Here is a 66,634-nt window from a genome sequence, read left to right as displayed (position 1 = left end):
ATTTTATTGAGGATTTTTGCATCAGTGTTCATTAGGGAGATTGGCCTGTAGTTTTCCTTTTTTGTGTTGTCCTTATTCTGTTTTGGTATTAGTGTAATGTTGGCTTCATAGAACGTGTTTGGTATTGTCCCTTCCTTCTCAATTTTTTGGAAGAGTTTGTGAAGGATAGGCAGTAATTCGTTTCTGAATGTTTGGTAGAATTCATTTGTAAATCCATCAGGTCCTGGGCTTTTGTTTTTGGGGAGGTTTTTGATTACCATTTCAATTTCGCTAATTGTAATTGGTCTGTTTAGGTGTTCTATTTCTTCTTTATCTAGCTTTGGGTGATTGTAGAGTTGTAGGAATTTGTCCATCTCCTCTAGATTGTTGAACTTGTTTCCATATAACTGTTCATAGTAGTTACTGATTATTCTTTTGATTTCTGCTGTGTCCGTTGTGATTTCTCCTCTTTCATTTATGATCCTGTGTATTTGTGCTTTCTCCCTTTTTCCTTTGTGAGCCTGGCTAGGGGTTTGTCTATTTTATTTATTTTTTCAAAGAACCAGCTCTTGGTTTCATTGATCTTTTGGATTGTTTTTTTAGTTTCAATTTCATTTATTTCTGCTTTGGTTTTTATTATTTCTTTTCTTCTACTGGTTTTGGGGTTTTTTTGTTGTTCTTTTTCTAGATCTTTGAGCTTCGAGATTAGGTTGTTTCTTTGCGTTCTTTCTTGTTTCTTGATGTGAGCATCTATTGCTATATATTTTCCTCTTATTACTGCTTTTGCTGTATCCCATACATTTAGGATATTGGTGTCCTCCTTGTCATTCAATTCAAAGAATTTTTTAATTTCTTCTTTGATCTCCTCGTTAGTCCAGTGGTCTTCCAGTAGTGTGGTTTTTAATCTCCATGAGGTAGGATAGTTCCTTGCCTTCTTTTTTATGGTTTATTCTAGTTTGATGCCTTTGTGGTCAGAAAAGATGGTTGGTATGATTTCAATCTTGGTGTATCTGTTGATGTTTGTCTTGTGCCCCAGTATGTGATCGATCCTGGAGAATGATCTGTGTGCGCTTGAGAAAAATGTGTACTCCGTTTTTGGGGGTTTTAGTGTTCTATAGATGTCTGTTAAGCCCAAATGCTCTAGGTCCTTATTTAGAGCTTTAGTTTCTTTACTTATTTTTTGTCTTGTTGATCTATCCATTGTTGATAGTGGTGTGTTGAAGTCTCCCACTACGTATGTGTTTTCTCTGATGTCTGTTTTCAGAGAGGACAACAGTTGTCTGATATATTTTGGTGCTCTTTCGTTTGGTGAGTATATGTTAATGAGTGTTATTTCTTCTTGAAGTATTGTCCCCTTGATCATAATGTAGTGACCATTGGGTCTCTTTTTATTTTTTTGAGTTTGAAGTCTGTTTTATCTGATATAAGTATAGCTGTTCCTGCTTTCTTTTTTGGCCCATTTGCTTGTAGGATTGTTTTCCATCCTTTGACTTTGAGCCTATTTTTATCTTTTGTAGCTAAATGTGTTTCCTGGAGACAGCAAAAGGTTGGGTTTTGTTTCTTAATCCAGGCTGCATCTCTGTGTCTTTTTATTGAAGAGTTTAGTCCATTTACATTTAGAGTTAATATTGATATGTTAGCATCTGTATTTGCCATTGTGTTTGTCTTTCCTTTGATTTTATTTATTTATTCTTTTAATAACTTTTTTTTTTTTGGCCTTCTTTTGTTGTTATTCGTCCCTCTGAGGTTCTGGCTTTAGGACTCCTTGTAGTATTTTTTGGAGTGTGGGTTTAGTCGTAACGAAATTCCAGAGTTTCTCTTTGTCTGGGAAGGCCCATATTCTTTCTTCATGGAGGAAAGTGAGCTTTGCAGGATAGAGTATTCTTGGTTGGCATCTGTTTTCTTGGAGTCTGTTGACTATGTCCCTCCACTCTCTCCTTGCCCGTAGTGTTTCTTCAGAGAAGTCTGATGTCAACCTGATTGGTTTTCCTTTGAATGTTATCTGTTTCTTCCCTCTTGTCAGCTTCATTATTTTTTCCTTGTCCTGGATTCTTGGGAGCTTTACTATTATGTGTCTTGCTGTGTTTTTCCTTTCGTCGTGGAAGTTTGGTGTTCTTCTTGCTTCTTGTATATCAATTTTCAGCTCCTTCTTCGCATTTGGGAAGTTTTCTTCAATTATCTCCTGGAATATTTTCTCTGTTCCTACATATCTCTCCTCTCCTTCTGGAATTCCTATAACTCTTATATTTCCTTTCCTCATGGAGTCAGATAGTTCCCGAAGTCTTTCTTCATTCTTTTTCCTTCGTACTTCTCTTGCCTTTTCTGTTTTGGTTCTTTTTATTTCTGTGTCTTCAAGAGTACTTATTCGTTCTTCCATTTCATCTATTCTGCTTTCATTGCTTTTCCCAGAGTTCTTTAGTTCCTCCATTAATTCTTTGATCTCCTGCATTTCTTTTACTTCCCTCTTTAGGGACTCAATTTCATTCTTCTGACCATTGTTTTCCCTCTTTAGGGACTCAATTTCCTTCTTCTGGTCTATCACTTTTTTAATCATGACAATTTTATATTCTCTTTCTGGAAGGCTCATAAGTTCTTCCAAGTTGCTGTCGTTGCAATCTGGGGAGTGGTTTTCTTTTTGTGGTGTGCTTCTTTCCTGAGGAGTTGTTAGGTTGCGTGTGGTTCTTCTACTCCCTACTGTCTGTTTTCTAATTTGTTGTATGCATTGGGACACTGTGTTGCTCGGACTGGCAGGCATCTTGGGTGAACTTCTCCGCTCCCCTCTGGCTCCTCCAGGAGCCATCTCTGGCTTCTGGGGGAGCTTTCTGTTGGTTTTAGGCAGTTTTACTGAAGAAATGTCCCTGTTCTAAAATGGCGAAGCGGGATACAGTCCCTGCGCCTCCGGTTTCAGGCACACTCTTCTGCGCACCCGGTCTGCCCCGGACGTGGGTGCCTGCTCCCTCTGTGGGCTCAGACTGCTGGTCGGAAGGGGCCTGGCGTGGGCTAACTTCCCAGCTGGCCACTGGGTCCTCCAGAAGCTTCTGCCCTTTTCAAGCAGTCTTAAGAAATTTCCTGTTCTATGGGGTGTTAGTGACTTTTTTTTTCTGGTCGCTAGGTGGCGCCAGAGATCTCTCCTATTGTCCTTGGGGGGCTGTTTTTCGCTTCCCCCCACCCCGTGGGACAGGGAACAGAGCGGGAATGGTAGGGTAAACCTCAACAGCTTTGGGGTGCTGTGTCTGCCTTGTGCCCCACCGTCGTGGAGAACCCACGCCCCGAATTTCGTGCCTCGGTCTCAGTTCAAAGCCCTCAGTTCCAGGACGCGGGCTGTAGCCCAGTTCAGTGGCGCGGGAATGGCGCCTTTTGCACCCGCTCCCGTGCCTGGGCGCCTGGCTCCTGCTCACTCAGTGAGGGAATTTCACCCCTGTGAGGGCCTCCGCGCGTCTCCCCGCAAGCCTAGGTCTTAGGCGCGGGGACCTGGGCAGCCACGATCCCGGTCCACATTTGCTTTTCAAGCGCACCGAGCACGCCGCTTTTCCGCGCAAGCTTACCGGCAGCCCCGGGCTGTGTGCGCGTCTCCCGGGGTCTTTGTTCTTCTCTAATGGCACCCGGAGCCGTTCGCTCACCGCCGCGGCGGATCTTGCAGGGTTCTCCACAGCTCCTGTTCACAGGGTGTGGTGGCTGCAATAGTTCCTTTCCACTCACAGTCCCGCTTGTTGCGTCGTTTGTTCTTGTTGGCCGTTTTGGTTTGTTGTTTTCCTCCTCTCTGCCGGAGAGTGCCGCCTCTGTGGGCGGGGGAGGGGAGCAGGGTTCTGTGCTTTCCTCCCTTCTGGTCCTCTTTTATGGCCACTTTCTTCTTCGGGTAGTTTGCTGGAGTCGTCCGTTTATCTTCCATGTCCCAGTTCTCACTGGGACCTGCCGCTTTTCCTCCCTATTAACTTTTTTTAATGGGAGATCTTACTCGCAGCATCTCCTCGCCGCCATGTTGCTCCGCCCCCCTCCTCAATTTATTCTCTTTACATTTGTATGTCATTTTCATGACATTTCATTTCCCAAAGAAATAAATTTTAACTGCAAGCTATATCCAAATTGCATACCTAATAAACATCTATTTCTAGAGTATGTAACAAACTCATGACTCTTCTATGGAAATAGCCCATTTTACAATCCTCTATCAAAAATGTAATTTGAGGGGCCTCCCTGGTGGTGCAAGGGGTTAAGACACAACCTATAGAGCTATCCACAGCCACTGCAGCACAAGTTCTATCCCCTGCCTGAGAGCTACCCACATGGCACAGCAGACCTCTCCTGACTAACCCACTGCTTCTCTCAGCAATGTACTTCGCTAGATCTGCCTAGTCTGCTTCCCACTCTGTCTCTGCTGAATCCTCTCACCCCTACTCCCTGCCACATACACACACCTCTGGCCTGTACCCTAGTTCTTGTATTCATAAATAAATAAATCTTTTAAAAAATGTAATTTGACTATTGAGAAAGCAAGGAAGTAAGGGTGAAATCAATTGATTTTTGTCTTTTTTGTTATGTTAGACATATTTTGTGTACTTTGTATACTTAGTTATGACATTGACCTTGAGGAAATTTAGGGCAGGTTTCAAAACTGAGCATTTCAAAATTACATTTAAGCATCCTGTTACAAGAAAAACAACAGAAGCAGTCTCCAGGCAGTAAAATGGATGACAGGTACGATGGTCCATGGCCACTGTTGATTGTTGAAGTTCTGGCAACTTGAACTAACTGGTCAACTATGGTCTCATCCAGGAATTTCAAAATTATGTACAAGAATAAAGTTTGCCTCTTCATGTGGCCTTCAACTAGTGAAGACCAGAGAGAGGCAAGCTTCAGGGAGAAAGAAGACAGGAGGAAATGCAAAAAAGGAGAAGCAGATTTGGACCAAGAGCACTTCCTAGAATCTGTCAGCTTAGTTGCAGGTTTCACTTCCTTCCAGAACTCCAATGCCTGTTGAGCATTATTTCTGGCATAAGTTACACGTCGTTCACTAACTGACTTACAGAGCGTTGGCAAGAAGCTTTTGAAAAAAAATGTTTTGGATGAGCTTTTCTAGAGCCGTTTTCCCCAGATGCGCCATCTGGTGATATTCTAGTACAAGCTGATTTCCCAGTGCTGCGGGCACGAAGAGCCGCCCGTCAGGCAGTCTCCACCACCCCTTTCGCCTGGTGGGCGCCTTCGGACCTAGCCCGCCCAGTCTGTTCTTCCGAATAGAGGGGGTTGGGGAGCTCGTGAATGGGAGCGGGTCGCTTTGTGGTCTTAGCTCCGTGGACACTTAGAGGGCAGGCAGCGACCCGATATGCCTCGCAAAGTCTCTCATAAAAGTCACCTGGTGACTCATTCGGGTGTTGGGTCACTGAGGAAACCTTAGCCATATTCATAGGCTTTTTAGCTCCAGCTATGAACTTTGAACTCCAGCTTTGAGCCCCCCTAATAGCGCCTCCTGGTATCTCCGGACAGGCTCCAGGCCCTCCTCTGTGGTGAAGTCCCAATCAGGACGGCTCCGGCGAGGCCTCACTCACCCAGGCCGCCGGATCTACCAGCCCACTGGGACGTGCCCCTCTAAAAACTGCTTCTCCCCTTTCAGTATTCGCCTCCACTCCTTGGTGTTAAAGAGGGTGCGGGGGAGATGCTGGCAGTCTTCCTAGGTGGGGCGGTGAGTTTGGAAGATGGATTCCATGAGCTCCACCTTTGCCTGCGATTTCTCTGAATAGGAGGGGTACTGTGCTTCCAATTAAGGAGGTCGGTGGTGCTGAGAGGCTGATAATAGAGCAGAACACGCCCTGGCTGGGGAGTCCCATCCTGCCCCTCTCTCCCTGGCTCTCGGGTCGCAAGGACAGGCATGGGGGGCTGTTGACCAAGAGCAGAGTTGGGCTGCGGCCCGAAGTCAGAAGGTTCTGACAGGGATGGACAGAGGGAGATGGCGTTTCCTATCTCAAGGTGGGACTCTTGGAGTGGATTCACCGGCTGGTGACCTGCAAGCGGGAGGGAGAGGGATCCGTAGTTCCTCCTCTGGGTCTCCCACATGTATCCGCCATTTCTCTGGTCGGTTCAAAAGGCTTCTCTTCCCTGAACTGTGCAGAGCTGCAATAAGGACCCTAGCCTGCCCCTGGCTGCTCTGACTTGTCCCGGCCCGCGGGATTCGGAGGCACGAAAAGAGAAGGGCTGAGGATTGAAATGAGGGGCTTGACAAATTGATGCTAGCGTTTGCTTCTTTATTTTTCCTTTTTCCTTTTCCTACTTTTACATGTTTTTTCCTTTCCCTGTCCTACTACCTTCCCTGGCTTTCTCTATGCTCCTCTCTCAGTACGTTTCTCAGTCTCCTCTCTCAAAGTCTCTACGCAGTATCCTTTCCACAGTCTCCCTCTTGAGGTCTCCTCGCCTCATCCTCTACGCAGTCTCTCTCCTTCTCCTCCACGCAGTCTCTCTACTTCTCCTCTACGCAGTCTCTCTCCTTCTCCTCCACGCAGTCTCTCTCCTTCTCCTCCACGCAGTCTCTCTCCCCGCCGTCTCTCCAGTCTCTCCCGTGGTTTCCTTCTTATCCCCCCTCGCTCCTCTCTCGTACCTCTCTGTCCCACGTGCTCTTTCGGACGCGCAGTGGTTTCTCCGAAGGCGAAAACAGAAACCGAAACCTAACTTCGGAGCATGCGCAACACGGCGCATGCTCCATGCGGCTCCGGACATCTCCCCCTTTTTTCTTTTAAATGAGATACCTGGCCTGTCTTAGGTTGGCATATCCCGTAACCAGCCTTACCCGTCTTTGCTAATCCAGCGCACTTGGTCTGGACCGCTGTCTTAGGTTGGTCTGGACGGGCTACGCTCTTACCCGTCTTTGGCTCACAGGTTCTCTAGGGCTAAGTTGACCCATCCGGATGCCACTGGGGAGTCCTGGTCAAGTACCATGGCGCCAAGTACTTGCCTGACCACAATAGCCGTTTTTTGTTTCGCTTCCGTAGCCGACGGAGAAACCATATGCCGAATGCACAAACAGCAACTCTGGGAGGAGTCCTCTAAACCAGGCAATGAGACCCTTACTCGAAACAGGGTAACCCGAGTGTTGTTAACAGTTATGAGCTGTCTCGCCAATTGAGAGGTCAGGTTCAGGAGCTGGTGGTTCTAAGGTCCTCTGATTACACTATTTAACCTATTTTCTTCCATAAACATATTTTTCACCATAACAGGAATTACACAAATAAAACTGTACAAAGAGTTACAATGCATGTGAGTGTTTAACAAAAGTGTGTCTATCTCTTCTTACATGAGCTAACTGCTGACTAAGCATAAAAGTCCATTCTGCAAATGTCCATTCATATATTACTGTGTTGACAACGCAGAAGCAACACCGGCAGCTAAATTGTCCATAGTGTTCGTATTTACAGCAGCTTAAGTGACAGCAATGGCGGCAGCAGCCGCAGCCGCGGCCTCTGCTATTGAAATGGCAACAATAGCTGCAGTGATGCTAAAATCACGTCTCCTCCTAGGTAGAACAGGAGAAAGGTGTGCAGAAACATCCACGGGCATGACTAAAATAGAAGGTAGACAACGATCATCGCTCTCTCCGCACTCCGGGCCCAGGAGGCAGAGGGGGCAAGTCTCCGCTGAACAGCTCAACCCAGTGGCATCTCCTGCATTATTGGGGAGGACAAAAAAGAAAGGAGGGGACAGACAGACAGCAGCAGACAAACTCTATAATCTATTATTCTGAATACTAACAATTATTCAATGGTAGAACTAATGTTTACAGAATAAATGCCATTAAATAATTTTACCTCACCCTGGCCCAACGGGGCACTATCCAATGGCTTGGAAGCCAGACCAATAGTAAGATTAGTGGCAAATAGTTGCGGAAAAGTGGAATCATGATGATCAATGAGGAGCAAAAACAGCAGCTGATGCACAATCGCCCATCGTACTAACATCTGGGACGCTTGTGTCATCAATGTTAGCAGGGTCAGGTATATTGACAAACCGAACCAATCAAGCAGGAACCCATCGGGGTGCTTCTGCATCCTGTAGGAAAAGACAAATGCTGCCTGGCAGCTGTATTAATACTGGCACGGGTGGTTGCCACTCATTATTAACTGGGTCCTTCCATCTCGCTTGCAGCATTGTGACCTGCCCAGGGTCTGGCGACCAGTGCCGATCAGCAGCTGACCGCCCCTGGGTATCTAGGGTCAAAAAATTAAGGGTAAAGAGAGCTGTAGTCAAACGGTCCCTGGGGGAGTGTTCTCGGAGGTGGCGCAGGAGGTGGCTCCCCAGGTGTTTTCCATCTCCTTTTATGCTTCCTTGGCTTATAACAACTGAGGCCTTTCTCATCCTGTTCCTTGTCTCCTCCCGACTCATCAGTAGAATCATCTGGAGAAGGGGCTGTTGTTATTTTTTGAGTAGAGGAAGGGGGACTTACCGATGTAGAACTCTTAATGGAACTTCTATCTTCTTCCTCCGTTTGTCTCGCTGTCCTGACGGCCTCAGTGGCTAACTGAGTGGCAACAGTGCCACCTGCATTAAGAGCATCTCCCACCACTCTCCAGACCGTCAAAGTAGTGCCAGGAAGAGACTCAAGGCCATATAATTGCTGATGCAAGACAATATCTCCTTTCACCTTATTCCAATTGTCACTATCGACCCGATCCTGCTTCAGAAACCATTTACTAGTAATACTAAAGGTCTCTACAAATCCTTTAAGAATTTTTCTACTGAGAGGAACCCCAAACTCTTTTAGAAGAGCTTCCAGGGAAATAACTAACTGCCCCTTGGACATTGAATTGCCCATGAATCCCAGCTACCTTACTTTACTTTACTTTACTTTACTTGCCGGCTCACCACAGCTGGTCCTTCAGCGGTTCCTTCGTTCTTTTTCGTGCCCCGCGCTGGGCGCCACCTGTCCCGGCCCACGGGATTCGGAGGCACGGGAAGAGAAGGGCTGAGGATTGAAATGAGGGGCTTGACAAATTGACGCTAGCGTTTGCTTCTTTATTTTTCCTTTTTCCTTTTCCTACTTTTACATGTTTTTTCCTTTCCCTGTCCTACTACCTTCCCTGGCTTTCTCTATGCTCCTCTCTCAGTACGTTTCTCAGTCTCCTCTCTCAAAGTCTCTACGCAGTATCCTTTCCACAGTCTCCCTCTCCAGGTCTCCTCGCCTCATCCTCCACGCAGTCTCTCTCCTTCTCCTCCACGCAGTCTCTCTCCCCGCCGTCTCTCCAGTCTCTCCCGTGGTTTCCTTCTTATCCCCCCACGCTCCTCTCTCGTACCTCTCTGTCCCACGTGCTCTTTCGGACGCGCGGTGGTTTCTCTGAAGGCGAAACAGAAACCGAAACCTAACTTCGGAGCATGCGCAACACGGCGCATGCTCCATGCGGCTCTGGACACTGACTGAACTGTATCCATGGGGGAAAGGCCTGAACAACCTCTACCAAGAATCTATGTACGGGAACTGATCCAGATGCCCTGTCTTATGAGTAACAGCCTGCCAGACACAGAGAATGGTAGGGATGTCTAGGGCCGCCCACGCCAAGAGCCGGCCATTCCAGCTCACAGAATGTACTAGCTTCCCAGGACTGAGCTTAACACCATAGTCCTCCTGAGAATCCCTTTTTGAAGTTTTTAAGCATGGTTTCAAAGACCATGTTTTTACTTTGTTTCCCTCCCATTATGAACGGTGATGCAGAAGAGGAGGGGGAACATACTGGTGCTTTCCCTGGCCACACTTCTCTCCAAGCTGGTGACAAGCCTTGACATACAAGTGAGTCCAAATAACCCCCAGACAGTCTCTGGCCAGGCCAGTCACCATTAAGTCATCCGGCTTTGTCTACGGAACCGCAGGTAAAAGCCCAATCTGTCTCTGTAGCTGCAGCCGTGGAGATTTCATACACACACCACTTTCTCTCGCACACACCAGAGGTTGTAACCATCCCTCCCATTCTGGGAGCTCCGAGGTTCCCGACCAAAACCAGATGAGACCCTCGAGGTCTCCCTGAGAGGTGATCAGCCTCTCCTTCCTCCACTCTGGGCAGGCCACATGGGAACCAGGGTCCTGGGACCTTACCTGATCCGAGGCCTGCACCAAGTCCTGCCTCACTCAGCCCTTTGGAAGTCTGGCCCAGGAGGCCTTTTGGGGGCCAGGCAGGAGCAACCAAGTCAGAGACTGGAAGTCCTCAGGGGAGTGCACTTCCCCTTGGTTGGCTCTCCCTCTCCTCCCCCACTTGCTTCCTCCTAATCTGATGGCTCAAGGGCCAATGAACTTGTTGTTCCCCGCCAATGCACCAAAATGTTGTAGAAATAAATTCTACTTTTTACCCAGAAAGAGGACAAACAAGCAGTACTTCAGGAATGGTGAGGTCAGGAGAAGCTTTATGACTCATGCATGAGGTCCCAGACCTGGGTAGCCCCATAAGGTCTGAGCACCTGTTTACAAAGAATTTCTTTTATACATAACTATCCTTACATTGATAACATCATTTGCTCCAAAGTTCCTAAACAAGGGGATGGGAAAAAACAATACACGGCCATCTTGGGAAGGCCTTGAAAAGATAGACTAACTTTGCCGGCTGCCTGACCTTATAATTTGGTTAGTCTGCTAAGGAAAGTTTTGTTAAGTGAGCAAAACTTGTTGATTACAATTGCATTGGATTATGAACTGCATCAGGCCTAAGACCCTCTTAGCAGGGAGCTGCAAAGATTTATTTTCCCCTTCACTGCCTCTGAACTCTGTGAAACTTTTCAATCATTGCAATACCCAGCTCCCAACTTACTATATGTCAAATCAAGTTTCTGTTAAAGAGGCCCATATAATATAAAAGAATATGACTTGTGGGAGATTATCTCTCATCAGCAACCAACCCTCCTCATGTTTAGTATGTTTGACTTAGCCCTTGGAGAGATTTAATCCTTCAATCTAAGTCTTCCTGAGAGCTATAAACTTAGTGTTGCCAGCTCACTTACTGAGGTGCTGATAGAATTACCCAGGTCCTCTCTGCTCTCTTGAAGTCTCAGTGTCAAAATTATATGCATATTTTCCTGGCTTGAGAGGATTTCTTGTCAGAATGCCTAGGATTCAATAATCAGTGACTCCTTCAGGTAGTTTAATTCTAGTCCCTTTCTAATCCTGGAAATGAAATCAAATTTAATTTGCTCTATTATTGTTCCCAATGTAGTCAGTAATTTTAATACTCTGAGAAGGAAGCATTTGAGCATTTTGAATGTCAATCTGTTCTCAAAAATTTTTTGTTGGGTGAAACATAAATTCACATATCATATTTTCAGTGACTACAACAAAAGAATGACATTCACTAACAATGTTAAAATATTTTAGTATTACCAATATAATTTTTATTGGTCCATATAGCTGAAGGGTATGTCTAGAAAGCCAATACGATCATAAAGATATGTTTAAAATTAAGACAGCTCGAAAATATCCTGATACAAATTTTTCTCTCACATGACCAAGAAAATTATCTTTACAATTCATTTGGCAATTCTGTCTACTTTGTATGAGATATTTTTAACTTGGAAAACCAGTTTATAGATATATCAGGTTTCAGACACTTGATTTCTCAGTACTTCTGTAAAACACCCACTCTTAAACTATTGTGAACATTTATTACAACAAGTAACTCAAGCAAATATTGTTCATTAAACATTCAACACTCTTCTAGGTGCTGTGGGTGATGTAGGAAACAAAAAGATGAGATGTGTTCTTTGCCCTCCTTTACCTGAAAAAGTAGCTGGGGGAATATATAAAGCAATAGTGATGAAACAGGACAATGTAGAGTGATGTGTGTGCTGATTTTCTTTTTGAAGTTATGAGATCAGGAGACAGAACCAAACACAAAAAGGAAGCAGAAGTGAAGAACAATACATGAACAAAAGTAAACTTCAGATAACTTTTCTTTTCTTCCCTTTTTGGGGACACTGGAATGAATCAAAACTGAAGTGGTTAGAGAGAACTAGAGAAGTGGGATTTGACTTGGGAACTGAAGATAAACATAGAACTTGAAAGGAGAAATGACTGAAAGGACAACCTAAGTCAAAGTATGTTGTCAGTTGCCATAATTATTTTGGCCAATTCCTTATATTACTTGTAAGAAATCATTTACACACACACATACACACACACAAAGTCTATAGGACTATTTGTCTGGACAACTCTAATACACCTACCCTTTAATTTTTAACTAAACTGCTATGTACAGTTGGGCATCAGTGCCTCCCTCTTTTCCACCAATATTTCTGTATCTATCCCATGTTGGGGACAGGGCAGGGCTCTGTGTTTAATGGTCATTTTCATTAAACTCATGGTTCTCCCGTTTTCCATTTCCTCTCAGTTCTCTTTTCTGAAACTACATTTCTTCATCTTGTGTTAAAATCTTCCTCTGGGCCCAAGCATTCTCCCCACACTGTCATCAAAAGAAACATAAGGTGCTTATAGTACAAGAAAAACAGCAACTCACTGGCAACACGGATTTTAGGACATTGTCATCTATCGTCCCATCACAGGGAATTTCTCACTGGCCATTTCTCTTCTCGGACCCTGTCTGTCACCATCGTGCTTAACTTCCCTCTTTTTAAATCTTGCTCCCAATTTCTTCACTCTTACAGATGTGAAGAAATTTTGCTGACCTTTCTCCACAGAAGGGATGGGTGGGCTTCTCTCCACATGCCCAGGGAGGGTCTCCTCCAGGGATGTCACCAGCGTGGAGACCCTGTGCCTAAGGAAGCTGCTTCTGTCACTTCAATCGTGCAGAATATTTTAAATGAAGAGTTTTCCTGATAAAAGAAGTAATCATGGTTCCCCATTTAGAGACCACAGGAATGTGTCAGCAGTTTGGAGGGGACCATCCCAGTCACGTGTTCAGCGACCATGTCTATTCTGTTGAGGATCTCATCTTTACTCTCAGAGAGAAGCTGAGTCACCCCCTTCTCATCCACCAAGCATGGAACATCTCCCCCTCCCTCTCCTGATGCCTCAGGGCCCTAAACACAGAGTAAACATCACAGGCTTATGCCATTATTCTTCATATTATTCATTAGAATTCATAAGCATGTACTTCTCCACACACATGCTATTCAATTTTGGTCTGTTCACCCATGAATCTGTCTGTTGTGAATTTGTTCATCCATTTAGTCTTAGAAAAACTCAGAGGGGATGGGGGGAATTCTCCCTTGCCCCATCACAACTCCCTCATCTGGAAAAAGCTTCATTTCTGTTACCTTAGTGCGTAAAAAACATATATCTTTTGACTAAACCTCATCAAAAAGTTATCAAAAGTTATCACTTTAATAATACAAAGATGTAAATTTAAATGTCCTCATATAAATAGGGGTTTTGTCCATTTTTTTCAGGGGACCAGTGAGATAACAGTAATTTATTCAAGAGTTATTAAGATAGGCTATATGCCAGGCATGGCTGTAGGTGCTAGGGAGAAACCAATGAACAAATCAGGCAGCCCCTGATCCCATGGAGGAAAGTGGCAGACCCTAATATTTGCCTATTGCAAAAACCATTCATACCTCTTTTTTTTTTTTACTAAAAGATGCTATTTGGAGCCAATGTGTCATGTTTTTTCAAAGTCACATTACCCAGTTCCCTATTACCTATAACAGACCACATGACATTATTTTGATTGATGAAATATAGGTGAAAAACTTATATTCTGAGTTAGCATTGGTCAAATTTCTTGACAGGGAATTAGTGAGGGGACAATCAGTGTGGACCTCTGGGAGCGGAGTGTTCCAGACAGATCAGTGATTGCAAGCATCCTGGGATGGACCATGTCTGAAGGGTCCCGGGAACAGCAGTGCTGCTGGAATGCAGGTACTGGGGAAGAAACAAATCTTTGTCATCCTTGTAAGTTCTCATGCCAGGAAACTGATTAAGTAGCCATAAGATAGAATATCAAGAGCAAAGATACATCTTAATTGCATGGGCACAGAGGTCCAAACATGGCTAGTGGAACGTCTTGGTCATTCCAGTGAGGTTATGTAGTAATAAAACTTGGAAGGAAAGAGATCTTGGATCTTCTGTATTTCAATTTTCTTCACCTCAAAATAATCAGCCTGCCATGTTAGCACACCCTGGGGCAGGCTGGATGGTCTTGAGAAGCTAGCACAGAGGGCAAGTTGGAGAGTTCAGAGTCAGAGAGGTAAACAAATAATGGAGGGTTTTCCAGGCCCTGGTAATATAGACTCCAAAAATTCTAGAAATCTAAAAAACTGATGTAAGAGATACAGAGATATAAGAGTTTAGAGACTAGTTGTCAGACAACAGAAGGAGAGGACATATCAGCTGGCAAAACATGGCAAAGTAGAAGAGAGGGCCAAATGAAGAGCCAGTGGGGTGGCGTAAAGGACAAAGGGCTCTTCTGCAAACATAGGAAAGGATGTGGAGGGCATGATATCTGTCCTTAATTAATAAGTAAGTAAACTGAAAATAACATATACAGCCAAAAAGGGTCAAGTAGAAATGATAGCCAAAGAAGACAGACAAAATCCAATATAGTGGCTCCCTGGTGGCGCAGGGGTTAAAGACAGTGCCTTCAAGCTTGTGCCAGCCGATGCAGCATGAGTTTGATCCCAGGCTGGCCAGGGAGCAGCCTACATTGTGCAGCAGAACTGTCTCGTCCGCTGCTCCCCTCAGCAGTGCATTTCAGTAGATCTTCCTGATCTGCTCCCCACATTCTGGTGAATCCTCTCACCTCCCACGCCTCTCACCTGCACCCCAGTTCTTGTATGCATAAATAAATAGATCTTTAATATATATATATATATATATATATATATATATATATATATACACCTACTATTTCTGAAGAAGAGACAAAACCAAATGCAAGGGAAAATTATTCAAAAGAATGATTTAATAAACCAACTTCAGAGGAAATGAAGGAGACTTAACACTGTAACATGTTTTGGGGAAATGTTGATTCAAAATGATCACCTCTCAGATGCATCTTTGGGCACCCAGGCAGACATTTCAAATACCTGTACATAAAAACAAACAAACAAAAAAACAAAAAAACCAGGCTACTCTCAGTCACACTTAATTTCCGACCAGTGCAGGAATACCTGGAACTCCTTATTAAAAGAAAATGTGACTCATTAATTTTTAAAAATTCTATATTGAGGTTAACTAAAATAGAGCTTTTTGATGTATAGTTTATGAATGCTAATGCTGATATGGATTTTCGGGAGCACCACACAATAAAATTACAGAGCAATCAAAACAATTCCCTTCTGTTAAATCTTTTGTCACACACTCCTTCCCCGCAAAGTTTAAGAACTGAGCAATTTTCAGTTGCTACCATTTTGTCTGGAAGAAGGTCATACAAATGGAATCATGCAGTAGGCAACCTTTTGAGACAGACTTTTTTTTCCCTCTGCGTATCACCTTTAAGCTCCATCTGGGTTGTTGAGTGCATCAATAGGTTTTTATTTATTTACTATTGAGTAGTATTTGGATGGTTTGTATGCATTTTTCATCCATCTACACATTGAAGGATATTGTGTTGTTTCCAGCTTTTGTGCTTGTGAATAAATCTACGTTAAGCTTTCTATTATCAAACCCATTCAGTGAGCTTTCAATTATAGTTCTCATTTTGATAGATATTTAAATACCCTTTATTTTATAGCAGTTTTAGGTTCATATCAAAAGTGAACAGAAAGCAGAGTCTCCAAATACCTGCCCCCCAACATGACAGCCCTCCCTACTCTCAACGTCCTGCACTCGTGTGGAACACTGTCATACAGACAACCAATGTTACTATATTTTCATTTATATGTTCTATTCTCTCACTGAGATTGTTTGCATTTACTGGGTGGAGCATTTTCATAAGGGCTGCTTTAAAGTTTTCAGATGATTCCAAGTCCCACGTGTAGGGTAAATGAAGTAATCAGGCCCTTTTATGCCCTCCCGCCTGCATAAAGGCCCAGGGCGACGGGTGTGGTTGGGGCATGGACGCCTTTGGTTGTGGACACCTGGGCCCAGGAAGCACAGGGTGCGCATGTGTGAGCGCAGGCACCTGTGCTCATGGGCCTGTAAGGGCAGCGATACTACAACCACCACTCAGTTTGGGGGACCACTTTGAGGCGAGGCCACAAGATAACAGGAGACTGAGAATGCCAGAGGCACACCAGAGAGAGGTCAGAGAAAGAGAGCAAAGATTTGCCAAGAGCTGGGAGGCTTGTCAGCCCCAAGCCCCCCAGACCCCCTTCCTATCCGTGCCTGCCTTCTTGCATGCCAGCCTCCCTGCCTGGTGTGACTGTGACCTGGTTCCCTGAGAGAGCATTCAAGCCTGTAAAATCCGGGCCTCTCAGGTGGCGCAGGCAGTTGAGTGCTGCACTGTGCAGCAGTCCACAGCCTCTGCAGTGCCGGTTTGATCCACGCTGCCCTCGAAGCAACCCACATGGCAAGCAGACCTCTACTGTCTCTCCCGCTTCTCCCCTCAGCAGTGTATTTCGTCAGTCTGCCTTTCTGTTCCCTGCTCTGTCTCTGAAGAATCCTCTCACCCTCCTGTGTATCTGGCCTGCAGCCTGGATCTTGTATAAATAAAATAAAATTAAAAAAAAAAAAAGCCTGTAAAATCCACCGAGGGCTCCAGGACTCTCATGACCCGCTGCCTGAATCGACAGTGAACCAGCCCTGTGTGTGTCTGCACTAGACCATGCCATCCTGGAGTTGACATCTGTGGATTGTCTCTCCCCTGAGAACTGCAATTTTCCTGCCAATTCACATGTCTGGTAATTTTTTTTTTTAATATTTATTTATTTTTTAATAATAAATTTTATTTTTATATTCCCCATACAATTGCAACCCCCCCATTTTGACCACAATCCCTCCCCTCCCACCCCCCCCCCAAAAGTGTCTCTGGTTCATAGTTTTTTGTTGATTTTGATTTTCACTTTCTTATAGTTATTCATTTTCCTGGTCCCTTATTTAAGTTTTCTAGATTCCTGCTATGAGTGAGACCATCCGGTATTTTTCTTTTTCTTTCTGGCTTATTTCGCTGAGCATGATCCCTTCCAGCACCATCCATGTTGCTGCAAATTGCATGTGTTTATCTTTTTTGAATGCTGAGTAATATTCCATGTCCGGTAATTTTGGATTGCTATTTAGATCACTTGGCTATTTTGATTAGACCCTGCACCTTGATTAATTTTTTGGAGAATATTGACTTTTTTTAAAGTCAGCAACCAGTGTGGTTAAGTTTATAACCACAAGTTCAGACCATTTTCTGTGGATTATGTTGTCAAAGTCTTTGCAACATTAGTTGGAGTTATTCCCCCATGTTTACCACCACTAGTGGCCTGTCTGGTACTTAGGTGGTGATTTGTTTTAGTTGGCCATGCTGCTATAACAAATTCCATATACTGGGTGCTTGAACAACAAATATTTATTTCTGACTGTTTTGGAGGCCAGGATGTTCAATACCAATTCACATTGGAGAGGGGCCTTTGAGCTAGTTACTCTTTTGCTATATCCTTATCTGTCAGAGGGCGATCATGTGTGACAAGTCACTTCTCATAAGGACTAATCTGCCACAGACCAGCCTTCGGCAAAATGTCGCGTCAGGAGTCCCTGAAAGGAGGAGACGGCTTAGGTGAAGCAAAAGGGGCTGAGGGGAAGGGGATGAATGAGGTAGTGAGGAGACGCTGACACTGGATGACGTGCAAGTATCTTCTGCTGAGAGACTCAGCAGGTCTTTATTATTCATTTTAGCAAGCAGAGAAATTACATGATCATGTGCAAAGCAGAAGCAATCAGTGCATTCTTTTCCCATAGACTTTTGGCTACTACATGCTCTCAGCAAGAAGGCAAACTTCAAGGTTAATAGATAAAAAACTAAGCCTTCCACTAAAACTCATTGTTTCAGCTAGACAATTACCTAAGACAGTTGATAGCCGCCAGTACACCCCTATCAGCTAAGGCCTAGAGCATCCAAAGACTCTTCTATTCGTATGGCCTTCAGCCGGAGACCAGCTGCTTCTCAGCTATCAGAAATTTTTCTACCTAGACACTTCTTAACACAGTTAACTTCATTAAAAGCTTTCCTAAGAAACTTCTGAAAAAGGGAAACTTCTAAAAACAGCAAAAGAGTGTTACAGGACAGGGAGAGGGGCAGCCCAAACCCCGCAAACCTGCCTATTCTAAATGGGTTCTGCCATCCGCCGCATCAACACAAAACATATGAGACTTTAATGGAAAGGAAATTTAATAAAACTAGGAAATAATACAGGTAAGGCAAAGAGTCTAGTTTCTAAATGAAGTACCCAAAGTTACCCATCCCCTCATGGGTAAAAGTCCATCCATATGGGAATGGCCCAGAGCAAGGCCCCAAAGCCTGCCACAAGTCTAAAGCATCTTCCAGTGGGGAACCAGAGAAAAGGGTCAGAAACAACCAGACAAGCCCGGAAGGAAAAGAGCAAAATCAACATCAAGATAAAAGCTTCCATTGTCACCTCCCCATGGGTCTCACCCACATCTGTGTCACCCAGTCCACGACCAAAAGACAAGCCCAGTTTCTTCACATTGCTCTAGGCTCCACGCGCCTCCTCCAGGTCTCCTGGCTCCATCCTGCTTCCTTCCTCAGTCTCTTCTGCATCTTCTCCTCTCCCTGCTCAGCTCCACCCTCTCTTGGGTGGGGCAGGGAACCTGGACTTTCCCCTTTTCTTGGGGACCACCCTGTTACAGAAGGACTTGCTATAATAGTTGTGCTGGATTGCTTGTCAGATATGTACAATTAATTGTCTCCCATTGTCAAGTGGGCCAATTGTTGAATAACTAATTTCTAAACAGATAATTTTCCATGCCATTTACTTACAGTATGCTGATATGTATAATTTATTGCCTAATGTACTTTCTGATAAATTTTTCTCTTTTTATGACCAAGAACAAAAAGCGAAGGGATGTTAAATCTTCAACCCCAAGGTGTGAGGCACAAGGAATCTTCAGCACACGGTGTGAGGCCCTTTTTCTTAGCTGCTTGCCAGTGTCTTACCTGGCTGGGGCAGCAAGGCCCCCTGCAGCATTCCCCCCTTTTTTGTTTTTGGCCATCATTTGCATAATTCGCAACTCACTAGCGCCTGATTGATAGCATGGAAAAGCAATTTGGTAAACAAAGGCAAGAGAAACAAAATTATCATGGTGACAAGCAAAACAATACCTATAGCAATAAATGATGGAAACTAGGAGGCTTAGTGGTGTAGTGCTGTAAGGAGGCCAAGAAGGAATCAGCAGCCTCCGTTGGAGTTAAAGAGGATACATAAACTAAACTAATTGCTTTAATATCACCCTGAAGATTAGCAAGATCTAAGGAAGTATTTTTATTATTCCAAACTCCTAGCAAGTGATTTTTAACATTATACCATGAAATAGAAGAGGAATTATCAACAAGTGGAGTAACACAAATTCATTTGTAATCAGAGTGACATGTAGTGGTCAAGTGAGTTTTGATATGCTGAATTTGATTACCAATATACAAGTGTCTCCTTTAGACATTTAAGTGAGTCTCAAAATTTTTTATCTAAGAGCATAAGTATTAAAATCATCATACCAATATTCTTTAGATCTACAGGCAGTATAACATCAGGAGGTTGATAAACAATTACAAAAACAATTTGTCTACATTATTTCAAGCACTATTTAAATCAACAAGCAAGGTTTCACATGGGGGAACAGAGAGGCAGGTTGCTGCACAGCGTGCAGAAGTTGGTGACGAAGTAGGACTGGCTGTGACTCCTCAAGTCGCAATTGGTGAATGCCGCGGACCAGCACAGCGGAGACTGCAGGACTGTCTCAGGATTGAGAAACTGTGAGGATGCTCAAGGAATCGGCGCATAAATGACAGACAGACACATAAATGACAGACAGACACACTTCAAGATGAAGATCTGAATGTAATTGCTCAAAATCATCATACACCTTTTATACCTTTTTTAACAATGGATGATTTCATACAATTTAATTCTTTCTCAGCATAAAATACTTTGTAAGGCATAAGACTTTTACTTTGTTAGTCATGTGCATGTGATTGCTGTTCCATGACATGGCACAGTAAACAATCTCAAGGTACTGAATCTACACAATCATTTTGCTTACACCAAACAGCATTCTTTAGCTAGCTTTTCTTGATTCGTATCCCAAAACCACAATGATCAAAAACATTGATATTTACCTACTGGCACCTTCTACTTTTAGTGATCACGAGCAATATTTCTCTACGTAAGCATTTTGATTTTTATGGTGTTGTCTCATGTGAGAAGTATTATGATTATTATAAAACTACTATTGCCACACACTATTTTCTTTATCATGCATTTCCTGAAACTGTTGTACACATATAAAGAAAAAGCAAAGTAAGTGAAAAAGTAGTATGATTATAGACAGGTTGCTAGTTGTTACATTTCTGAAACAATGTCTATCTGGTTAATGGTTAAACTGCTTTGTAGGTAATTCAACAGGCTTGTTTGCAGGTGACGTTCTTAGCAGCCTTGTTTCCATCAAAGAGGGGTTAATTACTGCGGCTTGTTGCCTAAATTAGGCTTATAGGCATGTAGACCTTGTTTGATTCTGAACGCCAAAGTTTATCATGATGAAGCCCTCGGGGACTGCGCAGGTCTTAGGTCGTCAGGAGTCACAGACGTGAGGCTGGGCCAGTGCCTTCTTTAGTCTGCCCCCGATCTTACCCGTCATTGACTGTCCAGTCCAGTGCACAGGGAAGGGGGTCTTACTCACTCGGATGTGTCTGAGTGAAAGCCTCCCTCTTTCCAGTAAGTTCACTGGCGTTCAGCGGCAGAGGCTGCGCAGGTGAAGAGGAGAAACCAAGGCGTCGGATTAGTCTATGGGGGATCCAGATGGGTGAATCTGCGTCCTGTAGAAAAATACAAGCATAGCCTCTCCCACAAGTTAAATGAATTAAAAAAAATTTTTGAAGGCAGAGGAGGTGTAAGCAGGTGCATTATCTGTATAATAGCCTTAGTTTTTCTTTATAAGCAAAGCAAAACATTAAATGTTGAGACACATCTTTATTTTTATTTTTTTTTTATAAATTTTATTGTTATATTTCCCATACAATTGCAGCCCCCCATTCTGACCCCAATCCCTCCCCTCCCGCCCCCCCCCCCTAAAAGTGTCTCTGGTTCATAGTTTTTTGTTGATTTTTGATTTTCACTTCTTATAGTTATTTCATTTTCCTGGTCCCTTATTTAAGTTTTCTAGATTCTGCTATGAGTGAGACCATCCGGTATTTTTTCTTTTTCTTTTTGGCTTATTTCGCTGAGCATGATCCCTTCCAGCGCCATCCATGTTGCAGCAAATTGCATGTGTTTATCTTTTTTGAATGCTGAGTAATATTCCATGGTATATATGTACCACATCTTCTTGATCCAGTCATCTATTTTTGGGCATTTGGGTTGTTTCCAAAGCTTAGCTATTGTAAACAGTGCTGCTATAAACATAGGGGTGCAGGTGTTCTTGGAATTGATGTTTCTGTGTCCTTTTGGGTAAATACCTAGGAGTGGAATTGCTGGGTCATATGGAAGCTCTATGTTTAGTAGGTCCAGAAATCTCCACACAGCTTTCCACAGTGGTTGGACCAGTTTGCACTCCCACCAACAGTGCAGAAGAGTTCCTTTTTCTCCACACCCTCGCCAACATTTGTTGTTGCTAGTTTTTTTAATATGTGCCATTCTCACTGGTGTAAGATGGTATCTCATGGTAGTTTTGATTTGCATTTCCCTGATGACAAGTGATGTTGAACATTTTTTCATATGCCTGTTGGCCATTTGCATTTCCTCTTCAGAGAAGTTTCTTTAAGCTCTTCTGCCCATTTTTTGACTGGATTATTTTTTTGTTGTTGTTGAGTCTCATCAGCTCTTTGCAGATTTTTGTGATCTGTCCTTTATCATTAGTGTTGGGTGCAAAAATGTTCTCCCAGTTGGTGGGGTTTCTCTTTGTTTTTGTTATTGTCTCTTTTGCTGTGCAAAAGCTCTTTAATTTGATATAGTCCCAGCTGTTTATCTTTGCCTTCATTATCACTGCTTTGGGTGATGTGTCTGTAAAGATGTCTTTGATGTTCAAATCACGTAGTGTTTCGCCTATATTTCCTTCTATATATTTTATGGTTTCAGGTCTTATGTCTAGTTCTTTAATCCATTTTGAGTTGATTTTTGTGTATGGTGTGAGGTGGTGGTCAAGCTTCATTCTTTTGCATGTAGCGACCCAGTTTCCCAGCACCATTTATTGAACAAACTTTCTTTGCTCCAATGCATAGTCTTTGCTCCTTTTGAAAAGATTAGTTGACCATAAATCTGTGGGTTTATTTCTGGATTTTCTATTCGATTCCATTGGTCTGTATGTCTGTTCTTGTTCCAATACCATGCATTTTGATGATTATGGCTTTTGTATAGTTTGAAGTCTGGGAGTCTGATGCCTCCATCCCTTCTTTTTTTTCAGGAGAGCTTTGGCTATTCGGGGTTTTTGTGATTCCATAGGAATTTCATCAATAACTGTTCTATTTCTTTGAAGAATGACATTGAAATTTTGATTGGAATAGCATTGAATCTGTATATTGCTTTTGGAAGGATGGCCATTTTAATAATGTTTATTCTTCCAATCCATGAGCAGGGGATGTCTCTCCATTTCTTTGTGTCTTCTTCTATTTCTTTTACAGTGTTTTATAGTTTTCTTTGTATAGGTCCTTTACCTCTTTTTTAGATTTATTCCCAAATATTTGATTTTTTTTGTTTCAATAACAAAGGGATGGTCTTTTTGATTTCTTCTTCTTCAGATTTATTGTTTGTGTATAGGAAGGCTACTGACTTTTGCGTGTTGATTTGTATCCTGCCACTTTACTGAACTGATTGATGAGTTGAATTAGCTTTTCTGTGGAGTTTTTGGGGTTCTCTATGTATAATATCATATCGTCTGTAAATAGTGATAGTTTGACTTCTTCTTTTCCTATTTGGATCCTTGGATGTCTTTCTCTTGTCTTATTGCCCTGGCTAGGACTTCCAGTATTATATTGAAAAGCAATGTGAGAGTGGACATCCTTGTCTTGTTCCAGATCTTAATGGAATTGCTTTCAGCTTTTCACCATTGAGAATGATACTGGCTGTTGGCTTGTCATAGATGGCCTTTATGATGTTGAGGTATGTTCCTTGTATCCCAAGAATTTCAAGGGCTTTTATCATGAATGGTGTTGCACTTTGTCGAAAGCTTTCTCAGCATCTATTGATATTATCATATGGTTTTTATATTTCTTTTTGTTGATGTGTTGGATAACGTTGATTGATTTTCGGATGTTAAACCATCCTTGTGCCCCTGGAATGAATCCAACTTGGTCGTGGTGAATTATCTTATGGATACATTGTTGGATTCTGATAGCTAAAATTTTATTGAGGATTTTTGCATCAGTGTTCATTAGGGAGATTGGCCTGTAGTTTTCTTTTTTGTGTTGTCCTTGTACGGTTTTGGTATTAGTGTAATGTTGGCTTCATAGAACGTGTTTGGTATTGTCCCTTCCTTCTCAATTTTTTGGAAGAGTTTGTGAGGATAGGCACTAATTCGTCTCTGAATGTTTGGTAGAATTCATTTGTAAATCCATCAGGTCCTGGGCTTTTGTTTTTGGGGAGGTTTTTGATTACCATTTCAATTTCGCTAATTGTAATTGGTCTGTTTATGTGTTCTATTTCTTCTTTATCTAGCTTTGGGTGATTGTAGAGTTGTAGGAATTTGTCCATCTCCTCTAGATTGTTAAACTTGTTTCCATATAACTGTTCATAGTAGTTACTGATTATTCTTTTGATTTCTGCTGTGTCCGTTGTGATTTCTCCTCTTTCATTGATGATCCTGTTTATTTGTGCTTTCTCCCTTTTTTCCTTTGTGAGCCTGGCTAGGGGTTTGTCTATTTTATTGATTTTTTCAAAGAACCAGCTCTTGGTTTCATTGATCTTTTGGATTGTTTTTTTTAGCTTCAATTTCATTTATTTCTGCTTTGGTTTTTATTATTTCTTTTCTTCTACTGGTTTTGGGGTTTTTTTTGTTGTTCTTTTTCTAGATCTTTGAGCTTCGAGATTAGGTTGTTTCTTTGCGTTCTTTCTTGTTTCTTGATGTGAGCATCTATTGCTATATATTTTCCTCTTATTACTGCTTTTGCTGCATCCCATACATTAGGATATTGGTGTCCTCCTTGTCGTTCAATTCAAAAAATTTTTTAATTTCTTCTTTGATCTCCTCATTAGTCCAATGGTCTTCCAGTAGTGTGGTTTTTAATCTCCATGAGGTAGGAAAGTTCCTTGCCTTCTTTTTATGGTTTATTTCTAGTTTGATGCCTTCATGGTCAGAAAAGATGGTTGATATGATTTCAATCTTGGTGTATCTGTTGATGTTTATCTTGTGTCCCAGTATGTGATCGATCCTGGAGAATGATCCGTGTGCGCTTGAGAAAATGTGTACTCCGTTTTTTTGGGGTTTAGTGTTCTATAGATGTCTGTTAAGCCCAATTGCTCTAGGTCTTATTTAGAGCTTTGGTTTCTTTACTTATTTTTTGTCTTGTTGATCTATCCATTGTTGATAGTGGTGTGTTGAAGTCTCCCACTACGTATGTGTTTTCTCTGATGTCTGTTTTCAGAGAGGACAACAGTTGTCTGATATATTTTGGTGCTCCTTCGTTTGGTGAGTATATGTTAATGAGTGTTATTTCTTCTTGAAGTATTGTCCCCTTGATCATAATGTAGTGACCATTGGGGTCTCTTTTTATCTTTTTGAGTTTGAAATCTGTTTTATGTGATATAAGTATAGCTGTTCCTGCTTTCTTTTTTGGTCCATTTGCTTGTAGGATTGTTTTCCATCCTTTAACTTTGAGCCTATTTTTATCTTTTGTAGCTAAATGTGTTTCCTGGAGACAGCAAAAGGTTGGGTTTTGTTTCTTAATCCAGGCTGCAACTCTGTGTCTTTTTATTGAAGAGTTTAGTCCATTTACATTTAGAGTTAATATTGATATGTTAACATCTGTATTTGCCATTGTGTTTGTCTTTCCTTTGATTTTATTTATTTATTCTTTTAATAACTTTTTTTTTTTTGGCCTTCTTTCATTGTTATTCGTCGCTCTGAGGTTCTGGCTTTAGGACTCCTTGTAGTATTTTTTGGAGTGGGGGTTTAGTTGCAATGAAATTCCGGAGTTTCTGTTTGTCTGGGAAGGTCCATATTCTTTCTTCAAAGAGGAAGGAGAGCTTTGCGGGATAGAGTATTCTTGGTTGGCATCTGTTTTCTTGGAGTCTGTTGACTATGTCCCTCCACTCTCTCCTTGCCCGTAGTGTTTCTTTGGAGAAGTCTGATGTCAGCCTGATTGGTTTTCCTTTGAATGTTATCTGTTTCTTCCCTCTTGCCAGCTTCATTATTTTTTCCTTGTCCTGGATTCTTGGGAGCTTTACTATTATGTGTCTTGCTGTGTTTTTCCTTTCGTCGTGGAAGTTTGGTGTTCTTCTTGCTTCTTGTATATCAATTTTCAGCTCCTTCTTCACATTTGGGAAGTTCTCTTCAATTATCTCTTTGAATATTTTCTCTGTTCCTACATCTCTCTCCTCTCCTTCTGGTATTCCTATAACTCTTATATTTCCTTTCCTCATGGAGTCAGATAGTTCCCGAAGTCTTTCTTCGTTCTTTTTCCTTCGTACTTCTCTTTCCTTTTCTGTTTTGGTTCTTTTTATTTCTGTGTCTTCAAGATTACTTATTCGTTCTTCCATTTCATCTATTCTGCTTTCATTGCTTTTCCCAGAATTCTTTAGTTCTTCCATTAATTCTTTGATCTCCTGCATTTCTTTTACTTCCCTCTTTAGGGACTCAATTTCTTTCTTCTGACCATTGTTTTCCCTCTCTAGGGACTCAATTGCATTCTTCTGATCGTTGATTATTTTTCCCTTATCATTGTTTTCCTTTATGACTTCTGTCAGTTTTTTAATCACGGCAATTTTAAATTCTCTTTCTGGAAGGCTCAGAAATTCTTCCAAGTTATTGTCGTTGCAATCTGGGGGCTGGCTTTCTTTTTGTGGTGTGCTTTTTCTCTGGAGAGTTGCTAGGTTGCGTGTGGTTCTTCTCCTCCCTACTGTCTGTTTTCTAATTTGCCGTATGTGTTGGGACACTGTGTTGTTGGGACTTGCCGGCATCTTGGGTGGGCTTCTCTGTTCCCCTCTGGTTCTTCTAGGAGTCATCTGTCAGTTTCAAGCAGCCTTTACTGGAGAAAGGTCCCTGTTCTAAAATGCCGATGTGGGGACACACTCCCCTGTGTGCCTGGTCTGCCCCGGCGGTGGGTTCCTGCTCCCCTCTGGGCTTGGACTGCAGGCCAGAGGGGGTCTGGCGTGGGCGAACTTCCCCCGCTCACCTCTGGCTCCTGAGGAAGCCTTCTGCAGGTAGTCTTTACTGAAGAAATGTCCCTGTTCTAAAATGGTGATGTGGGACACACTCCCTGCGCTTCTGGTCTCAGGCACACTCTTCTGCGCGCCTGGTCTGCCCCGGCTGTGGGTGCTCGCTCTCCCTGTGGGCTCAGACTACTTGTTCAGAAGGGGCCCTGCCTAGGCTAACTCCCCAGCTGGCCACTAGCTCCTTCAGTAGCCTGTGCTGGGGTCAAGTCGCTAGGTGGCACCAGAGATCTCTCCTAGAGCCCTTGGGGAGCTGATTTTCCACCCCATGGGACAGGGAGCAGAGCGGGGATGGTAGGGTACACCTCAACGGCTTTGGGGTGCTGGAGACACATCTTTAAAGGATATATATACGTTTTCAGTCAAGGAAAGAAAAATACTTTAAAGATACATTTAAAGAGAGTAGATTACTAATATTTAATATTATAACTTTAAGGCATATATGCTTTCAATTATATCATAAAATTTGAACTAGTTCTTGTATATCAAAAATTTTGGATCATGATCTCAAATTTGTTTTTATGAGAACTTATATAGGCGCCATTTATAATTAATCCGCCAGAGGTAAAAAAAAAAAAAAAAAAAACAACACAAAGACACAAACAGACACAGAGATCTCTTGATATACATTTAAAATTTTGACCATGTGTATATTTTAAGAGATGGTTGCTTTATCAATATGTGTGAAGATACTGAGGTTTGTAATGAGTTAAAAACTAAAATCTGTACACAGAATAAGTGTCTAATCTTAATTATTACCAAAGTCCTTGGGCTGGAGACCACAGCAGTCACTGCAGTTTTTTACTAACCTTTTTTGATATGAAAATATTTTTTGAGTTCATATTTTTAAGAAATGATTCTTTGGCTTTAGGTTGTCAACACTTTATCTCACTGAGAACGAGCTATGTTAAAACATAAAAGAACACTGTTATCTTGAGAACAGGAGAAGAGGTAAATTTCAGTCAGTCTGCCTGTTTTTAGGCTTTTATCAAAATCTGAGGCTTAGTATTTAGCTCAAAAATGTCTGTATTACCACTTTATATTTTATCAGGTTAGTTAGTTTTAATAAGAAACTTAACCTTTTCAGGTCCAATAAGTAAATTTGAAAGCTTTTATTCAACCAATAAGCATTTTGTATAGCTTGTTAGTAACTCCAAAGTAATTCAGACAGATAATGCACCTGCTTACACCTCCTCTGCCTTCAAAAATTTTTTTTAATTCATTTAACTTGTGGGAGAGGCTATGCTTGTATTTTTCTACAGGACGCAGATTCACCCATCTGGATCCCCCATAGACTAATCCGACGCCTTGGTTTCTCCTCTTCACCAATTGCGACTTGAGGAGTCACAGCCAGTCCTACTTTGTCACCAACTTCTGCCACGCTGTGCAGCAACCTGCCTCCCTCTGTTACCCCATGTGAAACCTTGCTTGTTGATTTAAATAGTGCTTGAAATAATGTAGACAAATTGTTTTTGTAATATGTTTATCAACCTCCTGATGTTATACTGCCTGTAGATCTAAAGAAATATTGGTATGATGATTTTAATACTTATGCTCTTAGATAAAAAATTTTGAGACTCACTTAAATGTTCTAAAGGAGACACTTGTATATTGGTAATCAAATTCAGCATATCAAAACTCACTTGACCACTACATGTCACTCTGATTACAAATGAATTTGTGTTACTCCACTTGTTGATAATTCCTCTTCTATTTCATGGTATAATGTTAAAAATCACTTGCTAGGAGTTTGGAATAATAAAAATACTTCCTTAGATCTTGCTAATCTTCAGGGTGATATTAAAGCAATTAGTTTAGTTTATGTATCCTCTTTAACTCCAACGGAGGCTGCTGATTCCTTCTTGGCCTCCTTACAGCACTACACCACTAAGGCCTCCTAGTTTCCATCATTTATTGCTATAGGTATTGTTTTGCTTGTCACCATGATAATTTTGTTTCTCTTGCCTTTGCTTACCAAATTGCTTTTCCATGCTATCAATCAGGCGCTAGTGAGTTGCGAATTATGCAAATGATGGCCAAAAACAAAAAAGGGGGGAATGCTGCAGGGGCCTTGCTGCCCCAGCCAGGTAAGACACTGGCAAGCAGCTAAGAAAAAGGGCCTCACACCGTGTGCTGAAGATTCCTTGTGCCTCACACCATGGGGCTGAAGATTTAGCATCCCTTTGCTTTTTGTTCTTGGTCATAAAAAGAGAAAAATTTATCAGAAAGTACATTAGGTAGTTGTCTGCGGAGTCTGTGACCCTCCTCCGGCTCTCGCCGCGCAGCCTCTCAGGCAGGTGCCCACAGGCAGCGGCCAGCCGCGCACGGGGCCCAACCACCTCTGCGTGGGAATGCGATGGCGGCTGTGGAGCCCGTGAACATGGGCCAGGTGGCGCCGCCGGGGCAGGGGCAGGGCCAGCGGCCGCAGCAGCTCGGGGGAGGGGGGGCGCTGCAGCAGCAGGCAGGAGAAGGGCCTGGGGCTGCTCACTACCAAGTTCGTGTAGCTGCTGCAGGAGGCCAAGGACGGCATCCTGGATCTCAAAGCGGCAGCTGGCACCTTGACTGTAAGGCAAAAAAGAAGAATTTATGATATCACTAATGTCTTGGAAGGAATTGAACTTATTGAAAAAAAGTAAAAAAATAGTATCCGGTAGAAAGGTGTAGGTGCTGGCTGTAATACAAAAGAAGTCATAGATAGATTAAAATATCTTAAAGCTGAAATTGAAGATCTAGAACTGAAGGAAAGAGAACTTGATCAGCAGAAGTTGTGGCTACAGCAAAGCATCAAAAATGTGATGGACGACTCCATTAATAATAGATTTTCCTATGTAACCCATGAAGACGTCTGTAATTGCTTTAATGGTGATACACTTTTAGCCATTCAAGCACCTTCTGGTACACAGCTGAAGGTACCTATTCTAGAAATGGGTCAGAATGGACAGAAGAAATACCAGATCAATCTAAAGAGTTATTCAGGTCCTATCCATGTGCTGCTAATAAATAGTCTGGTTCTTCCAAGCCCATTGTTTTTCCTGTTCCTCCACCTGATGACCTCACACAGCCTTCTCCTGAACCCTCAAATCCAGTAACTCCACAGAAATCCAACATGGCAACTCAGAATCTGCCTGAGCAACATGTCTCTGAGAAAAACCAGAATCTTCAGCAGACACCAGGCACAGACTTATCTTCAGTATAATCTATTAGTGCAGATATCATTGAGGAGTTAATGTCTTCTGATGTGTTTCCTCTCTTACCGCTTTCTCCTACCCCAGCAGATGACTACAACTTTAATTTAGATGATAATGAAGGAGTCTGTGATCTGTTTGATGTCCAGATACTAAATTATTAGATTCCATGGAAACTTGGGACTGTTATCTACCTCTAACTGTGTAACATTTTAGCATTCTTAATAACCTAAGTATTTAAAATGAATGTAACACCTTTTTAGTTCACTGATTCTGAAGTATTCCTCCCTAATACTTACTTTTCTACTTCACAAACTTCAATATAAAATCAAAGGGCTCTAATTGCTTCCGGGGTAAAAGTGATTTAATATCCTCAATCAAACCCCTCCTCCAAGTAATTACTTTCTAAGATTTCAATATTTCCTCTATTTCTGAATCCTCCTCTTTTTAGCTTTTAAGAAGGAAATTGTAGAGTTAAGGCCATCAAACACATAGTTGGCCAAGGGCTCATCACTTTGTCTTTTATTTCTACTGCCACAAAATTATTCCTATTTCTATGTGTCCTCCTGTCTACACAGACACTCACTGTCACTTCTAAAGTGAAGGATGTAAACTAGGATGTTAACTGTTTCAGTGAACAGATTTTGTGAAGTGCCTTCTGTTTTAGCACTTTAAGTTTATCACACTATGTTGACTTCTGACATTCCACTTTCCTAGCTTATAGGAAAGACCTGTTGATGTAGTTTGTCTTTCAAATGTGCCAATGTCTGTACAGTAACAAGATTTTTAAAAATAAAACTGTATAAAACATTTTAAAAAAAAGAAAGTACATTAGGCAATAAATTATACGTATCAGCATACTGTAAGTAAATGGCATGGAAAATTATCTGTTTAGAAATTAGTTATTCAACAATTTGGCCCACTTGAAAATGGGAGACAATTTATTGTACATATCTGACAAGCAATCCAGCACAACTATTATAGTAAGTCCTTCTTTTGCTGTTTTTAGAAGTCTCCCTTTTTTAGAAGTTTCTTAGGAAAGCTTTTAAATGAAGTTAACTGTGTTAAGAAGTGTCTAGGTAGAAAAATTTCTGATAGCTGAGAAGCAGCTGGTCTCCGGCTGAAGGCCATATGAATAGAAGAGCCTTTGGATGCTTAGGCTTTAGCTGATAGGGGTGTACTGGCGGCTATCGACTGTCTTAGGTCATTGTCTAGCTGAAATAATAAGTTTTAGTGTAAGGTTTAGGTTTTTATCTATTAACCTTGAAGGCTCCCGTCTAGCTGAGACCGTAGGAGCCAGTAGTCCATGGGAATAAAATACACTGTTTCTGCTTTGCACATGATGATGTATTTTTTCTGCTTGCTAAAAATGAATAAATAAAGACCTGCTGAGTCTCTCAGCAGAAGATACTTGCACGTCATCCAGTGTCAGTGTCTCCTCACTACCTCATCCCCTTCCCCTCAGCCCCTTTCGCTTCACCTAGGCCGTCTCCTCCTTTCAAGGACTCCTGACACATTTTGCCGAAAGCTGGTCTGCGGCCCTATAGTATGTGTTGCCTTGATGTGGTGGATGGCAGAACCTATTTAGAATGGGCAGGTTTGGGGGTTCTGGTCTGCCCCTCACCTTACTATGTTACAGGTGTACATGCGGGGACCACTGGCCCTAACACAGCAGCACACCTGCTGCTTAGGCTGTGAGGGAAGCCTGTTCTGTCCTGTGTCTTGTGCCGTGGGATCTGTGTCATTACACTCAGTTGTTACAATAATCTCCATTCTTACTAGCCTCACCTAAGTGTGAGAGAGCCAAGATAAAAGAAATTGGGGGCAGTAGGATGAGTTGGCTCAGTCCTGTCTGAACAGGAGGACTAAATCATGGACTGGCCAGCCCTGGCCAAGCAGTTGGGCCCACTACACTGATGTGAAGCCCCTGGGAGATAAAAATTACATGCTGGTACCTTTGTGGTGTGGTCCCTTTAGGCTTCTCATTGTTCTGCACATGGACTCTGAGTAATTTTTTTTCATCCCGCAACACACTTCGTAAGGAGACAACTAGTGATCATCTCATTACCTGGAGGGAGGAAACTGAGCACCCACAAACAGAGGGACTGTCACCATGTGTGCAGGCTCAGGCAGAGCCCAACCCAGAAGCAGTTCCCTCCTCTCTACCTCTGGAACTCACCCTTTAAATAGCTCCTCCTAACTCCCTTAGGAGAACTGGGTCATCTTCTGCTTTCCCAAAATGGCTCCCTCAGGCATGAGGCTAATAAATCCTTGTCTGGTTCAACTGCCACTAGCACTGTCTGGTGAATTCTTTCCCTAGAGAGGAAAGAACCCACTCTTTTGGGGTGAGGTCCTATAACAAGTGCAAATGGCAAAATAATGAAGAAACAAATGATGTCTAAATAATATTTTGAAAACAGTTTTGGCCCATGGATTCCACGAAAATTTCCTGGGGACTTCAATGGTTCCACAGACCACACTTGGAGAAATGCTTTTCTGGTCAACTAGGAGAGTTTTCCAAGTGTTCCTCTTGGTTTCCTAGAATCCCTCTCCTTGGGTTGGATTCCCTGACTCCTAAAGTTTGTTTTGGATCTTTGCCCTGAGCTCTTCTACAACTCACCCCTCAGAAATGGGGTGCCAGAGAGTGTCCACTGCCTGAGACAGGAGATAGAGGGACGAGTGCCTCCCTTTGGGACTGGGAAGTTTGTGCCTGTTTGGGTTTTGTTTTATACCAGGTTAATATGGTGTCTCAGCTCAGAGATCTGACATATTCTTTAAGAGGAATACTACTGCCCCTTTCATTCTCCATGTATCTAAAGCATTTGACTTCATGGCCACAGAGCATGAAGAGCTGTGCTGTCCCACAAGATATTCTGAGACAAGGGATAATTCTATATGTGCACCGCACAATGTGATGCCGCTAACTCATTGGATACTGACCACTTGAAATGTGGGCTTTTGAGCTGAGATGTTGGATTTTTTATTTTTAAAATATTTTTTAAATTTGAGATTGATTTATTTATTTAAAAGATTTATTTATTTATTTATACAAGCACTGGGTACAATCAGAAAAGCGGAAGGGTGAGAGAATTCACCAGAGCCCGAGCGGGGAACAGAACAGGCAGAAGGACCAAAGCACACTGATGAGGGGAGCAGAGGGCACGGCAGGAGAGGTCTGCGCACCATGTGGGACCCTTGCCGGTGGCCAGGAATTGAACCGGCGCTGCAGAGGCTGCAGGAAGCTTTACAGCCCAGTGCTCAACCGCTGCGACACCAGGGGAGGCCCTATTTTTAAATTTTTTTAAAGATTAATTTTTATTTATACAAGAACTGGGGTACAAGCCAGAGGTATGGGAGGGTGAGAGGATTCACTGGAGACAGAGCAAGGAGCAGAACAGGCAGATGACCAAATACACTGCTGAGGGGAACAGCGGGCGAGACAGGAGAGGTCTGCTGCACCATGTGGATATCTCCCTGGCTGGCCGGGAATCGTACCCGCACTGGAGAGGCTCCGGACAGCTTCACAGTGTTGCACTCAACCCGCTGCTCCACCAGGGAGGCCCTAAATTTTTTATTTTATTTAAACCAAAATATCCCCATAAATGGCTACTAGCTACCATATTGGAAAGCGCATATCTAGGATATCCTTAGTTTTCAGCATCTGTCCCCTCAAAATACTGTGTGACTTAAAGGTAAATGTGTATTGAAATTATCTTCATATGGTTGTCATGGACTTGTCTGTGTAGGTCTGAGACATAATGTTAAAATATAACGTGCCCAAGGAAATTCAATTAACATGTATTTTAACAACTAGATTTTAGAGATATTAGGCAAAAATGATTTATAACACCAATCATAACTGTTCAAAAGTGCCCATCATGGAGCTGACCCTTGGCTCTGCTACAGTGGGAATCTTGGTGTTTTAATTAACATGGGAAATATAAGCAGGCACATTAAGTCTCCATTTATCACCAAAGAAATATTTATTGAAAGAACACAGTAGAAGGTAAGTAGAAGAAAGGAAATGATAAAACTTAAAGCACATAATAATAAAATAGCAATAAAAAAAGGCAGGGCCTCCCTGGTGGTCTAGGGGTTAAATCTTAGCACTATCACCCCTACAGCCTGATCCCCAGCCAGGGAGCTGACCCACATGGAATAGCAGATCTCTCCTGCCTTACCAGCTTCTCCCCTTAGCAGTATACTTCAGTAGATCTGCCTGTTCTGCCCCCCACTCTGTCTCTGGTGAACACTCACCCCCAGCACCTCTGGCCTACACCCCAGTTCTTCTACGCAAAAATAAATAAATTTTTTTTAAAGATATAAAAAGATAGGGGAAAAAAGACAAAACTAGCATGCAAACTATAAACCCAGATATTCAGCTGGGGAGGGAGATAGATAAGGATCAAAACAGGGGGAGAGAAGAGCACAAGACTATAGTGATAGTTCATAGATGTCTTGGTGGTGGTAATTCACCTGTGAGGAGAATGAACAATGATGCAAAAATATATAAATAAAAAAATTGAAAAGGAAATAAAAGGACAGTCCAGAAGATCAATGAAACCCAAAGCTCTTTATTTAAAAAATGATTAGTAGGGCCTCCCCTGGTGGCGCAGGCTGTTGAGCTCTGCACTGTGAAGCTGTCCACAGCCTCTGTAGCACTGGTTCAATCCCGGCTGACCGGCAAGGGTCTCACAGGGTGCGGCAGACCTCTCCTGTCTCGCCCGCTGATCCTCACAGCAGTGTATTTCGTCAGTCTGCCTGTTCTGCTCCCCGCTCTGTCTCTGGTGAATCCTCTCACCCTCCTGCCCATCTGCCCTCTACCCCAGCTCTTGTATAAAATAAATAAATAAATCTTTAAAAATAGAAAAATGAATAGTAGACACATCTTTAGCTAGACTCACTAAGAAAAAGAGGGAGAAAAATAATATAAATAGGATCCAAAATGAAAGAAAAGTTACAAAGACACTGTAGATATTAGGAGGATAATAAGAGATTTCTAAAAGCATTTATATGCATACAAATTCAACAACCAAGATGAAATGGACAGATTCTTTGAATTGTACAATCATCCAAGGGTGAATAGGGAAGGGCTAGAAAACCTGAACAAACCAATCACAAACAAGGAAATTGAAACAGTAATCAAAACTCTCCCCCAAAACAAAAGTGCAGGACCAGATGACTTCACAAATGAGTTCTACCAAACTTTCAATCATGAGCTAATAACTGTCCTGCTCAGATTCTTTCAAAAATTTGAGAATTTTTTTCCAAACACACTTTTATGAGGCCAACATTACACTAATACCAGAACAAAGAAAACTGTAGACTTATCTCCCTAATAAACACAGATAAAAAATTCTCAATAAAACCTTAGCAAACCAAATCTAAAAGTGCATTAAAATGATTATACACCATGACCATGCGGGATTTATAATAGGAACATAAGGAATGGTCAAACATCCAAAAAGCAATCAATGTAATGCACCATATCAGCAAAAAGAAAAGGATCATATCAGTAGATGCTGAGAAAGCATTTGATAAAGTTCAACATCTATTTATGATGAAAGCCCTTGAAAAACTTGGAATGAAAGGAACATATCAATATAACAAAAGTCACGTATCATTCTCAGTGGTAAAAAAGTGACAGCCTTTCAGTTCTGGTACAAGACAAGGATATACACTGTCATCACTATCATTCAACATAGGATAGAGGTCCTAGAGAGAGAAATTAGGCAAGAAAAACAACTAAAAGGAATGCCAGTTGGGAAAGCATTAAAGCCACCATTATCTGTAGAAATAAGAAAATTTACATAGAGAGCCCCAAAGACTCCACAGGAAATCTAATTGATACAATAACCCAGTTCAATGAAGTTGCAGAATACAAAATCAATACACAAAAATTCAGTTGACGTTCTAGATGTAAATAATGAACTAAAAGAAGGAGAAATGAAGAAAATCATCCCATTTATAATCTCACCCAAAAAAAAACCAAGTAAATATCTGGGAAAAAACAAAGAAGGAAAAGGAACTTTATAAGGAAAACTATAAGATATTGTTAAAAGAAATAAAGAAGACAAAAATAAATGGAAAGATATTCAATGTTCATGATTTGGTAGAATCAACATTGTCAAAATGGCCATCCAAGCAGAAGCAATTTGCAGATTCAATGAAATCTCAATAAAAATCCTAATGACGTTCTTCAAAGAAAAATAACAAAGATTTTGAAATTCATATGGAATCAGAAAAATGCCCTAATAGCCCAAGCACTCCTGATCAAAATGGAGAAAAACAGAAGTATCACACTTCCTGACATCTGTACTGAAAAGTCACAAAAACTTAAACATCATGGTTTTGGGGGTAAGGAATCCAGATACACAGACCAATGGAGTAGAATTGAGAGTCCAGAAATGAGACCACAGATTTATAGACAATCAATCTTTGACAAAGGAGCAAAGTATCTACACTGCAACAAGGAATGCCTCATAGTAATTGATATTGGGAATACTGGACTGAAACATGCAAAAGAATGAAACTAGTCCACCATAACACACCACACAACTCAAAATAGATAAAAGACTTGGATGCAAGACCTGAAACTGTAAAACACATAGATGAAAACACAAGCAAAACAGTGCATGAAGTAAACCTCAGAAATATCTATAGATTCATCTTCAGCATCAAGTTAAACAAAGGAGAAAGTATACAACTTGGTTTACATCAAACAAAAAGCTTCTGAACAGTGAAAGGGACAGTGACCAAAACAAAGGGGCACCCTACCAAATGCAGAAAATATTTGCACAGCACACAGCTGACAAGGAATTGATATAGAAGATCTACAGAGCACTCACACAGCTCAACCAGAAGAAAACAAACAACTCAATTAGAACATGGGCAGAAGAACCTGTCTCCAGAGAAGACATGAAGGTGGCTTGTGACATGTGAAATATGCTCATCACCAGCCAGGGAAATTCAGATCAAAACCAAAACCACAGTGAGATATCACCTCACTCCTGTGACAAGGGCTCATATCAAAAAAGCAACATATGAGTGCGGGTGAGGGCCTGGAGGGAAAGGAACCATATCACACTCTTGATGGACAGGTCCAGCCCCTGTGGAAGGAAGTGTGGAGATTTCTCAAAAGACGAAAATGGACGTAAACATGTTCCAGGGATTGCGCTCCTAGGTATCTACCCAAACAGCACAAAAACATTAATTTGAAAGGATATGTGTACTCCTATTTCTAGCAGTACCATTTACAATAGCCAATATATGGAAGCAACTTAAATTCGCAAGTACTTATGGGTGGATCAAGAAGACGTGGCACATACACTCAATGGAATGTTATCAACGATCAAAACTGATAAACTCATGCCATTTGCAGCAACATGGATGGAGCTGGAAAGGATGATTCTAAGAGAAGAGAGCCAGAAGACAAAGGGAAATACAGATTGTGTCACTTACATGTGGAATCTAGAGACACTAAACAAAGGATCAGACAAAGACACACAGTAAGTCTGACCCTAGAAATCAGACCTTAGACCTGACACAGGAGCAGAAGGGGAAGGAAAGGGGGAGAGTAGGGAATGGGGGGGCTGGTGGAGGAGGCTGTGTGGGCTTTGGTGGTGGAAAAACTGCATGACCCCAACTAACGGGAGAAATTCTATATTGTGAAAAAAAGAAACAAGAATGATTAACTAACTAAAAAAACAAACAAACAAGATGGCTGTAGAGTGTGATGCAGCAAAGCACATGATCTCGAAGGAAATGCCAAGATTGAATCCTAATTCTGCTCCCTCTTGTGTAGCCTTGAAACAAGTGTTACAATTTTCCAAGCTCAGTTTTAAACAAGGGGCAATAAGTCATTGAGGACACAGCTATGGGAGTGGACACTGCACAAAATTGAAAACCAACACAGTAGACCTTCTGGACACTAATTATTTCCATTTTGCCCACATGAAAAATAAGGCCCCTAAAAGTCTCTTCCATCATAGAAGCAGCGTGATGTCCAGCATCTCATCACGTGACTCAGGACCACGCAGAGGAGACTCCTTGTGAGCATCTGTGCAGTGAAGCCGTCTGTGCTCAGCTCCTCGTGGGCTGAGGCAGTTTCTTTCTTTCTTTCTTTCTTTTTTTTAAGATTTATTTATTTATTTATATAAGCACTGGGTACAGTCAGAAGCGTGGGAGAGTAAGAGAATTCACCAGAGCCAGAGCGGGGAACAGAACCGGCAGACCGACGAAATACACTGCTGAGGGGAGCGGCGGGCGGCAGGAGAGGTCTGCGTGCCATGTGGGACCCTTGCAGAGGCTGTGGGCAGCTACATAGCCCAGCTTTCAACTGCTGCGCCACAAGGGAAGGCCCTGGGCTGAGACAGTTTACTGCCCCACAAGCTCTAGATGTGGATGCAGTGGAGGACAGATACAGGGTAACTTGTAGACCCAATTTCTAATATGTTTCTAAAGCCACTTAACTGAGATATAACTTATGACCATTAAGTCACTTGAAGGCTCACCTCTCATGTCCTTTTGGTAAGCACAGAGCAGGGCAACCACCCCATAATCTAAGTTGAGAACATCTCCATCACCACAACACCCTTGTTTCCTTGGGCTCATGGCACCAATCCCACCCAGCCCTGGGCAGCAGAGCCTACTCTCTGCCTCTGGGGACAGGCCTGGGAACTCTCTCATTACACCATAGGCAACTCTGATGGCACAGACCTGCAGTGGGCATTTGGGTCCCCTAGCCCAACACATGCTGGTGCCCAGGAACAGATTCCACAGGGTGCTAATGTCACAGAGAACCACGTGACCTCGCCCAGGAGGACCTACAGCCTGGGGTGTGTGAGGAGAGAAGGGCTGCAGTACCTGCCTCAGAGGACACCAAGGGCAGAGCTGGGGAGGTTCCTTCCTCAGCAGGAAGGGGACATGGGAGCTGGGTCTTGAATGCCAGATGTGGGCACAGGAACAGAAGTGGCTCAGGGAGCTGATGGAAGGCCGACTACATGGGGGGGGGGAGAACATTATTGGATCTATATAAACACACATTTTGAAATAAGAAATTAGAATATTGGGCCTCCCCGGTGGCCCAGTGGTTGAGTGCTGGGTTGCAAAGCTGCCCGCAGCCTCTGCAGCACCGGTTCGATCCCTGGCTGCTCCCCGGCCACCGAGAGGGTCCCACATAGCACAAAGACCTCTCCTGCCACCCGCTGCTCCCCTCAGCAGTGTGCTTAGGTCCTTCTGCCTGTTCTGCTTCCCGCTCTGGCTCTGGTGAATTCTCTCACCCTCCCGCACTTATGACTGTACCCAGTGCTTGTATAAATAAATAAATAAATCCTTAAAAATAAATAAATATGTAGTGGTGTGGTTTAAAAAAAAAAAGAAATCAGAATATTTAGTAAAAATTTTATATTTTGGGGGGAGAGAGAAAAGCAGCTGTTTCAGCTTGCTCATAGAAAGATGCAAGATTTATGAGTCCAGTTTTGCAGTTTTCTTTAGTTTCATGACAAACCTGGATTTTTTTTCTTTGTGCGAAAGAACTTTAAAAGAATTAATGTTCATAGAGAGCAAAGAGAAGAACACTGGGGACAAAACACCCAAAGTTCCCCATCCCCTCATGGGTAAAGACCCAGCCACACAGCCTTGGCCCACAGCAGGGCCACTGCAGCCTGAAAGGTCCCTTGGGTCTGAGGTGCCTTCAGGTTGGGGCCTGGGAAGTAGATGGAAGGAGCCAGCAAGTCTGAGCCAAAAGGAGCAAAATTAAAGTACAAGGTACAGTAAAGGTCAGCCTCCCCATGGGTCTCTTCCAGGTATCTCCTTCCAAGTCTTTAAGTCCCTGGTTCAAGTCCAAAGCCAAGAGGCAAGGTGGCTTCTCCACACATCTATCTCCTGTGTGTCTCCCGGGGCTCTCTGCGCTGACAAACCTTTATGTTCTGAGCAAACAGCCCATCAGAACAGCCCATCACAGCTGACACTCGTGGTGTCCTCCACGATCAGCCCCAGAACTTGCCGTCAGCCTCCTGGTTATCCTGACCCGGGTACATCAGAGGGCGTCAGTGTCCGGCATGTAGCATGTATGCAGCCTGTATGTGTGCGGATTCCTGTGCTAGGTATGGGGCCCTTCCTCCCTGGCCCCTCTCAGAAGGACAGAGCTAAAGCAGAGGACAGGGCACTGTCTCTGGGTTCTCACCCATGTGCTCAGTTGCAAAACCACTCAGGCTCAGGGAAGAGCAATGAGGTTTCTTTAACAAACAGGAGAGCAGGGAAGTAAAGAGTCTCTAAGGCCTCAGTGGTGACTGTGTCACCCAGATAGTGTCCGCAATGTCCATAGTCCAAAATTAAGGCTGCCCGTGTAAGGTGGTACAGTCCTATCAGGGAGGGCCTGGAGCTGGGGGCACAGTTGCAAGCACTGGGCCAGGGTCCAAATCACAGTGGCAGCGGGAGGTGCTCCCAGGGGATGCTCCCCTCTGAGGAGACATCCCAGCAGGCACAGCCACAGTCTGAATGCCAGGCTAGACGGGAAGGAGGCCACAGCACCAGGAGGTGGTGCTGGACAGTCAGCAGCAATGGCAGGTCTCAAAGGTGACCTCGCTGCTGTAGCCCCATCTGAATCCTGTATTTGTGTTTCCTAGTTATGGCGCTGAGCCGTGGCATTATTAAACACAATGAGTTTTTCTTAATGAATGTGAGGGGCTAAAGCAAAAGGCTATAACCTGGTCCCCTCAATCATTTACTTTCTCTCCACCTTTTTAAAAATAATGGTTCAGACAATATAAGTTACAGATTCACTGGCTGGAAAGACACAGTCACTTCTTAGTTCACCCCTAGTGTTTACACAGGAGGTTGGTTTCTCTTGGTCTCTCAGCATGATCATCCCTCAGCAGGGCCCTCAATGTAGAGTTTCAAATGCTACCATTGCTATCTCTCCTGGCTGGATGTAGATTATTTTCCCTCATTAAAAATATTTAATAATTGGGAAATAATCTACTCAGCCTTTGTAACCTCTCCATGGGATAACTTTTCATTTTTACCATTTGCAGCTGGCTGCTGTGCTTTTCTTTTATCACCTTCATTCACATAACTGCAGTATCAAATACAAGATCCATCTCAGACCCAGCAAACAGCAGAGGCTGGGGAACCAGTGGTGGTGCAGGTGCAAAAAGACACAACGGGGTACTCAGTCAGCAGGAGTCAGGCTTTGTTGTCAAATGAGTCTGATGCCAAACTAGAGAGGGTCAGTCCACCACCCAGCACTGCCAGGCCAGGAAGCCTTGGCTGGTCTGCAGCCCTGGTCAGCAATAGGTGCAGCCTGGCGGGGCTCAAGGGTTAGTTTTGAAGTTTGGCTTAATCTGGCCCTTCGTCTGCTTTCTCGATATCCATATATAAGTGTTTCTCTTTCCTTTTGACTTTTCCCTCTTCCATCCATGTTGCTGCAGTGCCATGAGTTATGTTTTCTGATCGTGGATGCTATTTCATTATACAGGGACACACATCACCTGTACATATACATATATATATACATGTAATCCCAGCTTCTACTTGATTTGTCACCTGTTTGGGGCATTTAGGTTGTGTCCATACTTGGCTACTGTGAATAGTGCTGCAGTGGTGCCGGAAGTGCAGGTCCCTTCACAGGAGAGTATTTATCCTCTGTGAGTAGATCCTCAGTGAACTGCTGGGTGCAATGGCAGAACCACATTCACTCTTTTAAGAAATCTCAATGCTGTTTCCATAAGGGCTGGCTCAGTCTATATCCAAAAACAATGCAGGACTGTCCCCTTTTTTCCACATCCTTGCCAGCACTTGTTGTTTCTAGTCTTCTGGATACGGGCCATTCTCGCAGGTGTGAAGTAGTTTAAACCAGGGGATCCATAAAATGTGGGCAAAAATACATCCTGTAACACTCAGGCCAGCACAAGGCTGTCTCACACCATGAAAGAAAGAAAATAATCATGAAGAAATTCAGATGAATTACCTGAGTGTTAACATTATCAATAGTTCACTGCATTCTCAAGATGTCCTCCTGAAAGCATCCCCATAACCTAGTGCCAGCCTCTCTGCTTTAACCCCTACCCCCACTACAGGCCTCCAGGGTCTCACCTTTAGGGGCTCAGATACACTTCAGAGCCCTGGAACTCGACTGGGGAGAGCATAACAAAACTTGGTCAGAGATGAGACCAAGGAGAAACTGATGGTGGGGTCACTCCCCCATGGGCTCCATCTATACTGTTCCCAGGGGCTCAGGGATCCAACCCCTGACCCACACTTACCTGCAGCCTGAATGCAGCTTCCTCCTTGTCCACCTGTGGGAAGAAACATCATGTGAGACCAGGGAGGAGTAAGGCCAGAAGTCCTAAAGGAATCTTCTAATCCTACAGAATAGGGAAGTTTCCAGCACTCTGACTAAAGACCCAGGTCAGGACTGGGAGAAATAAAGAAAGGAGGTGAGGGGGGACTGGACCAAATGCCCTCTGGGCAACACATGTGTGTGGATGATACTTCCCATTAGCCAGGCACGGCAAGTTCTCCCTGGGACTTGAAAGCCCCCAGTGGAGAAGAACCCCCCACTCCCTTCCCTACCTGAGCACTTCTTCTAACATGGACAGCAACATGAAGCCACTATGAGTCCAACGTTCAAACCAAGAAGGAAAAAACCGAAAGCCTTGAGGGCCACGGAGGTGATGGAGAACTCAGAAGAAAACGCTGGAAGGGAAAAGAATGTGAGACCCTGACCCTGAGGCCTTAGTCTGACTCTCCGAAGGTCTCCAGAAGAGCTCCTGATGCCCCTGAGTCAGCATCTGTGCCCAAATCCCCCTCCTTACCCCAATTCAGGACTCGGGGTTCTAGCAGCCCTCCATGCTGCACATGACACTTGTATGTCTTCTGGTCTCCAGCAGACACCACCACAGCCGCCCACTTCTGGAAGTTTCCATCCCCCCCAGGCCTGGTCTCCACCAGCTCAATGGCCTGGGTCAGGTTCTCCCCATCTCGCTGCCAGGTCAGGGTGATGTCCGCAGGGTAGAAGCCCAGGGCCCAGCACTTCAGGGTGACCTCATGCTCAGAGATGGCGTGGTTGGTCACAAATGCCCTTTGGGGGCCTGAGTGGGGAAAATTGGACATTTCATGCTTTGTGTTTCCTCCATGGACACTGAAGCAGCCTCACGTGACCATCCTCCAATGGACAGCACAGTATGCTTGGAGGGAGGAAGCACAACCCCAGAAACCAGCCTGGTCTGGGAGTCTGGGATAGCAGGTGAGAGCCCAGGGTGGGATGCAGGTCTCTAAGCATTTTGTCCTTGACTTGCGTGGAGGGTGATGACACAGACAGGCAGGAGTGAGATCTCCAAAAATCTACTCTGACCAAAAAACAAGATCTTGAGAGAGAAACTCATTGTTCCTACGATGACTGCTGGTCAAAAACATCATGTAAAGGGTGATTTTAGGAGTGGTCTCCCCTCTTTCTCAGGAGAAACTGGGTTCCTTAACTGTCCTTCAGAAAAAGCAGGACCCTCCGGGCCAGTCTCCATCCCAGAGCTTGAACACGTGGCAGGCAGCTCCCTCTCTGGCCAGAAGGGGGCGCTTTCTCACCATGATTCCATTTCCCTGCGGGGTGCCCGCCTCAGGGAGATCCAAGGCCCCGCAGCCCTCTCACCTCTGAGCTGCAGCGCCTCCTTCCCCATGTCCAGGAGTCTTGGGAGCCACTCCATGCACCTGCCCTCCAGGCTGCTCCTGTCCTGCTCTGCCCGACCTTCCTCCTCCCCCTCGCGCCGGGTGATCTGAGGCGCCGTGTCCGCCGCGGTCCAGGCGCGCAGGTCCCGCCCAGGGCGATGTAATCGGCGCCGTCGTAGGCGGATTGATCGTACTCGCGGAGGAGGCGCCCGTCGGGCCCCGCGTCGCAGCCCAGAGTCCTCTGGATCGTGTGAGACCCTGAGCCCCGGCCCTGAGGTCAGTCCCCTGGTCTCGCGCCCGCACCCGATCTCCCTCCCTGAACAATCCTAAATTTAAAATAAAACCTATGGGTGAAAGTCCCGCTGGCTCTTCCCTGGTCAAAGGGCCTGGCAGGGGCCACGGCCTCGGGGGTCACTGGGCCCGGAGACTAGGGGCGGCGGGGGGCGGGGGGGACGGGAGCGGTGACCCGCCCCGGCCAGCGCGGCTCACCGTTGTGGCTCTGGCTGCGGCGGCCTCGCAGGTCCTCCAGGAGCGCTTGGAGCCTCTGCGCCGAGTGTCTTCGGTTCCGCGTCTCCTCGTCCTGATCCTCCTGCCCCACCTGCCCCGCCCAGGGCGCCAGCACCTCCACCCTCTGATCCGGAGAGTCGCTGTCGAACCGCATGAACTGCGTGTCGTCCACGTAGCCCACGGCGAGGTACCAGGGCTCCCCGAAGCCTGGCTGGGACATCACCATTTCTAAAAGCCTCAGAGAGTGGGAGCCTGGGGGCGGAAGGGGTGAAAGCCTGGCGGACCCTCCTGAGTCCCAGGGAGATGGGGCAGGGGAGAAAGTGTCCAGGAGGGAGGGAGCTCCAGAGACTGCAAATGGGCAGCGGGTCCAGAAGGGGCGAGACTCAGGGGACGAAAGGAGGAGGCAGGGTGGGGAGACAGAAAGGGACCAGGACTGAGGGGCGCCACGGGGGTGACAGAGGGGCCTAAGGCAGCAGCTTCCTCTGCAGAAGCCTTTTCCCTCCACCCTGCACTCACCAGCCCGTGACTCTGTCGGGGCCAGAGGCCTCACAAGCAGCAGCAGGAGCAGTATTGGGGGCCCCATGACCAGCATTGCTGGGGTCTGGGGAGCTTCTGACTCCAGGCTGGTGGGTGGAGACTTTACTGGGCAGGCAGTGATGCTGATTGGTTCTCTGGGAACCTCCAGGCACTGGGGACTGAGAACTGGGGAGGAGTCACAAGTGTCCAGGGCCCAGCACAGGTGGTGGAGACAGAAGTGAGGCTAAGGGGGCAGTGGGGTATCCCCAACAGTAACCTTCCTGCCCTAGACACAGCCCTGGGGCCTGGAACTGTGAGAACCACACTAAGGACCTGGGGCTTTGCTCTGCCCTCTCCTCTCCTCCCCCAAAGCTTCCTCACACTGTCTCGGCCACTGGGTCAGCGATTCTCAGTCATTTTCTTTTCTGGATCAATGTCCAGTCTTTCAAATTAGGGAGGACGCCAAGTGTACTCTTGTGCTACTGTGTGATTTTTTAAAGTAATATATCGTTCCACTAAGTTACAAAGACCTTCAGTGTTCATGACAGCGGAATCAAATTATTTATTTATTTTTTAAAGATTTATTTATTTATGCATACAAGAGGGGGTACAGGTCAGAGATGCAGGGGTGGGTGTTTTGGGTGTGTGAGAGGATTCACCAGATATAGAGCAGGGCACAGAACAGGCAGGCTGACTGAAATACACTGCTGAGGGGAGCAGCGGGCCAGCAGGAGAGGTCTGCTACGCCATGTGGGTAGCTCCCTGGCTGCCGGAGATCGAACTCGTGCTGCAGAGGCTGAGGATTGCTTCATAGTGTGGTGCTTAACCCCTTGCTCCACCAGAGCGGTGCTGGAATCAAATTATTTAATTTTTTTTTTTTTTATTTTTTACCACAAGTCCCAAAAGTAAAAGCAGTAATGGAAATTGTCAACTTAGTGATAGGACACAATTTTCCATAATTCTGGTTTTGTCTGAGCACTTTTATTTTGTCAAGGCGAGGTCACTGTCAGTTATCAATTGTCAGTTGAATGTCAGTTTCATTAAGGAGCACACATTCATTTTCAGGACAATGTCTGCCAATTAGCCAAATCCAAATAGCCATAGTTTTTGTCATTCATCCCTTCGTGTCAAGATGGGATTGCCTACAAAAAAAGAAAAACAGTCTAATTCATCTCGTGCAAATATTTTCCTTGGCACATAGTAGGTGGGAACGCAGCAGAAGTGCTCTGTGTGTACTTGCGTGTCATCACATCAGGTACTGTAAAATGTGGTTTTGAGGATGATAGAATAATGAAGCTAACTTTCAATGCTTCAACCAAGACATTTTGAAATGAAACTGGCTTGGAGTTGTGTTTCTGAGGTAAGTAGTGGTGAAGAATAACTACTGTTGCAGTTAGTAATATAAGCTCCATTTTTGCTAAGTTTTACCTCAGCAAATGTCAAAATAGTGAAAAAGCCAACCGTGTCTAAGTGACATTTTGAAAATACTTTTGACCTCATGGATCCTGTGACACGTTCTGGGTGACTTCAAGGGTTCCACAGAATGCACTTTGGTAAATGGTTTTCTCAGTGAACCAAGGAGCATCTCCCAAGTGTTCTCTGCCTTTGTCTCCCCTTCATTTCCCAGAATCCCTCTCCCTAGCTGGCTCCTGCCTCCCCAAGCTGCCTCCCCTGAAGACACAATGAAGAGCAGAGAAAGGGCCGTGGAGATGTGGAGCTTGCACTGTCATGAGATGGACACTGAGCAAAGATGACAAAGACACGTGTAAACCTTACCCGAGCCCTGTGCTGGGAGGAGGGAGAGTGTTTGTTGTGAAAGTAGACAAGTAGGAGTGCTATCAGGTACCCTTCTATTATTTTAAATAATGTCAAAAGATGTAAAAAATATATTAAAAACAGGGCCTCCCTGGTGGCATAAGGGTTAAGTCTCAGTGCTATCACTGCCTAGGACTGAGTTTGATCCTCGCCCAGGGAGTAGCCCACGTGGCAGGACAGACCCCTCCTGACTCACCAGCTGCTCCCCTCAGCAGTGTATTTCGGTAGATCTGCCAGTTCTGCTCCCCATTCTGTCCCTGGTGAATCATCTCACCACCATCCCCCACCTCTAGCCTATACCGCAGTTCTTCAATGTGTAATAAATAAATAAATCTTCAAAAAATACATTAAAAATAAATTAAGCATAAAGGTAGAAGAGTTTATTTAATATATAATCATAGAACAAGAGAAAGCTATTGGAAATTATAAATTTGTTCATATAAATGAATAATTCAGCAGATGAACTGGAATATTGAAGTCTCTCTCCCACTAAGTCATACAAATGGAAAAGAAATGACAAGCCGAGAGAAGACCTACAAGAATATGAGTCTGTCGATCTAGGGATTCCAAGTTAATAATACAACTATCTAAAAAATGGAGAGTGAGGTCCTCCCCGGTGGCGCAGCGGTTGAGTGCTGGATTGCGAAGCTGCCCGCAGCCTCTGCAGCACAGGTTTGATCCCCGGCTGCTCCCCGGCCACCGGAGGAGGGTCCCACATGGCACGCAGACCTCTCCTGCCGCCCGCTGCTCCCCTCAGCAGTGTACTTCGGTCCTTCTGCCTGCTCTGCTCCCCGCTCTGGCTCTGGTGAATTCTCTCACCCTCCCGCGCTTCTGACTGTACCCAGTGCATGTATAAACAAACAAACAAACAAATAAATAAATAAATAATACATGCCTCTTTCAAAAAATAAATAAATAAATAAATAATAAAATAAAATAAAAAATGGAGAGTGAAAATGATAAAAAAATTCAAGAAAATCCCTGAGCACTCACAGATAAAATGTGAATGCTGAGTGTCCTCCCCAGGTTCCTCCTACAGAGGATAAGCAGCCCCACACCATGATCCGTTGCCAGGAACTTTCAGAAAGAGGCTGGAGAAGGACAGACCTTGGAGCCCTCAAGAGACAACTTAGGTCTGGAGGTCAGAAGACCCTGGAGCCAGGCCTGCCCAGTCCTCAGGGGAATCCAGCCCAGACCCCATGACAGGCCCAGGTGAGGGAGGTGCTGGGGGCACAGACATTCACTTCAGCTGTTCGTGGGTTACTGTCCACATCTGCCGGGGACCAACCTCCGGCAAAATGTCGTGTCAGGGGTTCCTGAAAGGATGAGATGGCCTAGGCGACCTGTAAGGGGCTAAAACTTAAGGGCTGAAGGGAAGGGGATGAGATAGTGAGGAGACACTGACACTTGACGAGGTGCAAGTCTCTTCTACTGAGGGACTCAGCAGGTCTTTATTTATTCATTTTTAGCAAGTGAGATGACATCATCATGTGCAGAGAAGCAAAGCAGAAACAATCAGTGCATTCTTTTCCCTTAGACTTTTGGCTGCTATGTGCTCTCAGCAAGAAGGCAACCTTCAAGGTTAATAAAAAACTAAGCCTTACACTAGAGCTCATTGTTTCAGCTAAACAATAACCTCAGACAGCTGATAGCCGCCAGGACACCCCTATCAGCTAAAGCCTGAGCAAGAAAAGACTCCTCTTATTCACATGGCCTTCAGTGGGAGACCTGCTGCTATTCAGCTATCAGAACTTTTTCTACCTAGAAACTCCTTAACTCAAATAGCTTCATTTAAAAACTTTCCCAAGAAACTTCAAAAGAAGGCAAAAGAAGGACCTACTATAATTGTGCTGGATTGCTTGTCAGGCATGTACAATAAATTGTCTCCCATTGTCAAGTGGGCCAAATTGCTTAATAACTAATTTCTAAACAAATAATTTTCCGTGCCATTCACTTACAATATGCTGATATGTATAATTTATTGCCTAATGTACTTTCTGATAAATTTTTCTCTTTTTATGACCAAGAACAAAAAGCAAAGGGATGTTAGATGTTCAGCCCCACGGTGTGAGGCCCTTTTTCTTAGCTACTTGCTAGTATCTTATCTGGCTGGGGCAACAAGGCCCCCTGCAGCACACGTCCCTCCTCTAGTGGGCAAAGGGGGAACAAAGATGATGGACACAGAGAACAGGACACAGGAAAATCAGCCACAGGGGATGGGGAGAGGAGAGAGGCCAAGGGTGAGGTGAGGGCTCCGGGCCTTCAGCCCTGCCCACGTGAGCAGACCCTAGGCCCCGGGAAGCAGGACTGAGGCTGTGGGATAGGGGTCTGCCCAGGATGAAGCAGGAAGAATAGCTGGTGTGTGTTATATGTCCATGGAGATTCTGACCCTGGGGTGGTCTTGGGGGTGATTAGGAATGAGCACAACTGGAACTAAACTAGTGAGGGAACAGGATAATTATAACTTCAGAGAAGAAAAGCATTCTGGTCTACTCACTGCTCAGTTGTGACTGGTTCTCACAAGGTCATAATGACCAAACCCTGAACTACATGTATCTCAAAAATCTGCCAGAGGGGCCTCAGGGGGCAAATGCCTGTGCTATGGATTCCAAGGGCCACTTCTTAGGTCTCCTTGCAACTCAGAGTCTGCTCTGAAGGCCTGGGCAACAGGCCTGGGCAGTGTGGGCAGGAACTTCTCCAAGATCCTATTGAAGATTTCAATGTGAAGTAGAACAAGGGACCCCAGGAAGGCTGTGGGGAAGATAGTGACCAGTGACCCTGGGGAGGAAGCCACAGCTGGTCATTCATCAGAGGAAACACAAAGAGCAACCAAGAGACCAGGTCCTTCAGAACAAGCCCCACATGCTCTGTGGTGCCCCAGCCTTGAAACAAGAGGCATCTCTTCTGAAATCACAAATGATTCTGGCTAAGGATATTAAAAATTTTGAACAGGACACATTTCAACTGATGCCAGTGTTGGTAGAGATGGACTATGCCATCCCTAACAGCATCTACTCTGATGTTCTTGTTCACTCTCTTGTTGTCTATCTTGTTCCTGGTGTTCCCAAACATCCAAATGCATGGCTAGCCCCAATTTCTGACCTTTGTTTTTTTTTTTGTTTTTGTTTTTTTTTTCCAATTTCTGACCTTTGAGTCCTCCATTCAGTGAGATTTGTTTTTTGTTTCTGTCCTGTGAGCTTGTTTGGATTGGGGAATTCATCAGTCATAGGTGCATACTCACAGATTTCTGCAGGATCAGTCTGCCACTCAAGGGTAGAACTCCCTCTAGTTCTTTCTGTTTTTCCAGCAGTTTCTCTTGAGTGTCCCACACCTGTGTGGTTTAGTGGCCAGCCAGGAATTTGATAGCTTGCATTCAGATTTGGGATCTCAACCTTCCCCCTTTTGTTAAAGTATATATTAATTAAACTTCCTTGGACATGCTGTATTTTAAGGATATCCTTTAAACCCACATAGAGAAATCCATGACTTCCATGTGAAGATAATTTTATTATACATCAACCTATGCATTACATAGATTGGGGAGCAGATACTGAAATTTAAGAACATTCTACAAATGTCCTGTCCAATATGGCAGCTACAAGGAACATACATGAGATATAATGAAAAGTTAAAGATCTCTGCTCATGAACCATATCTCAAGTGTTCAGTAGCCCCATGGTTACAGGCACCATATTGTTCAGTGCACATGGAGAACAATCCCTTCTCCTAGAATATTCTGTTGCACAGCACAGCTCTTCACGCTTTGGGGATATCAAGTCAAATGCCTTAGACATATACACATGTAAAGTGAAAGGGCCAATATTATCTCTCTTAAGTAATAGGTCAGGTCACTATCTGGATAGACATACATATTAAGCTGGTATAAAACAAAACTAAAAAATGTTCTGGTGCCTCCAAACACAAACTGTTCCCAGTTGCAAAGGGAAACATTTGTCCCGTCTCCCCTCTCAGGCAGAGGACATGTTCATCCTCTCTGAGAACTGAGTTCTCTTCCAGGAGAGTCCAGGATAAGCTCAAAGATAAGCTTTGGGAGCCTGACGCCCAAACAGGGAGAGGGATTCTGGAAATGAAGAGGAGGCAAAAGCAGAGAACACTTGGGAGACTCTCCCAGGTTCAGTGAGAAAAACATCTTTCAAAGGGCAGTCTGTGGAGTCCTTGATGTCACCCAGAACCTTCCACAGTACCCATGAGGTCAAATCCATTTTCATAACATCACTTGGACCAACACTGGCCTTTCGACATTCCTCTGAGGTAAAACTTAGTAAAAATGGAGACTACAGTACCAACTGCAGTAGTAGTTGTTCTTCACCACCACTTACTTGTAGAAAAAAGAAATCCAAACCAGTTTCACTTCAAAGGATCCTGGTTAAGTCAAGAAATTATATTTTCCATTTTATCATCCTGAAATCCACATTTTTAAAAGGTCTGAAACCATGACAAGGAAGTGCACATAAAGCCTGTCTGCTGCAGGCCAAAGGGCCGTGTCCGGGGGAAATGTATGAAGTGAATTTGCCTCTTCTTTTAGGCAATCCCATCTTTAATTGAAGGAATGAATGGCTACAGCTATGGTTACTTACACTAGTTGAATTGCAAATACTTTCCTGAAAATGAATGTGAGTCTGTCCCTTTAGAAAATCAGATGAATATTGACAACTGACATCACCTGTTGTCTCAATAAAATGTAAACTCCAGATAAAATGTAAAAACCATAACTATGGAAAATTGAGTCCCATTGCTATAAACTTGAAAACTTCCAGTATGGACTAATGTTTCTTTTGGGATCTGTGGTTAAAAAAAAAAAAAAAAAAAAAACTACAAAAAAAACCCAGAAACTTTTTTTGATAATTTCTTTCCAGTGTAATGAACACTGAAGACTATAAACAACCCAGTGAAAATGCATTACTTTAAAAAATAATATCATACAGTAGCACAAGAACCAAAATATGCAAGTGAGGCCTATGGAATAAATGTAACAGAATAGGAAATAGTCAATGGTATGTTTCAGATTTCACTTTGCAAATAACCTTTGAGAAACTACTACTTACATCGTTATAATTTAATATCAAAGTTGAATTTTCACAATTATCTGAAAAGGTTATTCCAATACTACAGCTCATATTATCATGAGGCTGTGTATTTTTTCATAGACTTCAATTGAAACAACAGAATACATGTAGAAGAAAATATGCAAATTCAAAGATCTTCTAATGAGCAAACAAGAAAGACACAAAAATTTAAAACTTTTCTCATTATCCTGATTCTTTTCAGATAATTTTCTTAAAAATAAAGATTATTAATATTATTAATAAGATTATTAATATTATTCTAAGTGAAATAATAACTTTGAAAATGGTTTCATTCCCTGTGTGTTGAAAATTGATCACTATACCCACGTGAACAAAATTATATTTAGGGTCCTCACTAATTTGTAAGACTGCACAGAGATCCTGAAAGGAAAATGTTTGAAAACCGCATGGACTGCCCCTGGCCTGCACTTGGGGAGACTGTGTGACAAGCACTTGATGCAGGGGAGGAGGGGGCAAAGCAATGCCCCTCCCCCCTCCGGTTCCCAGGGTCTCAGTCCCCAGGGCTTGTCTGGGGCCAGGAAAGTGACTATTGGGGATTCCCCACCTCCCTTCCATAGCAGTTGCTCTCACAACCTGTATCAGGTCCTCTTACCTGGATACTGGTGACTCATCCCAGTTATCACTCCCTATTGGCTGGAGATCTCCAGAGCAGTCAGTCAGCATCACTGTGGCTCCCATCAACCGGCCTGCCCTCAGTCTCCCCAGGCCCTGGGATGCTGGTCATGAAGCCCACAATCCTCCTGCTGCTGCTCTGGGGGGTGGAGGGGGGGATAGAGGGGTGAGAGAAGGAGAAGGGAGAGGGACAGAGTTGGCAGGGCTGGCCTTAACCAACTTCTGCACGGGTGAGTTAGGATCAGGCAGGAAACTACCACTGTGGGGTGAGAGGAAGAGGTCAGGAGCCCCCGGGAGTTTCCCAGGACCCCAGGAAAGGCACATCTCTGCAGCTGTCAGTTCTGCAGTCCCCCCTCTGCCCTGCCCTAGCTTAGTGCCTTTCTCCCTCCACCCCAAGCCTGCCCTGAGTCCTCTTTCCCAGGAGCCCTTCTGGAGATCTTCAGAGGGTCAGGATGAGGCCTGTGGGTCGGGGTCTCACCTTCCCTTCCCTTCCAGTGCCCCCTCTTTGGTCCTCCACCGTGGGCAGCACTGCTGGCCTGGTCCTTGGAGCTGTGCTCACGGGCGCTGTGATGTGCAGGAAGAAATTCTGGTAAGAAAGGGTGTGGGTGGAGGGATCTTGTCCACTGGTGGTTTTCAGGTCCCAGGTAGGACTTACCCTGCTGGTTAACACACTGTGTTGCCCAGTCTGGAGCTAATTGCCAACACTCACTCTTTTGTAAAACACTTAGGAAAATGAATCACAAATTGTTCTCCTTGATAATTCTGGTGATGGGGCCCTTATTTCCAGCAAATGGAAGAGGGGAAGGTCCCTGCTGAGGACAGATTCCAACCAGGAGGTGGTAGGTCCAGTCCCCCCTCATCTCCTTTCTTCATATCCTGGTCCCGCCCTGGGTGCTCACAGTTTGAAAACTTCCCTGTGGTCCAGATGTGGGGATACCTTTAGGGCTTCATGTCCTCACTCCTCCCTGGTCTCACACCAAGTTTCTTCCCACAGGCGGACAAGGAGGAAGCTACACTCAGGCTGCAGGTAAGTGTGGATCAGGGGTTTGGTCACTGAACTCCTGGGGACAGTGGAGATGGAGCCCATGGGGAAGTGACCCCACCATCAGTTTCTCCTTGGTCTCATCTCTGACCAAGTTTTGTTGTGCTCTCCTCTGGACAGCCGAGTCCCAGGGCTCTGAAGTGTATCTGAGCCCCTAAAGGTGAGACCCTGGAGGCCTGTGGTGGGAGGGGCTTGGGCAGAGAGGATGGGACCAGGTTATGGGGAAGCTGTGAGGGGGACATTCTGAGGATGCGGTGGACTATGGAGAATGTAGACACTTAAGTGATTCACCTGAATTTGTTCCTAAACTAATTTCTTTCACAGTGTCAGACAGTGGCCTTTTGGGGACTGAGTGATGAGGATTTCTTCTGATCTCCATTTTGTGACTTCAAGATTCCCCGGTTTAAATCACCATGAGATACCACCTCACACCTTTGAGAATGGCCCATAACAAAAAGATCAGAAACAACAGGTTCCTGAGGATGTAGAGAAAGAGGGAACAGTCCTATGTTGAGGTGGGGATGCATACTAGTCCTGTCCCCATGGAAAGGGTAAGGAGTGTTCTCAAAAGATCAAAAATGGATCTTCCCTGTCACCCAGCAATTCACTACTTGGCAGCTACTTGAAGAATATAGAACACTAATTTGAAGGGAAACTTGCATACCTGTGATTACTGCAGCACTGTTTTCAGTAGCCAAGCAATGGAAACAAATTACCCAAAACAGAGGAGTAGCTCAAGAAGATGTGGTCTGTATACACAGTGGAATACTACTCTGCAGTCAAGACAATAAACTCATGCCATTTGTGCAACATGGATGGAGCTGGAGGGGATTATACTAAGTGAGTAGTTGGAAGGAGAAAGACAAATTCCAACAGTGTCACTTGTGTCAGAGACATAGAGAAATCAAGCAAAAGCTCAGATAAGTCAAACTGCAAATATAACCCTTGAAATCTGACTATAGATCTGTGCTACCAGAGGAGTAGCAGGAGGGATGAGAAAAGTGGGGGGACACCTTGGACTATGATGGGGACCATAGGTGCTTTGGTAGTGGGTGCTGAATTAAAAACACCTGAAGGGCTGATCCTACACTTCTGAAATACAGTGATGTAAACCAATGCTACCTCAATAACATATATACTTGTATTTAAAACATCCCCTGGTTTTCTGGCTGCAAAGGGTGTCCTCATGTGTCTGCGCTCCTATTAGCATAATGTGAGGAGGTGGGGAGACTGGTCCAGCCCTGCCCACCAGGACCCTCCCCACACTGACCTGTGTTGTCCCCACAAGGTCCCGGGTGACCCATGCACACAGGAATACATAGCATTAGAGATTAATATCCAGACTCAAAGTTTTGGCTTCCCTTTAGGACTCTTTCTGGATTATTCTTTCCATATTTTCTCCATCATTTTTAAAGAACCCAATTCTGGTATTAGTAGAGAAAAATATCAGATAATTCCTCCTTTTAGTTCAGTTCCTTCTCTGCAGCTGGCCCCTCTCCCTGACCTCCGGCCTAGTTTTCCCAGTGCATCTGTGTTGTCTGTGGAGACACAGTCTCATTTCTGACCTTGGTTCCTCACCTTTGAGGACGATCCCCAGACAGATCTCAGTGTCAGGAAGCCCCAGTGACATATGAGGCACTTTCATGGGTTGGGGGGTCATCTGACAAAGACACATGGGGATGTGCTTCAACGGGTCCTGCAGGGGTGTCCCCATAGTAACTCACCCTAGTGAACCTTTCAATGAACAACATGAGCCAAGCAGCGTGTATCCAAGTCCTGGGTTTTTACTTCTATTGTCTGTGGCTTGGAGATGTTGTTGCCACCACAAATGATTCTTGTCCTTTAAGCCCGGGTTTCAATAAGATGAAGGGAGCAAAGGTGAGTTTACAGAAGAATAAGACTGAGGACGGGAGCCCGGTGCAGCCACCAGACGCTCTGGCAAAGCTGTTCAAATTTCAAGTCTCACGATTAGAATTTTATAGAGTCCACAAGGAAAATATCTTACACTTTCGAGGATTTTTACAGAGAACAGCCCATAACAGGTGTCTAGTTAATGCACCTATTTGACCTGCCTGTGCACTGAGGAGCACAAGGAGCCTTATCTCCTCCGGGAGCGGGGGTGTGAGCAGGGCCATCCGCTTGAGCTCTGTCTTCACTGGAAGTTACTGATCTGCGGGGAGACAGCTTTTTGGTATTGCAGATGCGGCTTCTCAGCAAGGCCAGACCCGCTGTATCTTGGCTCTTGGGCGTGTGCCCTTAGATGAGACCAGGCAGATGGACCCTTTTATTGCTGATTTTACTTTACAGTCCTAAGGTCTTTCCCTCCCTGCTCCTTCTTTTCCAAAGTGCCTGCTTTGTCTGGGTGGCCTGGATGGCATGATAAGCTTCCCTCTTGGGATTTTTTGGAACCAAAGGGATCCTCCTTCCTGGTCTTGCTCTGCCTCTCCCAGTGCTGCAGGGACTGTTCATGCGCGGCCTCCTCTACCTTTTAATTGGCATGACGGTGAGGATGATGGCAGAGGCTGATGTGATGGATATTCTCTCCCCCACGGTAGTTCTGGTTGGGGCCTCTGTGCCTCCTCTCCCGTCTGATGATTGTCAGCAGAAAACACAGGCCACAAAGGTCCACAGTGAGAGACTGTGGGTGCTGGGGTGGTTGGTGTGTTTGTGGGCACCTGCATATGGGAGGTGTGAGCCTGATCCCTAAGTCATGTACAGGGTCTTAAACCAATAACACTTCAATAATGAAAAAAAGGTGAGGCCAAAGAAGCAGAACACCTCTCCTAAAAGAAAAAAATTGCCCACCCATAATTCAATATCCACCAAAAATGTCCTTCAAGAGTGAAGACAAAATAGGCCTTCAGATCCACAAAAAAAATAGGTTGTGTCCCTAAAGGTCCACCCTGTGGGAAATGGTAAAGGACATTCTCCAGGCTGCAGGTAAATGATACAAGATGGAAACTCAGAATCTCAGGAAAGAGGAAGAGCATTAGGAAAGCAAAAATCTCAGTGGGAACAAATTACTATCTCTTCTTTTTTTTTTTTTTGATCCTTTTGCATTACTTTATAAATATAGTGATTTAAAATGGAAATTAAGGGCCTCCCTGGTGGCGCAGGCGGTTGAGTGCCACACTGTGGGGCTGTCCGCAGCCTTTGCAGTGCCGGTTCGACCCAGCCGGCCAACGAGTGTCCCACATGGCACAGTGGACCTCTCCTGCCTCGCCCGCTGCTCCCCTCAGCAGTGTTTCGGTCATCTGCCTGTTCTGTTCCCTGCTCTGTCTCTGGTGAATCCTCTCACCCTCCTGCACATAGGGCCTGTAACCTGTTTCTTGTATAAAAATAAATAAATCTTTAATAAAATAAAATAAAACGGAAATTAAAACATTCCTCAGGGTTTGTCTCCTATAGAGATACATAATCTGTAACACCAACAACATAAGAGACACAGAGTACAAATCGTTGCAAGATTCCAATAATGTGTAAACTAATATATTAGCAACAGGAAGTGGACTGTTATGTTAAGGATGTGTGGTGTAATTCTGAGGTCTACAAGAACAACAGTGCCTCTCCCTGGTCACTGCCTATGGAGGTGGCAGCCATCTCCCACCTGGCACCATGGCAGCCCTCAGATCCCTCAGGAAGCCCAGATTCATCAAAAAGAGGACCAAGAACTTCATCAGGCAACAGTCAGACTGGCACGTCAGAATTAAGGGTAACCGGCAGCAACCCAGCAGCAGGGATAACAGGTTATGCAGAAGGCTCATGGGCCAGGTCTGATGCACAGCGGGGTTTACAACAAGAAAACAAAACGCAGGTGGCCCAGTGGCTCCATCAAGTTCCTGCTGCACAAGGTCAAGGAGCGGAAGTGCTGCTGCTGAGCAACCACCTTCCTGTGCTGAGGTCACCCCCAGAGTCTCCTCCAAGAGCGGCAAAGCCACTGTGGAGAGAGCAGTGCTGCTGGTTCCCGAGTCACCCAGCCTGACGCCAGCATGTGCACATGTGTTGTGCAAATAAAACCATGAAACCCAAAAGTGAAACTAATACAAAAAAAATGCTGATAGGATATTAAAACAGAATGCTAGAGAAGGACCAATCTTAATCACCTTTATTTTGAAGCACACTCTCACAGGATATATAATCCTTTCTAGGCCTCTCTTTACTAGAGGACCTTGAATCTGTCCCTCCAGTTTCTCTGCTCTATGCTATTTCTTTAAGACATCACCACTCATCACATTGTTGCTCCCTGTGCATTAGTCACCTCAATGTTGGCAACAAACTACTCCAAAGCCAAGCAGCTGAAAACAACAGAGATTTGATATCTCACTGCTTTCTGGGGGTGAGGGGTCAGGAGGTGGTCTCACTCTATAGCTCCAGCCCCAGGTCTCACCAGGCTGCAGTCAGGATCTCGACCCAAAGGGAAAGGCTCTATTTGGAAGTTTCTGGTTTAAAGTTCATTCATGTGACTTTTGGGGGAAAAGCCTCAGTTCACTGGCATGTGGTTATCTCCATGAGTGTCCACAACACGGAGCATGGCAGGTGACTGGCCCAGAGAGTGACCAGGGGAGAAAACCACAGCGCTGTGCCTGGGAGGGGCAAGGAAGACATTGTGGGCCTGTGCTTAGGGATATTTAGACCATTTTTCCCTCTATTGTAAAATCTCATCATCCTGCTTTATGATTGGTTCTTTGTCTTCCTCTGGGCAGATGTGCCCATTTCCCCAGCTCTGATCTTAGAATTAACCTCCCCTTTCTAAGGTTTTACTCTCTCAAATTTCACTGTCTTTGTTGAATCCTCCTGGGCTGTCTGACCACAGCACCGGAGTATGTTTGCTTAGCACTTCTTAGAATGCACTGTCCTTACCTCAAAAGCCTCTTTACCTTCTTGAAGTCCCTGCCTGCACCATCACTGAAGCTGCCTAATTAACCCTAACTTGCCCTGGGACTCAAAAATAATGGACTAACCTTCTCTTTTACCTTTGTAAAGCCATTCAGAGCACATGAATTCCCTTATATGGGTATTACTTTAACGTTACATAAAAAATTATTAACAGAAAACACAAGTCAGAAAACCTATAGTCTTAAACTTCAAATCAATCATGAACTTTTCTTAGATTTTTGAAGACATAAAAAGAGAAATCATTTCAAGTAACTGCTCCAACTAAATGCATATGTGGGGCCTCCCCTGTGGCGCAGCGGTTGAACGCTGGGTTGCGAAGCTGCCCGCAGCCTCTGGAGCGCCAGTTCGATCCCCGGCTGCTCCCCGGCCACCGGAGGAGGGTCCCACATGGCGTGCAGACCTCTCCTGCTGCCCACTGCTCCCCTCAGCAGTGTACTTCGGTCCTTTTGCCTGCTCTGCTCCCCGCTCTGTCTCTGGTGAATTCTCTCACCCTCCCGCACTTCTGACTGTACCCAGTGCTTGTACAAATAAATAAATCTTAAAAAAAATATAAAATAAATGCATATGTGTAAAGATGTGGGACAATCAGCTGTCAGCATCCTATTTTCCAGGTTTTAGCTGAAATGACTGTCTTCAGTGTTTCAGGTTTTTATTTGGTGTGCTTGGGGGCAACTTGCCTTTGGGCCTAACCAGAGGACAATACTAAAGTATATTCATGATCCTCTCTGAGAATGTGCTGTAAATGGGTGTCTAGCCCCATGAGGCCATGATGAAAACAACAAACCACTTGAACCAAGAGGTTCACACAGCTTCACAGCTACTTTGACTTTATCTTAGGTCAAAGTCTGTGGTTTCAGTTTCCTGCAGCTTCTAGAACAGAAACTTTACTGCAAAAGAGCTTGAGGAGATGCTTCCCTGCTTTCCTGAACCTCCTTGTCCAGGACCCCACAGCTCTTCACACTGGACAGGGTGGTCTCTGTCCACATCCTACTTCCTCCCCTCCTGCTCCCTCCTGTGCAGCCCTTCTCCTCTGGGCTCAGGTGCTGGCCCCGCCTGTGGAAAGTTGACAATGATGGGTCGTCCCCAAACTTGCTGTTTAATTTCAGTCAACACTTTGCTGTTTCTCATCTTTAACAAGAGCTGACAATGGTCTTGTTAGGGGAGAAAAGGATGTCCTAAAGCTAATTCCATACAGGCTTTGTGAACTCCACCCCCACCCCAGGCCAAAGCCAAAGACACTGGGAACTCCAAATCCCATCACCACCAAAGGGAAGGTGGCTGGGACCTGAGGGTGGGGTTAAGCAGCCAGATTGGTATAAAGGCAGACACATGGGCTTTGGAGGGGTCCCCCATTTTGGCTCTCCGCCAGCTCACAGCATCTAGCCAGCTCTGAGAGTGGTTTTTGGGTTTCCAAGTCGGCGGATCGGGTAGGACGCATTAATGACTTTATTTCCCTATTTTCTCCCTGAGTTATACATTCTCCTTATTTCCTTTTCCCTTGTAAATAAACCTTTTATTAACCTTTTGTGTGTGCCTGTAGTGGAGTATTAATAAGTCCCTTTAAAGCACGCGGGTGAGGACCCACAGCCAGGCAACCCGTTCAATATCGGGGCTGCCCTATAACAGTCTGGCCTTAAAATGTTTTCTTTCTCTGACTCCTGAGAGGTAGTAACAGTTTTTTTTCAAACAATGGGACATTTTGTCAAAATTAAATCATAAGATGTTCTAATAAAATGCACTGTGCACTGAGATATTCAAAATTATAATGTTATTATATTGGGAGGACAAGGTTGTATGAAAGAGGTCAGTTCACTAATGATGAGGCATCAAACTCAACAAAGAGCCCTGGTAGATGGTATTTGGAGTCACAGAAACAAGTACAGAATCAGCTAAAATAAGTAAAACAGGATGTATCTGAGATACAAGAAATGGAAGCCTGAGGCCCTGTCTTCACAACAAGCTTTGTTCAAGTTTTTAAAATTATATACATACGCCTATTTCAAAAAAAAATAGGACAATTATAACAATATACTGTATAAAAGTTATGTGAATGTGATCTCCATTAAAGTTTGGGAGCCAGATGATTGCAGAAACTGATACCTTGGAAAGTGAAACCACAGATAAAGGGGAGACACTGTGCACCAGGCAGTGATCTGATGTGAAGGATTAGGCACCCCCACTCACTGCTGGGAGAAATGCAAAATAGCACAGTCACTACGGAGGATATTTGGCAGTTTCTCATAAAGCTAAACACAGACTGAACCTAAAACCTGCTGATCATTCTTCTGGGTATTTACTCAACTCATTGGAGAACATGTTTACACAAAACCTGCACAAAAATGCTTACAGCACAACAGTCCTTCACTGTGGGCTGCACATGGTGACTCCTTCCAAAGACTTCCCTGTGGGAAGGGACATAGAAAAGAAAGGACTTCACAGGAAAGAAGAGATCTGACCTCAACCAGGTGGGGAAGGTGACCATCATCAGTGAGGATCAAGTGCAGATTATTAACCAACTATCAATATGTTCTTAAGAATGACACTCCATTCCTGATCTTCCAAATCCATCACCCCAGCCAACCAAAATCAATTTCAGAGACCTTCAACAATCTGCCTGAATAGTACTCCCTTGTAGGTCAAGGTCATCAAAATCCAGGTGTAGCAGCAGGAAGGGCATGGAACAGAATATCTATGATCTGAGCACACAGGGTAAGGAGGAGAGTCCCTGGAGCCCTTGGTGGCTTTTGCAGGATTTTATTAGGATCTAACAGGTACACAGCAGGCAGGGGTGCCGGGGGAAGAGGAGCCTGGCAGGCCTCCCAGGCCCCAGGAAGTCTTCTCTCTCTCTGGGCTCTCCGGACATTATCTCGTGGCCTCTGCTTATCTGCTCCTTTCACTTTCATTCTGTTTCGCTCTCTCTGCTTTCTGGCATACCGGTACCACCACCCTTATGAGCCCTGTCTCTCAGCCCAGGTGAATCCCATCTATGCATGCCCACACCCTACTCCAGGTGCCCGCCATGAGGCATGCATTCAGGACCACAGGGTTCCATCATCAATCCTAATGGTGGAATGTTGCATCAGGCAACACCACACTGATAAAGAAATGGGAGTAGTGGAGCAGGCTACATAATGCAGGATGCTGCTGAAGAGCAAGATCCTGGCCATTTTACTGGTACACAGCATTGGTTGTAAGGGGGAGGAGCAAAAGGAAAGGGGAAGGAGATTAAAGAAAGGGAAAGAATGCAGAAGATCAGGGATTGAGTCTGCCCTCCAGGCACTTCTTATCTATTTGATAACTGGTATTGTCATTGAGATCACACCCTAATCCCCCAGCCATGGTTTTAATCTTATCAGCAAGGTGTTCCACTGATCAGCTTCTAGGGTCCCTTGTTATACATAGGTCCTCAAGCTCCCCAGGCGTTCCTGGTCATACCTCGTGATACATAGCCTTCCTAGCATGACCCAGCTTTGTGCTCTTCTTTGATTTGAAGGGCACCTTGAAGGGTTGGGCTCTGTACCTAACTGATCAGCCATCTTGACCTTGTTTAGAGCTATAGGAGACAAAATGGTGGCCGAACAGGCCACTTAGGAGTAGCAGACCCACATGCCAGCCACCCCCCCTTTTTTTTAAAAAGATTTATTTATTTATACAAGCACTGGGTACTGTCAGAAGTGTGGGAGGGTGAGAGAATTCACCAGAGCCAGAGCGGGGAACAGAACAGGCAGAATGACAAAGTACACAGCTGAGGGGGGTAGTGGGCAGCAGGAGAGGTCTGCGCGCCATGTGGGACCCTTGCCCAGCGGCCAGGGATCTAACCGGTGCTGCAGAGGCTGCGGGCAGCTTAGCAACCCAGCGCTTAACTGCTGTGCCACTGGCGAGGCCCCCCTTTTTGTTTTAATTAAAGAGAGGAAAGGTGGGAGGAAGGAGAAAAGGACAGAGATCTAAGCGGGTGATAGGCCATACAAAGAGTCATCATTTCTCGTTTGTGTTTTCTGACTTGTATCTGATGATAGCAGGAACATCCTATTAAAAAGGGAGTAACAGCAAGGAAAATAACGAGCAGCAATTGGATAAATGATTGTAAGGATAACCAATTTTTTGGAATGGCAAGGTATGAAAAAGCCAAAAGGCCATCAATGGTTTTTTGAGATGTCTTGTTTTTTAAACTGGTCCAGCTAGTTACCTCAATAGAGGAAACCAGCTGAAGGGTTGTAACAAATCCTTTTTGTCCGAAACCCAAGAACATGAAGTTAAATTTTTTGGCAGTGTAATTTGTAACACAAAGCCGGTTAAATCCAGAATAGCATCTCAAAGAGAACAAGCCCATAAGGGTTGCTGATGTTTACCAAGCCATAACACTGTAGGTTTAAGGGCATCAAATTTAGTTAAAATCTGTTGGTCAATGTGCGCCTGCTCCAGAAAGTCCTGGGTAGTATTGGTTATATGTTAATGTACCTCATTGGCAGTTAGTAATAATTTGCCAGTGTAGTAGATGCCATTGCTGTGGTAGTCGCCAAGGAGATTAAGAATATGATTCCAGCAATAAAGCACCTAAAAAGCGGCACAAGTGGTGGACTCGGCCCAAAGCTTGAACTATTTTTTTTTAAAGATTTATTTATTTATTTATACAAGAACTGGGGTACAGGTCAGAAGCGCAGGAGGGTGAGAGAATTCACCAGAGACAGAGCAGGGAGCAGAACAGGCAGACGGATAGAAGACATTGCTGACGGGAGCAGCGGGTGAGGCAGGAGAAGTCTGCCATGCCACATGAGGTTCTCCCCAGCTGGTGGGGAATTGAACCGGGTGCTTCAGAGGCTGCTGACAGCTTCGCTGTGCAGCGCTCAACCGCTGAGCCAATGGAGAGGCCCTGAACTAATTGATTTAAAGGGGAGCCGCCATGCCATGGACAAGTCAGATAGACAGGAATCCAGACCTGCCTGTGCTGTTTAATAAAGAAAATTGAGTGTTTGGATAAAACCGAAGAATCAATACAAGAGGTGACTATAGTACCTTTTAGGGAAGTAATATTATCTTGCGAAAATTAAGGGAAGAGTAGAAGACAAAAGAAACAGATAGGGATGGGAAGAGCAAGCCTTAGAAGAATTGCGTTTGTCAGTAAAATTCCAAGTAAGTTGACCCTGAGTAAAGGAGGCTGGACCTTGGCATATGGTATCTGAGAAATAAGGTATAGCTGCACGCCAAAATTTTGTTTTGAGAGGGGAACGCTGAGTATTACAACATAGGCGGAATAGGGGGCCAGCCAATCCTGGATTCCAATCTGCTGGAGCATTTTGGAATATATATGGCATTGTCCAGTTTCAAGGGTGTCCTTTGTAATGTTTATTATTTTTTTGGACCACAAGTCCCTGAGGTCCCCAGGTTTGTAGAATACATTTACCTTGTAGAAAGGTAATAGTGCCATAAGTAGCAGGGCAAAGTTTCCATTGTAAAGGTTGGTTGTTTTTTGGCATTTTTTTGAGGGCTATGGTCACATAGGTATCAATGGAGCCCTTGAAGTGTCCTTAGTTAAGAGGAAATAAATACCCACATTTACCATGTGGATGAATATTTAATAATTAACAGTTACTTTTGACTGGTCAAAAGATTTTGGGGGAATTTCATTGATAAACCACTGGGAAGAAATTGTAACACAATAAGAAGATGGGTCTCTACTACAGAATGGGTCTCTAGTACAGAATAGTCTGTACTAGACATAAAGTGGCTAATTTGGTGAGTAAATAGTCCAGGGAGCAGGTAGGATATGGACAGGGAATGTAGTCATATCATCAGGTATCTCTGGTCTACCTAGAGTAGAAGAAAACTTTCATGTCCACGTGTGGTTTTGGGTCATTTTAACCTATGACTCGAAAGGCTGGGGGATTTATAACAGGGGCCCACTTAATATGGGCTTGTGTAATGGGTAGTAATATTAAGAAGAATAAAGCTACCAAGTTGCTATTAGCTGAGAGACAGGATATGAAGGCCACTAAGAGTTTAGTTGATGTGGCGTACTCCCTGCTGAGCCAGTAGTGACTCCACCGATGATGTAAGGTGCTTGATGTCTCCTCCATGCTATGGCTGGAGTTCTGGAAAAGGATTGATCCTTTTTTGATGCGAGCTCATGATAGGGGTGCACTGCTTCTGCTGGAACCCTGGTCCTGTTGGTGATAAAACAAACATACCCTCTCCCCCGTGTTAAAGATTATAAGGCCCCAGCCAAGTTGGCCCTTTTAATGGCTGGCAATACAAGATGAAGGGCATAGGGCTTGGTTCTGCTGGGATAAAATGTAAAGGAAATGAGGAAAGAGCCAAAATAACAGTTGGTAGTTTGGTGCCTTGGGCTGAAGGAAAAGGTGCAGTATAGGCAGTTTGTCACGTTGCATCCAAATCTGTGTGCCTGGACCATAACTCTGCAGCCTGTAGCGAGGGAACCATCTACGAGATAGTAAGAGCCTGGGGAATGGGAGAATTAACAATAGTGAAGGAATGAATAGGGAGAAGCTGTAGGGATTGAATGTGGTTATGGGGCGGGGTTTGAATAAAAGGACGATCTGATGTAATCCTGGAAAACAATTGAAATTGCTTACTGATCAGGGAGCCATTATGTTCCCTGCTTGGAGAGGCCTGTGTTAATATAGCCAGGATTATATCCAGATAAGGACAATGAGAACGACCTTTTTGTAACAAGGGGCATCTTTGAGAAAAATGAGTAGATGATTTTAGGTTAGGATGGAAGAAAAAAATTTTAATAATGTAAAAAGGTGAAATTAATTGTTACACAATTTTTGTAGGAGAATGGGGGGGGGCATCTAAAATAATTAAGGGGAGAGATTTTAGAGTTGTACCTGTCCAAACCAGACAAGAGGAGTGAAATTAATTGTTAAGAAACGTTAATTGTTTTGTTTCATGAGTAAGAGCACGAGGAGATGTCAAACAGCTGAGAAAGAGCCTAAGTGGATACCCAGGAGCTGGAAGTAAAGTCGTTAATATGACCAGGTCCAGAAAATGTAAAGTAGGAATTTATACAAGATGGAGAGTTTGTTTTAGAAAAAAGTTTTTAGAGGATTAACAAACTTACAGACCTTTATGACATACTTAATTTAGAGTAACAAAGATTTTTAAACGTGGATTAGTCTTTCTGTAAAGGAACTTTAATAACTGTTGAATACCACAAGTTTTACCTTTTAAGAAAACACATTTAAACATAAAGTATTAAGGCCCAATCTTAAAAACTTAAGACAAGCATGTTTTAAATTAGACCATTAAATTTGAACTAGTTTACCAAATTTAGATCATGATCAAAATTTGGGGTTTTATATAGGCACCAGTCATAGTTAATCCTCCGGAAGTAGAAGACAAGGATAAACAGAGATCTCTTGATTTTTATTTAAAATTTTGGCCATGTGTTAATTTTAAGAAGTCATTATTTATTTTTAAAGATTAATTTTATTTATTTATGCACACAAGAATTAGGGTGTAAGCCAGATGTGTGGGGGTGAAAAGACCAACCAAAGAGTGGGAAGTAGAACAGACTGATCTACCGAAACATGCTGTTGAGGGGAAAAACCGGCTGAGACAGGAGAGGTCTGCTGTGTCATGTGGGCCAACTCCTCAGCCAGGATCTAACCCTTGCGGTAGTGGCCTGAGATAGCCCAACGGCGCTACGACTTTAACCCCTCTATCACTGGCAAGGCCCCATATATTAAGATTTTTTTTTTTTTTTTTGTGGGACCCTCCCCGGCGGCCAGGGATAGAACTGGCGCTGTGGAGGCTGAGGACAGCTTCACAGCACAGCGCTCAACTGCTGCGCCACCAGGGGAGGCCCCCCCATATATTAAGATTTTTTAATGAGATAGAAGTTAAAATCCTTACATAGAATAAGTGTTTAATTTTAACCATTATTTAAGACCAAGGGCCCAAGGTCACCAAAATTTTAAAGACAGGCAGTTTTTCATAAGTTTGAGATACAAAAATATTTTAGAGTTTGTATTTTTAAGAAACAATCCTTTGGCTTTATATTGTTTTTGCTCTATTTATTGAGACCAAGCATTTTTAAGACACTGGAATACTTTTTATGGACCATGCATAGGGGAAACAGGAGAAGAGAGGTTAAGATCTTATTTTGTAGTTTATCTGTTTTTAGATTTTTAAAAATGTAATTTTTGGGATTTAGCTAAAAAAAATTATAGTTTTACTTTTTAGTTTTTATCACATCAATTAATTTTAATAAAAGCTTTTACAGGACCAATAAGCGAGTCAGGAGTTTTTACTTAACCAATAAGCATTTTGTAGGAAAACACAGGGAAATAGAATTTTTTGTTTTGTTTTGTTTTAACCTATAGATCAAACTAGAATAGTATCTCAAGGTGGACAAAAGCAGAGTCCAGTTTTCCACACCAGGAAGGCAGCAGAGACATGCCAATGATCCCAACACTGAAACAAAATGTCCAGGCAACTGCTTGCTGAGACTAGGGGCAGCCCCCATCAGCTTGCTGCAGTGGGTTGGTCCTGTTTTGATAAGAACCTTACAGTCCCTTGAAGTCATATTACCCATTTTTATGATATTTAACAATTTTTTTTGTAAATGAATTTTGATTACCATTTTTGGAAATAACTTTTTAAAATTTCTTAAAAACAGTAAATGGCAAACCCTAGTGTCAGGGCTCTCAGTTGGTTTTTTTATTTGATCTGAGGGGGTGTTATTACTCATGTTTCTTTTTTTTTTTTAAGATTTATTTATTTATTTATACAAGCACTAGGTACAGTCAGAAGCGCGGGAGGGTGAGAGAATTCACCAGAGCCAGAGCGGGGAACAGAACAGGTAGAACAGGCAGCCAGAGTGGGGAACAGAACAGAACAGAACAGAAGTACAGTGC

The 66,634-nt window shown here is 44.0% G+C and overlaps 1 protein-coding gene, 1 long non-coding RNA gene and 1 pseudogene across 2 annotated transcripts; 2 read left to right on the top strand and 1 right to left on the bottom strand.

Moving 5' to 3' along the window:
* Nucleotides 1-29,050: 29,050 nt before the first annotated feature.
* On the top strand, nt 29,051-29,884 carry LOC119253262 (transcription factor E2F5-like; annotated as a pseudogene).
* An 11,520-nt stretch (nt 29,885-41,404) lies between these two features.
* Nucleotides 41,405-44,410, bottom strand: LOC119253261 (class I histocompatibility antigen, Gogo-C*0101/C*0102 alpha chain-like). The gene is given in 7 exon segments (XM_054698700.1): nt 41,405-41,510; nt 41,861-41,893; nt 42,413-42,688; nt 43,243-43,410; nt 43,413-43,517; nt 43,749-44,018; nt 44,283-44,410. Coding segments are annotated over 7 exon segments (993 nt in total). The 5' UTR covers nt 44,359-44,410; the 3' UTR covers nt 41,405-41,445.
* A 7,906-nt stretch (nt 44,411-52,316) lies between these two features.
* LOC129146447 (uncharacterized) lies at nt 52,317-54,252 on the top strand. Its single transcript, XR_008553196.1, has 3 exons — nt 52,317-52,406; nt 52,812-52,844; nt 53,184-54,252. It is a non-coding gene; the product is annotated as an uncharacterized LOC129146447 (long non-coding RNA).
* The last annotated feature ends 12,382 nt before the right edge of the window (nt 54,253-66,634 follow it).

Source organism: Talpa occidentalis, unplaced genomic scaffold (assembly GCF_014898055.3).
Source record: "Talpa occidentalis isolate TD23 unplaced genomic scaffold, MPIMG_talOcc4v2.1 talOcc4.2, whole genome shotgun sequence".
NCBI classification, from domain to species: Eukaryota; Metazoa; Chordata; class Mammalia; order Eulipotyphla; family Talpidae; genus Talpa; species Talpa occidentalis.
The sequence above is the reverse complement of the archived record's forward strand: the minus strand, read 5'-3'. Positions and strand labels throughout refer to the sequence as shown.